This window comes from Camelus ferus, chromosome 2 (genome assembly GCF_009834535.1).
Source record: "Camelus ferus isolate YT-003-E chromosome 2, BCGSAC_Cfer_1.0, whole genome shotgun sequence".
Lineage (NCBI taxonomy): Eukaryota > Metazoa > Chordata > Mammalia > Artiodactyla > Camelidae > Camelus > Camelus ferus.
In genome coordinates this window covers 74,953,772-75,025,860 of record NC_045697.1, presented here as the reverse complement: position 1 = coordinate 75,025,860, position 72,089 = coordinate 74,953,772, and the positions used below count along the sequence as shown (strand labels likewise).

The 72,089-nt window shown below is 35.5% G+C and overlaps 1 protein-coding gene across 1 annotated transcript; it reads left to right on the top strand.

Annotated features, from left to right (window-relative positions):
• Positions 1–43,630: 43,630 nt before the first annotated feature.
• On the top strand, positions 43,631–69,512 carry LOC102512612 (tricarboxylate transport protein, mitochondrial). The gene is given in 6 exon segments (XM_032461209.1): positions 43,631–44,690; positions 44,693–44,883; positions 44,885–45,070; positions 50,980–50,982; positions 64,018–64,024; positions 69,502–69,512. Coding segments are annotated over 3 exon segments (951 nt in total). The 5' UTR covers positions 43,631–44,044; the 3' UTR covers positions 44,999–45,070; positions 50,980–50,982; positions 64,018–64,024; positions 69,502–69,512.
• The last annotated feature ends 2,577 nt before the right edge of the window (positions 69,513–72,089 follow it).

The window sequence follows — 72,089 nt, the reverse complement described above, 5'->3', positions numbered from 1 at the left end:
TGCCTCTAAGAGAGAGAACAAAATTTCCAGTTTCATTAAATGACCTCTGCCAGAAACTACATGACTTTACACTTATTTCTTCTGTTACTTCAACCATTTGAGCGACCTTCTTCCAATTTCCAACCAGCCCTATGACGTTACATCCCAGAATGGCACTCTCAGACTCAAGGAAGTTTGAGTCCCTCCATCATTCCAGTGAAATCAGAATGGACGAGAGACTTCTTAGTGCTCACATTCTAAATCATGACGTTCAAGAAAATAATCATGTCTAAAAAAATTTCCTGAATGACTAATATGGAAGGTACTGTGCTGGCTACTAGACACACAAAATACGTGATTGACAAGGGGTAGTGATCGTAAAGGAGATGAAGTAATGAAGAAACAATTACTGTATCAAATCTGAAAATGACTTGTACTTGGGGATATGAAGGGAAAGAAAGATTCTAGGATAGACTTCTGGCTTAAGTTACAGGATAGATTGTGACATAATTCACTGACACAGAGAAAACAAAACAAATAGATGCTTGGTTTTTATTCTTTTTTTCCTTTGAAGGTGGTGAAAATGGAGAGATAATACATCTGCTTTCGTATAACTGGATATACAATTCTAGAACTCAGAGGAAAAGACTGGAGCTATTCACTCTTAAGTCAACATATACACAGGAGATAAAGCAATGGGAATAGATGAGAACAGCCAGTCCAGGAGACCCTGCCCTCCCTACTTCTTCCTTGACGCCATTGTTACACAAAATAATAACATTAAGACAGAGAGTAACCTTCAAGTATTTCTTTCTGTCTGTAGTACTTTACTCTTGTTAGTGTAACCTATATGGTTGCCAAGAATAAAACAGTCTTTTTGAAAGCTCTCTTATCTCAACTCTGTTCACTACTTCTCTCATTTTCTCTAGTTAATGAATGGGAGTATCATTTCAATACTATATACCATGAGCTTCACAAGTAGCATTTTAAGGCCTAAGATGATTGATGGCTGATAATGGAAGACCTTTCCTCAACACTTTTGAAGATTCTTTAAAATTCTCAACAGTGGTAGATCAGCGGATCAATCCAGCAGAAAGTCAAACTAAGAAGGAACTAGGTCAAAAGTTTAGTACTATTCCTTCTGGGTAGAAGGATTATGTGTGATATTTCCCCCCAGTTTTTCTTCTATTTCTCTATATTAAAAAATACTCATGATAAATATTCATTGCTTTAATAATCAGGAAAAAAATTTTAATGAAGTCAGTCTGGCAAAATCTTCCAGATCAGCCAAAGACTCTGGCACGGTCAACTGAAAAGGGGTTTCAACGAAAATCACCGTGGGATATGCTCAGCACAGAATTACTGGAGGGATGAAGAAGACTAAAGCAGGGAACGTCATCAACTAGCAAGTACTCTCAAGGTCCTGTTTTTGTCTTATGAAAAATGGTCTAGACCTCCCAGAAGAGCCTGTAACAAACATAACCTTCAAAACAGGAATTATTCATCTAATGATTTCTGCAGGCAGCAAAAATGAGTCCATTCTCTGCAGAAGTAATTTTCTGGAAGGCAAGTTAAATTTATGACTTTATGTCAGTTTCATAAGCCAGGAACTTTGAATCTATCTAGAAGAGACAAGCTAAGGACCACTCTGCATCCAGAAGAAACTAAGGGCAGTGTCGATATGCTTCCAATGGAAAGAGTTCTTTGTTTTGTTTTTAAGCACATATAGTCATATGACATTATGGAAATGGAATGACTTGGTAATAGTTGTTCAGACTCATCTGTCATGCAGTACCAACAGTGAAAGGCAAAAACAAAAAAGGAGTGCTATTTCTTTGGGTTTTCTCAGAATTATTACAATAAAAACCATTGCCCTTTTGTTCAAGCTTTTTTTTTTTTCTTTTGAGACACAGCACAACATTGGTTTTCAAGTTAAAATGAAGTGTGACACTTCAATAAAAAGAAAGCTATGGAAACCTAATACTGAACTTATAGTACAGAAAAGAGTAAGCAGCCTACAGATAGAAGGAAAGTAATAACCTCTTTTGCCTATATTTGCCAAAAAGAAAAGAAAATCAAAGCCATCAAGCACTTACATTATATACAATGTCTAGTACTTAATACAATATTTACACATAGCAATAGAATAAGTAAAAACGTAATTTTGTGTACTGCTGAGGATTATGTAAAAGGGCATTCCCATCCTCTTGTTACATGGCCTCATCCACCAGCATTTGCCATCACATAAACCAGGATGTGGCTTTGACATCCAACAAGCTCTAACAAGTGTCTTAAAGTTCCTAGGAAAATTTCATTCGAATATCAGACTTGGTTGATGAAAACCAGCCATTATAAAGACAAGTGGGTGGGTTTTTCTCTGTGTAGAGGTCCATCATAAATGCTATGAGGTGTCTTGATTCTTTTCATGTAAAGGGAGTGAATTATAATTAAAGAAGCATTCCTTTCCTCAGACATATTTCTTCATGCTTCTTAAGCGGCATTATGAGAACAGTATGGTGCTGTCCTGAGAAATCTCTGTGGACACACCATGTCCGGTCTTACATATTTAGCCCTACTTGCTTCCTTAGCCACAAATTTATCCAGAGATCTACATGTTACTCTGTTATCTTTCCAGATGTACTTACAAGTTTATTTGGAATCACTTCAAGCCCTGATAAGGGCAGTTAAACTGAAGTGGGAAGGTTTGAAGAAGCCTGGAAGAGGAAACCATGAAAGAAAACTGGAAGCTATTTTCAGGAAGAAGTTGCTTGAACAAAGTTGAACAGAGGCATTCACAATGTGAGTGTATTAAATGCCACTGAATTATATGTTTTAATAGTTAAAATGGTATATTTTATGTTATGTGAATTTTACCATAATAAAAAAAATAGCCCAACTTAAAAAGTCCTTTACCACAGACTGACAGCATTCCATAATTATAAATAACCTTAACTGTTGTCTAGACAAATGTTTTTTTAAGCTGTTTGCATGAAATCAAACAGCTCATGAAATCAATCTACATGAGACCAGCATTTTTTAATAAAATAATATGAGAGAACATCTGAGTGTGTCATATAGGTCATATATAGTAAGGGCAAGGATAGTTTAATGAAATCATGCTTCATTTCATCCATGTGTGTGTATGCATGTGTTTCTGTCTGGAGTTGTGATGTAAAATGTATTTTTCACCATGGTATAGTCTAAAAAGTCAGAGGTATCTAGTCTGTCCCAATTTTTAATCTTGTGCAAATATCCATTCCTCAAAATTTCTGACCTTTACATTAAAGGTGCAAAGGTAGAGATGTTAAATATAATAGTGGTAAATACACAAGAGAGAGCAGACCTAACTGATAAAAATCAGGTATGGACAAATACCAAGATCACAGATATGTCCAATTTTGAAACAACTCAAGCATAAAACTGTAGAACTGATGTTGACTAGTAGATAGACTTTGTGATCTGTCATTTACAAAAATGACTCAGGATATGACCCTGAAAAGTACAGGACGATTCATTCCCATGCCAGGAAGACAGAAATGAAGGCATAAGCCTTTTGAACATCTAAGAAAGAAGTATCTTATAGGGAAAAGGCAACTGGCATTCTTCAGAAACTATTTCCAACTAACCTGTAAGTATGTTACAAATATTCAGAAACTTAAGGAGGTAAAAATGTAGTAGGACAATATAAAGCCACTAGAAGTGATTTTCTTATTTATGTGCATTCCTAAAAAAAAAAACTATAGGAAAAATATCTGTCTCTGTACAACTGGAAAACAAAATTATTTACCCTAGTTAAAATAGCTATAAGGAAAACAAGAATAGGATAAAATAAGCATTTTGCATAGAGAACTGTAGTGAATTTCTTCTCACAATCTTAGGTAAATTTTTTTTAATAATAAGAAAGGAGAAAGAAAAGTTATTAGTAATTTCCACATTCACACATGATACTTAGCTACTTCAGATGGTGAAATAACCATTTTGTAGTTCATGTGGGTAGATGAATGCACTGAACAGCCACAGATGACACTGAGGATGGGCAAAGTAAGGTTTACATTTGGGGAAAAATGGCTAAATTCTACTTAAAATAATGATAGGCTCTAACTTCTTAGCTGTGTTCCCTGTGAAAAAATATAGTAAATAATTTCTTATTTCCCTGAAAGAATCTAAGCTCTTAGAGACAAAATAACTCTCAAATGGTTGGAAATCATCAGCTCAGTCACTGTAAACTTAACAAAAAGTATTCTACCTTCATGCAAAATCATGATGAATACAAAGCAAGACTGATGTATTACAGTTTTGGCCACAGGGATCTAAGAAGCATATAATGGAGCTTGGGAAAATCCAGAGTTTAAATTTTTTAAACTAAAATTTGGTAAAATTTTGAACAAATATTTTCAAAAAATGGATCAAGTATGGTAAGTGTTATCTTCACCTCCAGTACCACCAAGTATTAAGTAAGGGTAAGCCTCTCAAGTGAAAGTCAAAGTTACCTTAATCTCAAATTCCTCGTGATTTGTCATAACCAACCACGACATGTCAGTCTTCAATGAGGTCTCTGTTCTGCAGGATTCACCTTTTCATGGATAAGACGTACCAATACACATAGCCCTTCTTCCTGATCTGAGACCCAGCAGACTTAATAGGCACTCCTGGGAGAGAAAACAGGGGACTTATTCTAGTCTAAGTCACTCACCAATGAGCACTAGATGCTTTTCTGGGAGATATGACAAAGGAGAAATTGCAATACATCATAAAATGATATTTACCCTACACATAGTGGGGTACCAATAAGAACTTTCTGATAATCTTGACTTAAAATTTTCTGCTTCCAGAAATCCTAAAAATAAAATCCCAAAACCAAAGATGCTTATGCAAGATTACCTCTTCTCATGTATCAAAAATAATTTCTAGGTAGCACTCAAAAACATTTCACAACTTTTCCCAGACAAAGGAGGCTTTACCATGACTTAAGAAGCTTTGCAGTAAAGATGTTTAGACAAACTGAACCTGAAAGCAGTTGACAAGTCACCACTTCCCTTGCTTGGAAAAGAACTGGGGTGGGGGGTGTGGAAACTCACCTCCTGAAAACTAAACTGATAAAATACTTTTAAATAACAAAATTGACTACCTAAAGAAATAACCAAAATGACAAATGAGTAACTGAGGAATCTAGAACATTCAAAATTCCAATTCATGTCATTTAGAGATGCAATATTGAAATGTGATCATATCGGGAAAAGGAGAAATCTAAACTATTATCCCCACCCTAAAGAACAAATCTAATTTATAATCAATTTTTATGAAAAAAACTATTTTATAATAGAATAACCAATATAGAACCTATTTAAAAGGAAAAAATACCAAAATATGTCAAATGTTTTTTCAGTAAAATCTAATAAGCAGGATATTTGTATCTGGCTATAGATAAATAGTCCCTAGACTTACCCTCCAGCTATAAACAAACTATAAACCTAAACAAAACACATGAAAGGAAGAAAACCCTGCTCTCATTAGAGGACAGGACAGGACTGATACCGAAATGATCAAGTTAATTTCTAAGTCACTTAATTGTTTGACTGAGCAAAGCCCAACATTCTTCAAAGAAAGGTAAGAAGATCTGGACAGTTAATAATGTAACATTAATAATATCCAGTGTCTACATATGCCAGGAAGCCGGCAAGTATGACCCATAAGCCAGGAGAAATTTTAGTCAATAAAAACAAACTCAAAAATTATAAAATTAACAGATAAGAACTTTAAAAACAAAGCTATATAAATATGCTCTGCATGTTCAAGGATTAAAGAAAAACATAAAACAGTGATGAAAGAAACAAAAGATATAAAAACAAAATGGAAATTTTAGAGATGAGAAATACAATCTGAAATGATAGCTTCACTGTATGAGTTTAAAAGCAGATTAGACACTGCAGAGAAAAGTTCAGTGAACTTGAAGTTATAGCAACAGAGAAAACAGAAAGCCCAAAAAAGAAAAAGAAGATAAAAAATTCAACAGAGACACAGTGACCTGTTGAACAACAACAAAAAATATGGTCAAAATGTTTCAAATTACTAAGAACTATAAACCAGAGATGCAAAACAATCATCAAACCTAAAAATGGATAAACATAAAGAAAATCCAGACAAGATACACCAAAATCATATTACTAGAGACCAGTAATAAAGAAAAAAAATTAAAGTAGTTACGACAAAAAGATATACATTACATGCAAACAAAGATAATAAACAAATAATTTTTGTCAGCAATTCTTCAAGCTAGAAGACAGTGAAAATGCATCTTTAAATGCATGCCAATTAGAAAGGAAAAAGTAAAACAGTGTTTATTCTCAGACAACATATTTGAGTATGTAGAAAATCCTAAGGAATCTACTACTAGAACTAATAAGTGATTTAGAAAGAGCAAGATACATGGTCAATATATAAAAATCAGTTGTATTTCTGCTAATTATCAATTAGAAAATAAAATTTTCTGAATTCCATTTTTCATAAAATAATTAAATACACTAAATTTAAGAAAATAGGCGCAAGATCTGTAAACCTAAAGCTAGTACTGATAACAAAAATTAAAGTTCTAAAAATTATATTCATGAATTAAAGGAGTGATTATTTTTAAGATGGAAAATCTTTTCTAATTAATCTATAGATTCAATGCAATCCCAATCAAAATCTTATCAGATTTTTTCAGAGAAACTGATATGCTGATTCTAAAATAGATAAGGAAATCCAAAGGACTATTCTGAAAAAAAAGTTGCAGGACTTCTACTACCAACTTTTGAACTTACTATGAGAGCACAATAATAAGACAATTGATACTGATAGACGTAGCAATGATACAGACTAGGGAGTCCAAAAATGGACACATTCTTGTAAAGTCAACTGATATTATACAAATGTGACAAGGTAACTCAATGGGGCAAAGGATAGATTTTACAACAAATAGTTCTAGAACAATTGGATATCAATGTGCAAAAACTAAACCTCAGAATTTAACTCACACATCATAGACAAAAGTACCTTGAGACATATTACTGAGCTAAAAATGAAACTTAAAGCTACAAAGCTTTTAGAAGAAAGCAAAGGAGAAAATCTTCATGGTAGGCAAAATTTCCAGAAATAGGTCAACGTAAAGTACCAATAAGAAAGTAAAAAATGATAAATTGGAATAACTATAATTTTAACATTCTGTCTTCCAAAGAAACAATTAAAACAATTAAAATAAAGTCACGGAGTAGGAGAAAATATTTACAGTTCATATACCTGACATAGGACTTCTATCCAGAATATATAAATAAATTGCAAAGCTCAAAAAGAGATTAACAAATTGAAAATGGGCAAAAAATTGAACAGAAATGTTACAAATGATGATATACAAATGACAAAAAGGCATATGAAAAGATGTCATCATCACTGCTTATTAGAGAAATGCCAAATAAAAACTTCAACAAGACTAAAATTTAGAAGACTGATAACAGCGAATATTGATGTGGAGCAACTGGAACTTTCATAAATTGCTGGCAGGATTGTAAAATGACACAAATTCTTTGGAAAATAGTTTTTCAGTGTCTTAAAAAGTAAAGCATGCACTTACCATACAGTCCTGCAACTGTATACCGAAATATTTCCCCAAGAGCAAAGAAAGGAAATTATGAAATTTTACATCTAATCATTCTTAAAAAATAAAAAACAACCCAGCCTTTTCATGTATAGCACATCTTCTCTGTGTATACCTAATGGTTTTATTTTCTATCTAAGGTTTTGCTTCACAGTCACGTGTTTTATTCACTTTTAGCAGATAAAACAAAGATATCATAGAGAGGTTTTTTCCAAACTGATTAATTCCTTATCTTCAATCTATATCTACAGTTTAAAAGCAGAATTAGCTAGGTGTGAAGGTTCAAAAGAAGTTTTTTATTACCTAATTTCACAGTATGCTTATTATATCAATAATTCTATTATTTTACATATACCGAGAGTATAAATTGTGGCAGACACTGTGCACACAGATAGGGGTATAAAGATAAGGTAGCATTCATAATATCAAAGAGCCCATAGAAGACTTAAAGGGAACAGATTCTGCCCATGCTCTTTGAAATGCTATCTCCAAATATTTTAATACTGGCAATAAACTACCTGAAAAGGTTATAATAACTCTTTCTCCTGTGATTTAATTCAAATTCAATAGACATGTACCCATTTCAAAAGAAGTAAAATTATCTAAAGAAATGGTTCAAATTACTTCATAATAAATGAGAGGCAGAAAGATTTTAAATTATCTTCTGAAGTAATTCATTTATGAGTATGGGTATCTCGTTTTATAGGTTTTGTTAAACATTTCATTTACATGACCATTCCATAAATGTTGAGGTTACACTATGTGTTTTTCTAGCCACCATGAGTAGGAATATATTAAATGAATTAGATCTTTGCTTGGTTTTTTTTTTTTGGCATATCGCCTCACAGTTTTGCATTAACAATCTGTGAGTAATCATTTAACTAAAAATAAAATAATCATAATAATAATAAAGCAAAAGCAAAACTGTCCATTTTAGCAGTCCAGGAAAACATCTGTACTAAAGACAGAAAAATCAGTCCCCATTCACATGCAGATGGCTAACATCAAACTCAGACACTAATCAACTGATGCAGAATGTCTCAGAACTCTATGACTGACTCATGGCTGTCAAAAATTACTGCTATAGTAAAAACTACCAGAAATTGTGGTTGTATGGATGGGGATGAGATGGGGATGAATTTCCAAGGTAATCTGGCAAATATATGAAAGGACTGAAAAACTAGAACTGAAGAATCTTTATAAAAATGAAGCTAAAACACACTAATTATTTTTCTTGTTTGCAAGGCACTTTAACTAACTGGTCTTTCTTTTTGAATAAGAAACACTGACAATTGAAGGAGCATAAGATGCTCATACTTTTTGGATAGAATTATGCCAAAAAGAAAGAAATCTTTAAACAGTTTAAAATGCAAAGTGGTCAGGAGGTACTTTGGAAGGTCAGTGGATCCAGAGGGTCTTTTCCTCTTTTTCCAAACATCACATAATATAGAACCAGTCTTAGAATTTTCACAGAATGATGTCCTTCAGACACACCTGAAGGTATTTCAGAGGTGCTGTTGATATGATTCTTTTACAAACAAATGAGCAACCAAAGCAATTTATTCCAGCTTCAAGACAGTGTAATTATATAATAAAAATATAATCTAACACCTGCACATTTCAAAACATTACATATGGGGTTTGTTTCCTCCTTGGGGAAAAAAAAATGTCTCTGAAGCACTCTTTCTTTCATGGTTACATCCCTCCACCTCCCTGCTTCTTATCCCAAGCACACCATCCTTCTGTCTCTTGTGGGAATGTCTTTTACCACAGTGCCTTAGTTCAAAATATAATAGTTACCTGGTTCAGAACAAGTTAAAAGAAAGAAAAATCTTATTTTACAAATATTCTTCCAGGATCATTTCTTTTCAAATATAGGTTCTTTTGGAAGCCTTAAATTATAATAGCTAACACTTAATCAAAAGTTTCTATGGACTAGGCATTTTTCTAATATTTCAACATAGAATAAATTTTAAAAGTTTCACAATAACCCTAGGAAGTAAGAATCATTAAAACTGCATCTACAAATGAGGAAACTGAGGCACAGAGAAGCTAGGTGACTTATTCAAGGGAAGTTGTAGGTCACGATTTGAACACTGACATTTTAACTCGAGTCAGTGTGCTTGATCAATATACTTTTACTAAGAAGGAAACCAGAGAAATATGAGTTGTTACAGAAAAAATGGATCATCTCATATGCATAATATGTGTATTAGTCAGGATTCTCTACAGAAACAGAATCAACAGGATATGTGTGCATAAGAGAAGATATATTCCCGGACCTGGCTCACACCAATATGGAGGCTCAGAGGGCTCATGATCTGCCGAGCTAATAATGTAAATGCTGGTCTGAGTCTAAAGGCCTGCGAACCAGGAGCTCCAATATTCCAGGGTAGGAGAAGATGGATGCCCCAGCTCAAGAGAGAATTCGCCCTTCCTCTTCTTTTTCGTTCTACTGTAGCCATTAAATGGTTTGAATGATGCCCACCCACACTGGTGAGTGTGAGTCTTCTTTACTCAGTCTATTGATTCAGATGCTAATCTCTTCCCAAAACACCCTCAGAGACACACCCAGAAATAATGTTTTACCAGCTATCTAAGTATCCCTTAGGCCAGTCAAGCTGACACAAAAAATTATTCATCACAATATCCTAAGCAAAACATTTCTGTTCATTTTGGCAAGAATAGAAATTCACCCAAACCATCTCATGTGAAAAAAGTTCATTCAAGGCTCAGAGACATAAGAACAGAAGTTTAGGATGAACTGAAGTTGAAAAACTGTTAGGAAGGAAAGCTCCTTCTTGACTTTCAGGACACTAGGTCAGGCTGTTGGTGGCTCCTCATTGTTTATGGAGTACATGTTTGTAAATTTGTAAGGAAAGCCTTTTTCAATCTGACACAGCCAACTTTCCAATCTGATCATCTGGTACACCTGCCCCATCCCCATCACTACACTATTCACTGTTCCTTAGCACACCCTGCTATCTCTCTCCACGATTTTCCTCACACTCTTTCCTCTGCTCAATTTCAGTTTCCTCTTAAATCTGTTGGCTGAATAATTATCCATACTTGGCAGTCCACAAACAAACAAACAAACAAACAAAAACAAAACAACCCCAACAAAAACTCCTCCAAAAAGTTTACCCCAATCTCCCTAGTTAGGGTTAATCTTCCCTCCCCTACCCTCTTATGGCACAGTCTGTCTTTATGATGATCATCAGTCTCCCAGAGAAAAATACCAAAAATATAATACAAGGAAAGGTTTTTTGTAAAGAAGACTTTAAAACTCAAGGAAAGGACTCCACTCTCAAATTCCCAACACAAACTGAAAGACCTCGGTAACCTTCCTTGTTAGAAAAACCAGATAATAAGTACCCTCCTCATATAGCTATATAGTTTTTAATTGTTTATTATTATTTTAGCTGAAATGACATACACAATTATCTAACTAGGAGTACTAGTACACCCAAATGGAGGAGGACTCTTAACTCTCACACAAGTTGGTGGACATTCATAATGCTGAATTATGCTCCCAGTTTTCTGTGGGTTATCCCACATTTAGAAAGTTAAAGCAGGAGGAAGAGAAAGAGCAGTAATACGTGCATCTCACATCCCAACTTATCACCTCCATTGGGGCCCTGCCTTATGTCAGCTACCTTAAATGCAGTCAAGTTGGAGCAAACTCCTATGGCTGGCTCCCTTTAGGAAATCCCAAAGTGTCGTGAGGGAGTTGCAAGAGAAAACAGGATGTGGGAGCACGTTTTAGTACTTAAGCATGTAAGTGGAAATGGCAGCAATTCCCAAAGCAATGGTGATCTTCCATGAATCTTCAAAAGACACTAAATAATTTGTAAGACTCTGTGATAAAGATAATCAAGCTGGAATCAACAAATAATTCATGTCATTATTTTTATCTATATTTTCATTCTACAGATATTTATAGATTATCTACCTACCATGCACTAGGTTCTACACTAAGCATTGGTCTTTTAGGGGACACAGACTTTACTCCAAGGGACACACAACTTAACTCTAATGGAATATGACCAGTACAAAGTTAATTTTTTGCATTTATTTATGGAGTTTCTGCTATACAGAAGTTGAATTTATCATTCATTTATGGTGTGATATTTTGTGCATTTAGAAAGGATTATAAAATCATTCACCCATTATCAATGATTCTTGAACTACTTGATTTGGGAAACCATCTAAAAACCTCAATGACACATTAATAAGTAATATAATAGTTTTGCCATCTACTATTTACCTAATACATTATCTCTCATACCTGTAACTACAAAGATGTGATGATATTCCCATTTTACATAGATAATGAAACTGAGGCTCAGAGAAATTAAACTACTTTTGCAAAGCCACAGAGCTCTAAAATAGTGGTTCTCAAACTTGAGGGTGCATCACAAACACCTTGTAGGGTCCCATCCCCATAGTTTCTGATTCAGTAGGACTTAGGTGAGGTCTGAGGATTTGCATTTTTAGTAGTTTCCCAAGTGAAAATGCTAATGGTAACAAAATGTTATGAGGACACGAAAAAGAAAGGATTCCTTCTCAAAGTTAGGAAAGGGGAAATATTATTTACAGAAAAGATGATATTGGAGCTGGACCCCTAAAAGATGATTAGGAGTTCACCTAGCAGAGGAATATGCCTGAGAGAGCCCACAGGAACAGACCCAGAGGTGTAAGAACTCAATATACATTGTATAGGAATTGACTAGGAGGGGACATGAGGGGATTGCCTCAGGTGATGGTATTACTCTATACGTTTCTTCCCTTGCAAAGGGAGGGTAGAAGAAAATGATAAAGATAAAAATAAAATTAGAGGAATAGGATACTGAGGTAATTCATACCTGATAAAATCCAAGCCACTAATGTGACCAGCCAAGTTCAAGAAAAATGTTTTTAGGACTACGATTATAAGTATCTTCACATTTCAGGGTTTCTCTAAACATCATTACCTGGTACTCCATACAAGGAATTTCTATTTTTATGTCTGTTTCTACTGTCTTTACCACATCTACTGTAACTACTATCTGACTTTCCTTAATACTCTTCTTCACATTCACTTAATTTTCACTCATTTTGCAGAATCAGTTTCAGGAACACCACTTGCTTGGTGGTTGAATTATATATACACTATTAGGCTTAAACTGAGAACATTAATGTTCACACTTGTTTATTACAAGCACTTTAAAAAAACACTTGGTTGTTAAAAATTGATGTTTATTAGTAGAGAGAGTTAAATTTCAAGAGCTGTCACAATCTAATGCTGTGGTCTTTGTGGTTGTTTTGGAGTGCAGTATAAGCACATCGCACAATGGAAATCCCAGATGTTTGTCTTTCCTGTGCAATTCTTTGGGAAGCCGGATATCTGGTTACTAGTATATATCTATGCTCTGGTTCCACTCTCTCAAATAAAGTTTTTGTTTGACAGATGTGCAATCTTTGCCAGACCATAACCACATCTGGCAAACAAAGAAGCACACTGTCAATATTCCAGTGAGCCATGATGTTTGCCCCCAAATATACCCTCATATCATTGCAGTCCTACTTGAGACAAAAGTTGAGACACTTCTTGCTCCAGAAGATATTCCCAGGGTACTACTTCTCCAATATAAGAGAATCACTGGAGTTTCTAGTAGTCATGTCCATTGCTTACTTGAGTAAGTAAGTATCAGTGTGATTGTGAGCAAGACACTTAACCTCTGTACCTCAGTTTCCCTATCTGTAGGATGAGGAAAGAAATAGTACTCACATCATATGGTTGTTAGGAATATTAGATCAATTATTATGACTATTAGATTATGTAAAGCATAGACCAGTGACTGGGTCTCAGTGTGACATCTCCATTTTTTGCCTCCATTTGTTGAAACCTACTGTTATGAGAAAAAAATTGCAGTAGATGTATTTAGTCCATTGTTTTCCAAAATTAGAAAAAAAATACTGAGCACTTTAGAACATTTTGGGTGTATTTTTGCAAGGTTAAGAAACAACTTGAACTTGTACAGGATGTACATTTGTTTCCATTTTGGTTTGCTGGCCTTCTGGGCATGCTGGATATGAGGGTGGTCAAAAAAAAATCATCCCTGGAGTTTATAATTTACTAGGAAAAATGAGGAAGTTTTACACAGAGTTGGGAACACAATTTTGGAAGTGAAAACTTTATTTTGTGAATTCAGGCCAGTAATGTTAAAGCAATTGTATTCTGGATGTGTCTAGTTCTATTTTTTTTTTTAATATTGCCAAGATTTCTTCCTTCAAGACTTACAGAACCGTAAATGAACTATATAAATATGATTACGGAATGATTTCATGTGACCAAAAGCAAGATAATTTTAATAAAATGTGCTTATTGGCATAATAGTATCATACAGAAATGATACTGTATGATACAATTATGGTGGATATATGACACAATGCATTTGTCAAAATGAACAGACCCTTATAGCACAAAAAGTAAATCTTAATGTATGCAAATTAAAAAAGTTTAGGAAGTTATGGGATCCCCAAAAGAAACGACAATTGTGAAAGGAGGATTTAGTTTATTACAAATATATGGATAAAAAAGAACTGAATGAAATGGTTGGGGGATTCACACACACCTAAGTAACCTGTTATATATAACATACCATCCAAAAACACATTCTTTTCAAAGGTACACAGAACATTCTCCAGGACAGATCACATGCTAAGCCACAAAATAAGTCTCAGCAAATCTAAGAAAATGGAAATCATATCAAGCATCTTTTCTGACCATAATGCTACGAAACTAGAAATTGAATATAAGAAAAAAAACCTACAAAAAAACCCACAAACACTTGAAGGCTAAACAACGTGCTACTGATCAATGGGTCACTAAAGAAGTCAAAGAAAAAAAAAAAAAAAACCTCAAAACTAGTGAAAATTGAAACACAACAACCCAAAATCTATGGGATGCAGCAAAAGCAGTTCTGAGAGGGATAGCAATAAAAGCAATAAAAGCCTAGCTTAGGAAACAAGAAAAATCCCAAATAAACAATCTAACCTTACACCTAAAGGAACTAGAAAAAAAGAAAAAATAAGACAAAAAAACAAAACTCAAACTTAGTAGAAGAAAGGAAATAATAAAGAGAGGAAATAAATGAAATAGCAATTAGAAAAACAAGAGGAAAGATCAGTGAATCTTAGAGTGGGTTCTTTGTAAAGATAAAACTGATAAACCTTTAGCCAGACTCAGAAAGAAAAAAGTGCGGGCCCAACTAAATAAAATAAGAAACAAAACAGAAGTTATAACTGAAACCACAGAAATACAAAAGATCATAAAAGATTTCCATGAACAATTATAAACCAACAAACTGAAGAACCTAGAAGACATGGATAAATTCTTAGAAAAATACACTTTTCCAACACTGAATCAGTGATTGAAGGAAGAAATAAAAAATCTGAACAGACTGTTCACTAGCAATGAAACTGAATCAGTAATCAAAAATTTCTTTCCCAAGAATCAAAAATGCAGGACCAGATGGCTCAGAGACAAACTCACAGACATAGAAAATGAACTTATGGTTACCAGAGAGAAAGGAGGTGGGGAGGAATAAACTGGGAGTTCTGGATTTGCAGATGCTAACTACTATATATAAAATAGATAAACAACAAGGTCCTACTATATAGCACAGGGAACTATATTCAGTACTTTGTAATAGCCTATAATGAAAAAGAATATGAAAAGAAACATATATATACGTATAGATGACTCACTATGCTGTACAACATAAATTAACACAACATTGTAAACTGACTGTACTTGAATTTAAAAAAAAAAAGAGATAATACCTATCCTTCTCAAACTATTTCAACAATTGAAAAGGAAGAATCACTTCCAAACTCACTCTATGAGGCCAGTATTACCCTGATACCAAAACCAGATACTATAAAAAATAAAATAAAATTACAGGTCAATATCTCTGATGAATATAGATATAAAAATCCTCAACAAAATATTAGCAAACCAAATTCAGCAATACATTAAAAGATCATACAACATGATCAAATGGGATTTATTTCAGGGATGTAAAGATGGTTCAATATTCACAAATTAATGTGATACATCACATAAACAAAACAAAGGATAAAAATCATGATCATCTATCTCAACAGCTACAGAAAAAGCATTTAACAAAATTCAACATCAAATTATGATAAAAACTCTCAACTAAGTGGGTACAAAGGGAACATACCTCACTCTAATAAAGGCCATATGTGACATATCAACAGCTAACATAATACCCAATGGTGAAAAGCTGAAAACTTTTCCTTTAGGATCAGGAACAAGACAAGGATGCCCACTATTGCTGACTTTATTCAACACAGTATTAGTTCTAGCCACAGTAATCAGACAAGAAAGAGAAATAAAAGACATCCAAATTGGAAAGGGAGAAGTAAAACTGTCACTGTTTGCAGAGGACATGATACTATATATAGAAAATCTTAAGTACACCACCAAAAATCTATTAGAACTAATAAATTAAATCAGTAAAATTACATGATATAAAGTCAATATACAGAAGTCTATTGTGTTTCTCTACACTAATAACAAACTATAAGAGGAATTTTAAAAAACAATCCCATTTATGATTGTATCAAAAGGAATAAAACACCTAAAAATAAATTTAACCAAGAAGGTGAAAGACTTATGCTAGGTAAACTATAATACACTGATGAAAGAAACTGAAGATAACACAAATGAATAGAAACATATACCATACTCATAGTTTGGAAGAATTAAGATTGTTAAAATGTCCATAGTACCCAGAGCAATCTACAGATTCAATGTAATCCCTACCAAAATATCCATAGCATTTTACACAGACTGGAACAAATAATTCTAAAATTTGTATGGAACCACAAAAGACCCCAAATAACCAAAACAATCTTAAGAAAGATGAACAAATCTGGACGTATCAAGCTTCCTGACTTCAAACTATAGTTCAAGCTACAGTAATCAAAACAGTATGATACTGGCACAAAAACAGACATATTAATCAATGGAACAGAACAGAAAGCCCAGAAATAAACCGTGCTTATATGGCCAATTAATTTACAGTAAAGGGCCCAAGAATAGACAATGGACAAAAGACAGTTTCTTCAATAAATGGTATTGAAAAAACTGGGTAGCTACATGCAAAAGAATCAAACTAGACCACTTTCTTATACCTTATACAAAAACAATCTCAAAATGAGTTAAAGACTTAAATTAAAGATCTGAAACCATGAAACACCTAGAATATAACACTGGAAATATGCTCTTTGACATCAGTTTTAGCAGTATTATTTTGGATCTTTCCCCTCTGGCAAGGTTAACAAAACGAAAATAAAGAAATGAGACTACATCAACTAAAAAGCTTTGCACAACGAAGAAAACCATTAACTAAACAAAAAGTCAACTTTTTAAATGGAAGATAATTGATATATCTGACAAGGAGTTAATATCCAAAATACATAAAGAATTCACACAACTCAATATGAAAACAAACAGATTTAAAAATGGGCAGAAGACCTGAATAGACATTTTCCAAGGAGAGCCAACAGACACATGAAAAGATACTCAACCTCACTAGTCATCAGAGAAACCAAATCAAAACCACAATGACATATCTTACAGCTTTCAGAATGGCTACTATTAAAAAGACAACAAATAACTATTGGTGAGAATGTAGAGAAAAGGGAATCCTAGTGCACTGTTGGTGGGAATTTAAATTGATGCAGCTATTATGGAAAACACTGTGGAGATTTCTCAAAAAAATCAAACACAGAACTACCATAAGATCCAGCAATTCCACTTCCGGGTATTTATGTGAAGAAAAAGAAAACACTAATTAGAAAAGATAAATGCACCCTTATGTTAACTGCTGTATTATTTACAATAGCCAAGGTATGGAAGCAACCTAAGTACCCATCAGTAGATGAATGGATAGAGAAGATGTGTGGTAACAGAGACAATGACATAATACTCAGCCATAAAAAAGAATGAAAACTTGCCATTTATGACAATATGAATGGACCTATAGGTTATCATGTTAAGTGAACTAAGTCACTGAGAAAGACAAATACTGTATGATTTCACTTACACATGAAATCTGAAAAACAAAACAAATGAACGAACAAAACAGAAATAGACTTAAAGACATACAGAACAAACTGGTGATCACCAGAGGGGAGAGGAGCAGAAATTGGGCAAAAGAGGTAAAGGGGATTAAAAAAATGCCAAAGTCTAATTATATAATAATTAAGTCATGGGGACGTAATGTACAGCATAGGTAACACAGCCATGTAACAACTTTGTATGGTGACAGATGGTTACTGTCAATGACCAATTCGTAGTATATAAGTGTCAAAGCACTATGTTGTATACCTGAAACTAGTATAATATTATATGTTAAAACTATACTTCAATTACAAATAAAAAGGGAAAAATATGTTAGAAGATAAATCAATTGGTTGATTGCAAGGGGTAGGAAGACAGAAAGTCAAGGATAATTCCCAGTTTTCATCCAAAGGAACTGAGTACAAGATTATGCCACCAAAGAATACTGGAGGAGCTAGATTAAAATGAGAGGTTGTGGGTTCAACACTGGATTTTTTTTTCCTTTTAATCTGAAGTGCTTCTGACACACTCATATGAGATTGTTGTCCACAGTCAGATGAGGCTATAGCTCAGAGGTATGTCTATCTTAAGTCTTCTCTGTTACCCTGACCAGGTGAAAGCTCTCCACACATTACAGATTCCCTATAATGCTCATAAGAGATGTTAGTATATTTCTTATGACACAAACGTAACTGCCTTATAATTTAGTTCTTGCATGCTTTTAACTATATGTGCCCTATACTGGCAGCCCCTTTGACAGAAGAAATGTGTCTCATATTGTACCTAAGATAGCCTAGCCAGTATCCTATACATAGAAGATATATATATATATATGGCATAAAGGTAGATTTATTTAGAGAGATACCTACTGCCTGGAGTGTAGGCTGTTTAAAAAGGCAAGAGAAAGGCCACGAGGGGTAGGGGTTGGGTGCTCAGGTTAAAGTAAAAGTAGGTACATGGGTGCTCAATGTTTACTGAATGAGTGAATAAATGAATAAAATATTTACTGAGTTGATGCTAATTATGAAATAATAAGTATGCAAGTTGCACAAGTTTTGCTAATTACATCTACATTTAAAATATATATACTGTTTTATAAGGTTATTTGACTCTTTTAATGTGTTAGCATATCCTAAAAATGTTAATAATAGCTGCCATTTCCCTCCTTTTTCCTTAAATTCCTGTTAGCATAGCCAGAAGGCTCACAAGAAGAGAATACAGCCGGTCAATAAACAATCTTCATTACTGGAAAAGACTATTTGCTTTTTCATGAATTTGTATGCCCCTGTCTCTTGGCATCATCTCTAGCAGTGCTATTTCTTTGTTAGAATGATAATATCCCTACATTCATTCTCTGGGGAAGTAAAGTAATAATATCAAAAGCTATGTTAAAAAAGTTTAAGACACTCTGTATATGCTATTTCCTAGATACCTGGAGTGGAGCTTTAAAAATGATATAAATAAATAAATAAATAAATGTAGGGAGACATTTTAGTTATTATTATCAAATAACCAAACTTTGTTTAATTTAAACTATTGCTGAAGTCCCCAGGAAAAAAGGTGTCTGTCTTGCAATGTGGACTTTACAGACCACCCCTTAAAGAGAAATAAACAAATAAGATTGAGATTTAATTTGAGGATCTAGCTAATTGATTACAGATGTAGGTAAACTACTAATTGCAGCCATGAGCATGATGCCATTTTAGTAACTTGTTGGTTCAGCTAGTGGTTTTCTGGCTATTGTTAAGCTTTTTTTTTTTTCTTTTTAGTTCATTATTTAATGCCTACTACTGAACCCATGGTTTCAATGAAGTTTGATTTATTTTTAAATGACAATCCATCACCATGTGTGCTTCTCTTAAAGATTTAGGTCACCCAAAGTACATTTTTTGGAAAAGCAAGAGGAAGGAAAGCACAAGCTTCAGTTGATTGCCTGCTTTGAGGTGGGTTGATACAGGACAGATTTTTACTGACCTGACACTACTGCAGCTCCTTTTCCCCAAAATATTCCCACCAAACCATGAGTACAATGGAAATGGAAGTGAACTGCAAATATGTGATTTTACTTCCTTACATATCTATTGCTATTTTTCAAGAAAGAAGCTTAAATTGTCCATGTTCCTCTCTGGAATGCACACTCCCTCTATGAACATTGGATTGCTCCAACTGTAACTTCCAACAAGAGTATCATCTCTTCAGGGACTCCTCCATAACTTCCAGACTCCTTCGGCCCACTGTGATTTCCCTTCTTTTTGTACATATATATCTAATGAAACATTCATTGCACACATACTCTATCAGGTACTATGCAAGTAACACCAAACTCAGGCTCATTAAGTTCTAAGAGGAGCAGGAAGGCAGAAAAGCAAACTGAGAAATAAATACAGTAACCTAAGTATCATGAAAAAATTTCTATTTGTTGTGTGTGTAGGTGAAGGTAAGAGGAGAATTACTTAAGTTCTTTAAGAGGTAACAGATGAATTGAGTTAAGGGTTAAAAATTTTCTCCTCAATAAGGTTATCACTACAATTATTAGTATACAATTGCTTAAATAATATAAATACATAAAATTTTGTTAATTATTAAAATAATGTTTTGCTAGATATAGATCTCTTACATTTTTTTTCCAGTAAGTTTATATATCTATACGTGAATATTAAATTTTGCTAGAACAAGACATAGATCAACATCAATTATGTTCCTATTTTTCATTTTTATACAAATAAGATAACACATAGTCTGTTAAATAGGCAGATGGGAATAGAAAGAGCTTCGTAACACTAGTATCATTCAAATCTTTTAACTCCTTCTGGGCATCTGAGTCATATGCCCAAATCACATAGTGATCTACATAAAAAATAAATTTTAACGTGCTATCAGCTGACAATTCAAGCATTCTCTCAAATGTGTTCAAAGCAAAGAATGGGGAAACAAGTGATTTTAGAAAAGGTATTTAGAATAGTTTATGTCCAGTCAGTACATTGCTGGGAAATCATGCTTTGTGAATATTTTCATATTTCTGCACAGAAAGGTCTTTCTGAAAAACACTACCCTACTAGCAACCTGGATTAAGAATGACTGTATGGCAAACAAGCCTTGAAAGTTAGAGATCTCCAGAGAGATTTAGTGACATCTCTCCTGGAGAATTTGTTTTAATTTTAGGGGTTGTAAACTTAGAGAACACCACTCTCTCCAGAGAGGATGTGCTTACATTCTAGAACAAAGGTCTCCATCTCCAGAGGGGAGGAGGGCCAACAGAGGTTTCTAGATTTACAGCGTCAAGGTCTCTCTCCTGTGGTATAAACTCTACCATGTGCTCAGGAGACATCTGCAATCATCAAGTCTCTTGATGGGGCACTGTAGCAAAAGAAACTGATGCAAGAATTTTCCATAGTAATGAAAAGTCTGCCTCTGATCCAGAGGTCTTGTGATGCTGTGTGTGTGTGTGTGTACAAGCAAATGCTCACAAAGATAGAGATATCACAGTTTCAGACTCAATGCAGATTAATTCACTTTCTCAAGTCCAGTATTTCCACCTGTTCCTGTTTTGAATCTCTATAGGTTTGACACAGAAAGGTATTGTAAGGATAAATGCTCCTTTCTTTTGTAAGAAAAAAAGGGGGCTATGGTAAAAGTAGAGGTGGGAAAGTAATACCTAAAACTATTACAGGCAGATCAATTTTAACAAGACAGCATACCCTTTGGACATATTAAACATAGGACAATTAAACTAAAGCTAATGAAAATAAACAAACTGCAAAGAAATAATTCTATTTTTACCAACTTAAATTTTCTATTTTCAGAATCACATATGTCTATGGTTAAACTACTAAGTTTCTTAATTACCAGTAAGAAAAGTAAAGATATAATAATTAGGATTTTAGAGGGAAAAGGGATAGATACAGTTATGGAAGGCTAAACAGGAGGCTTCAAATATAATGTTTTATTTCCTAAATATCTTATTATTTCCTGTAAACTATAGGATATTACTTTATACTTCGGTGTATGAAACATTTTATAATAAATTTTAACTTACTCATTTTTAAAAATTAACTGTAGATGTCACAGCTGATGATGACTGAAAGGAACTAAGTGATACCACAAGTGCCCCTACTTACACAAGGCACAGCAAAAAAGAATATTCTGCTTATGCATCCATTCACTCTATAAATATTTATTGAGCACCTATAATGTGCCATTGTTCTAAATGCTTGTGAAACTGTTGATGAAACAGGATGCAGTGAAGGAGAGCAACTAACAGGTTATTGCAATAACTTAGGTGGAAGATGATGGTGGCTTTGACAAGGGTGGGGGTAGTGGAGATAAGTCATTTGACACTAGTTATATTTTAAACGTAGAACAAACAGGATTTCCTGATATTTTAGAAGGAATGTATAAAAGAAAAAATATTTAATATAACTCCCAGGTTATGACACAAGCAACAGGAAAGATGAAGTTTCCATACACTGAAAGAATTTAGAATGTAGATGAAGCAGTTTTGATTGGAAAGAAAATTTGATATCTCCATCAGATACCCAAGTGACATCGGATGCATAGGACTGGACTTCAAAAAAGAACTATTTAAACACCAGATGTGCAGCTTACCAAGTCTGTCAACTAAAAGCATCTTATTCTTGCTTGTAATTTTCATTTGAGTATATTTCTTATTGAGATAACAATACCAAAATTCAGTTTTTCTGACTCAGAACTATACACACACACACACACAAAAGGATGTTTTTAGTGGTACAGTATACCATTTTCTAAATATTTAACTTCAGCATAAATACGTAAGTGTGTGTATGTGTTTAATAAACTACAGTGCTAATATGATTTTGGCACTGATTTCAAAATTCCTCACTGGGAAATGTTGAAACATTAGCCAGTAAATAGCTAAGGAAAATGTCTCTGTCACCTTCAGTTTTGTATTGTCTTTCCACAAACCTCTTTATGACCCATGACATTCTGGGCTGAAATAGATACTTGTTTCTATCATGATTTTAAAAATCAATTACAAAGCTCTTTTGATCTCTCTGTAAGTACTCAGAAGTAAGGCTTTAAGTAGAGAGCCAATTAGTTCTCTGGGTTTAATTATGTCCGTTCTTAACTATGGGTCCTTTGGTTAGTTCTGTCCCCCATACCAAGCCTTGTACAATAGCAGTTGCAACTTTGTCTCTCAGCTTTGAGTGCTAGCTCATGTACACTCAAGATATCTTAGCTCTGCCTCTGAATTGTGCAGCTATAATGAGACACATTTTATAGGTATTCTGTTTGTTCTTGTTGTTGTTAAAATAGTAGATTCCACTTGGCTCAAATACTAATTGAAAAACTGTCTCCAGCTTTGTGGAAAAGTCACGACCTCTATGTTACTTCATGAATAACATTAGAAAAGATGCCCTCGGCTCTAGAACTCAGAATTTTACTACTTGATTATATTATACTTTATTTTATAAAAACTGAAACAATTTCGTGAGGCTACTTCAAGTCTAAGGTATGATTGTCACTTTTGCACATGCATGTATTTGTTGATGAATTGACACATGTAAGAATCACTGTTATCAGGATATGCAAAATTAGAATACCTACTATATGAAAAATATAAATTCTAACAGGGTGAAACTATAGTATCCACTTTGACTTTTTATTCTCTTATCTGTAGGGAACTTGTATAGACAGTCAAATTTCTACTAGAATATTGCTTAATAGGTAGAGTAATAGTGTTTTGAGTAGGTAATTGTCTTTAATACCTATAGTTACCAAATTACATATCTGAGAAACAAATGAGAATTAGGGAAACCTCCTTCTAGATTATACTTCGCTGCTGAAAAATTTAAAATTTTTGGCTCTCCCTTTTCTGGGACTCACAGAGACCAGCACTCATGTTAGCATGTATTATTACCTCAGATGTGAAAACATTACTCTTTCTTGATATCAATTATATTGAAATAATATCCACTCATTGAATACATTTCTTAATATTCACTCTGTATCCTATACTACATTAAGGATGAGATGTGAAAATGAAAAAAGAAAACCATGGCTAAAAAGTATACAACTAAAATAGAAGGAAAACTTATTAAATAGTTTTATTTCATTGTGATGCAAGGTATTTTCAGATTTATGCACAAAGATTGGGGTTTTTGAGGTTTTGGGCAATGAGTTCTTTTTTTAATTGAAATACACTTGATTTCCAATGTTGTGCAAAGATCGGTGATATTAATGAGATATCCATAATTTTATCCCAAGAATGTTTCAAAGATGCAGTGATACTTTAACTGCATATTGAAGAAAGAACAAAAATATATCAAGCAGACAAGTGGTAGAAGAGTATGCCTAGGAAAAAGTATGTAAGTTCACATACTCAATTATATCAAGGAATTTGGTCCTGCTACAACACAAGGCAAAAGAAGGGAAGGGTCAAGAGATGAAGGTAAAACAGAGGAAGGGATTTCTTCTTTCTCCAGTATGAAGATATATGCCTGGGATACAAAGAAGGTCTTTCCCAGTCCAGTAAAGATAAATTTAACACACACATTTTAAAAGCATTACAATGCTCACAAAACAAGGAAATCTCAGAAATAAAATAAATAACTGAGAATAGTGAACTGAATCTTGAAAAATAAGAATCAACAAGCACATAAAAAAGCTAGGCTTGCCCTAAAACTAGTACCCAGAGCCTATGACAATGTGTAAGAGTTAAATATGACATTCCTGAATTAGGAGAGCTAGTTGAAGAGTACTGAAGTCCCAGGTTCACAGTACCACTAGGATCTCAGAAAAAGCAAGAAATTAAAGTAAATCTTCTACAGAGAAAATTAATATGGATTTAGGACTCCAGGATTTCCACTAAGTAAAATTACCAAGGAAATAAGTCATCATAAGTGAAAGTCAAGAGATTGGCTAGATATTGCTAGATATCTTTAAAAGACATGTTTGAAATACTTAAATATAAAACTTAAAAGTCAAAAACAAATGACTATAAGATGACGTGAAATATTTGATAATGAATGAATTCGAATAACTCTGAGAAATAAGATATATAATAGTTAAAATTTAAAATAAATATATTCACTGAATTGACTAACAGTGGATGAGACAGACAAGAAAAAGGTCAAGTGAAAAAAAATTTGAAGAAATTATCCAAAATGAGTCAGAGAGTCAAAAGGATTAATAATATTAAAGAGCATTTAAGAAAAATGTAAGATAGAATGAGAAAGTTTAACATACATTTAATCAGAGTGACAATAAGAAAACAGAGGGAATAGAGAAGATGTAATTCTGTGGTACTGTAGAACTTTTGAGGATTGATTAAAAAAAATGACTCTGCATGTGTAAAAATTCATAACATATAACAAGAAGGATAGATAAAAATAAATCTGTATCTAGATAAATCTTTAAAAAATTTAATGAAATGAAACTTTTCTTTAAAAAAACAAACTATCAAAACTGAAACAATTTCTGGCTATGGAGAAGCAACATGAAACAGATTTACTCCCCATGACAGCAAATAACTAGAAAGCAGGAGAAATATATGAAATGACTGTTTTTAGACATTTAATAACCAAAAGGGCAAGACTGTGATCACTGACAGAAGTAAATAAGTTAAGATGAGCCTTACAACTGTCTCAGATTTCTGCTTGGAGTCACATTCCAAAATATTGTGTACAGAGAGAAATTCCAAGTAGAGCCCAGAAATCTCACTGAATTTTTCTATCTGAGAGGAAACCTGAAGAAGTTGGCATTATGGGAGAAAGTTTCAGCAAGGAGTTTCAGGCTGAAAAAGATGCTTTAGAAATAAAGTATCTTCTTCTGACATTTCACTGAACACTAAGCTACTGCAGTATATGACGAAATTCTATGAGATTGATCAAAGAAAAATTGAGAAGTGGTAAGCAACCAATTCCAAGAGCTTTTATAGGGCTGGGAGATAGTCAAACTCTGACCAGTGAAAAGTGGAGATCCATCATTGGTCACTAATAGCATTCAGTAGAAATCCCAGAAAGAATATACCCTAGCACAAAGGATAAACTATTACTGGAGTATTATAAGCCTGCTCTGAAAAATGTTAAAAATAAACCTCAAAGAGTTTTAGCCAATCTATAAGTAACTTTATTATTTGCATCTAATAAGCCAGAATAAAATGCGGACATTCAACAATGTAACATTCACAATGTCCCACACAATGAAAAAATAACAAGATATACCAATAAACATGTCAGGAGAAAAATCAGAAAACAGAAACATTCTCTTAATAAGGATCATAAAACAGCCATTAAAAATATGTTCCATATGCTTGATAATTTAAAGAAAAAAAGAAAATTCAGACATAAGAGACATGGAAGATATGGAAAATAATTAAAAGGAATTTCTAGCGATGAAAAATAAAACAAGTGAAATAAAAAATTTACTGCATGGAATAAGAGCTTAGATACTTAGAAGAAAAGATCAGTTACCTTGGACCATAGCAAAAGAAAATATGGTACTGAGTAACAGAGAATTAAAAAGACTAAAAATAAAATAAAAAGATCCTCAGTGACCTATGGGGCAATGTTAACAGGCTTACTATATGTGTAATTATAATTACACAGTGTGTGTGGGGGGGGTGAAGGACAAAAAAAAATTTGAAAAAACATGCTGAAAAATTTTTCACAGAAGATAAACTCTAATCTCACTAAACCAAGAAATTAAATGAAATCAATACAAGATAAACACAACAAAAATCACACTAAGACACATCATTATCAAATTATGAAAAATCAGCAATAAAGAGAAAAAAAAATTAAAGTGCTAGAGGGAAAAACACCTACATGTGACAGTTAATATATGTATCAACTTGACTGAGCTAAGGGATGCTCAGATGGCTGATAAAACATTATTTCTGGGTGTGTCTGGGAGGGTGTTTCCAGAAGAGTTTTGCATTTGAATCAGTGGACTGAATAAAGATCACCATGACCTAGGTGGGTGGGCATTATATAACTCGCTGAGGGTCTGAATGGAACAAAAAGGTGGAGGAAGGGAGAATTTGCTCTCTAGTTTGAGCTGGGACATGTGATTTCTTCTATCCTTGTACATAGGTCCTCCTGGTTCTAGGATCCTTGGACTCAAATTAGGACATATACTATTAGCTCCCCTAGTTCTCAGGCCTTCAGATTTGTACTGGAACTACACCACCTGCTTCCCTAGGCTTACAGTCTAAAGACAACAAATTGTGGTACTTTGTGTCCTCCATAATCATGTGAGCCAATTCCCACAACAAATTGCCTCATCTATTTATCTACCTACCTACCTACCTCTGCCTGCCTATATATCTATCCATCTGTTTACCTATTTATCTATCTAATCTATAGATTCTGTTTCTCTGTAGAACCCTTACACATTACAGAAACAAAGATAATAATGATCACAGATTTCTCATCATAAAATATTCAATCCAGATATTTAATCCAGATAAAATGGAACAACATCTTTAAACTACCAAAAGAAGCAGCTTTCATATCCAGAGAAAATACCCTTAAAAATAAAGGCAAAAGACAAAGAAAACTTTTCCTTATGGTAAACAAAAACAGAAAGAATTTGTTACCAGCAGCTTTGCACTATAAGAAATGTTACATAAAAATGTTAGAAGTAAAATTACAACAAATGGAAATTTGGAACTCTAATAAAGAATAATACTGAAACAGTAAATATAAAAGATGTTTTCTCATTTAAAATTTTGTTTTAAATTATAGTTGACTGAAGTAAAAGAATAGTAACAATAATAATACATTATCATTATAGGGGATATGGCAAATATAGAATAAAATGTATGACAACAAGAGCACCTAGAATGAGAGGAGGTAATGGAAGTATACTATTGTAAAAAGTGACATAATATTGAAGGACAGACTGTAATAAGGTAAAGATAAAATTTGAAAAGCAGAACAACTATGAAAAAAAGGAAATAAATCAATATCGGAATTAAAGACACACATTAAAACTTCCAAAGAAGGAAATAAAGTGGTAATAGGAAAAAAGAACAGATAGGATAAATAGAAAACAAACAGCAAGATGGTAGATTTAAAGCAGACCAAACTGACAATTACATTAAATGTAAATGGTCTAAATATTCCAATTAAAAGACAAATATTGTTAGAATACAAAAAGTAAGACCAGCAATAAGCTAAACATCTAAACCTATTTTAAATATAAAAATCTGAATAGGCTAAAAGCAAGTTGATGAAAATAGATATTATGTAAACACTAATCATAAGTAAGAACTACATTAAGGAGTTTAAATTTTATTTTATACGACACATCTCTAAAATTGGGTGTGAAAGATGACTCTCCTTGTCATATGTATAAAGAATTTATTACAAATTATATTTTTATTTATTTTATTTTAAAATGGGAAAGAAGTTCGGATTTAATTATAATAAATATGGACCAATAGATCCCTAACCCATACTATGTGAGGTAATCAGAGTATTTCCTATGGAATACAAGGTATACAGGAAGAAAGTTCTCAGAGAAGTCTATGTGTATGCTTTTTGAGTATTTCAAAATAATGTACTGTTGCTGTGCTGAATTAACTGTATTATGAATTAAATTTCTAAGTTTATCAACATAAACTATATTTTGAATGAAATTAACACAACACAGATCAATGGTTTAAAAAGAAACACTTTAAATATAATGCTAATAATGCAAATATAGCAATGAAACCATGGTAGAGCTGACATTTCATCGGCCATGTTATAAGGTTAAAAATGATGATTTAAGAAGATCTGGGTCAGCATCATGACAGTGTGAGTGGTTCCTTTTTTTCCCCCTTTTGACTTACTACTAATTGGACATTAATCACCAAAGTTTCTTGCACAGCACACCAGAATATTTATCCAAAAGTGGGTGGAATTAGTCCACGGTAGAGGATACAGAGTCAAGGGGGTTGCAGCAGAAGTAGCAGTGGGGTTAGTGGTGGCAGTGACACCAACGCCAGTGGCAGTGGCAAACTCTCTAGGAGAGGTGGCAGAATGTGAAAATCAGCCTGGCCGAGGAGGCTGCAGATGGAGGGTCTCATTGCTCTTCACCAACCAGATTTCTGAAGAGAGGTTTTCATGATTAGGGGGCAGGAAATTAAAGAGAAGAAGGCAGAGAGAGAACTGAAGAAATATGTTTCATGCTATCTATCCCAGAGTTCAGCAAAAGATCTGCCCACAAACCTCTTGGACTCCCCCACTCCCTCTGGATCTACCCTCTACTGGGCAAGAGCCCAGGCACTAAGAACACACCTCCCCCAACTCTTGCCATCAGCTATTTTTTTTAACACCAGCTTCTTTTTTTTCTTTTTAAATCGGAGCACCCCCAACTTTAGCTTCAAGTCAGTGCCAGTATCAGAAACCAAAAACATGTGCTATAGTGCCACCTTCTGGAAAACAGAAGAAACACTTCTAACTGCCAACCTGCTGAATTGTTAGAATCAAAGTAAACAAAGCCTTACCTAAATAAAAAAGTTGTCTGCTAACTCAAATGTAGCATCAGAGGCATATTTCATTAAACACTATGAAAAATCATTATAATATGGTATCACAAAAGCAAAATGACATTTCTCCAGCAACTGAACTAGGACACAGAATACTGCAATCTGATAGCTAATTTAAAATAGTTATTAGGAAGAAATTCAACAAGAAACATATAAGAAAACTCAAAAAGGCAATTCAGTGAACTCAGGAACAAAAATAAAATTAATAAACAGAAGGAGCACTTTACCAAAGAAATGTAAAGTCAAAAAAAGAACCAAACAGAAATTCTGGAGCTGAAGAATTCAATAAATGAGATGAAGAATGCATTAGAAAGCAATGAAAATAGAGCAGATCAGATGGAAGAGAGAATAAATGACCTGAAAGTTAGGAATTTAAAAATGACTCAAATGGAAGAGAAGAGAGAACTAAGAATTTTAAAACGTAAAGAAACTCTATGAGAGTTGTATCAACTCCATTAGAAAAGTCAACATATGAATAATGGGTTCACTAGAAGGAGAAGAGAGGAAGAAGGGGACAGAGAGTTTATTATATAAAACAATAGCTGAGAACTTCCAAAACCTGGGGAAGAACTGGATAGGCAAATCACAAAGCTAACAGAACACCTTATTGTCCCAATGCAAAAAGACCTCCAAGATACATTATAATGAAACTGTCAAAGTCAATGATAAAGAATTTTAAAGACAGTCAGTGAATAAAACAAAGTAACTCACAAAGGAAACTCCACTAGGTCATCATCAGATTTCTCAGTAGAAAATCTAAAGGCCAAGAAAGAGTGGACTGACATATTCAAATTATCGAAACATAAAAGTTGCCACCCAAGAATACTCTATCTGACAACGTTACCCTTCAGGTACTAAGAGAAAATAAAGGCTTTCCCAGACAAACAGAAGCTAAAGGAGTTCACAACCACTAGACCTGCCTTTTAAGAAATGTATGCAGGAGCTCTTCAAGCTGAAATGAAGACAAAAGTACACAAAGCTCTGACTAAGGTGATAAATAGGCAGTCAGAATTAGAAAACTGTAACTCTATTTTAGAATAGTCTGTAAACAATTATAGCATAAATGTTAAAGGAAGAGAGTATTAAAAATAACTAGTTACTACAATTTGGTAAGAATTGAAAGAAATTCAAAGTTTAAAAAGATACAATTTGTGACATCAAAACAGAAAGGGAGCAATAAAAGAATGGAACCTTTATAAGCAAATAAAGATACTGCTATAAGCAGAAAAAGACTCTTATTATTTATGAGATGTTTTATGTAAACCTTATGGTAACCACAAAGCAAAAATCTAGAGCAGACACAAAACACACACAAAAGAGTGCACAAATTACTATGGAAAACCACCAATTTACAAAGGTAGACAGAAAGAGTAAGAAAAAGAAACAATGGAGATACAAAATAACCAGAAGACAAAAGATAAAGTGGCAATAGTGTGTTCTTACATATCAATAACCACCGTAAATGTAAAAATGGATTGAACTCACTAATCAAAATACAGTGTTTAAAAAACACTCATTAAAAAGCCTACAAATGATAAATGCTGGAAGGGGTGTGGAGAAAAAGGCACCCTCCTACACTGTTGGTGAGAACATAATTATGTAAGTTTAAAAAGCTAAAGCTCTAAACTTCTTAGAAACAATAAACAATACATATATGTAAATTTTAAAAATTTGTGCAGTATATTGTATCTATGTATTTACATTCAATATATCATATATGTGCAGTCAAATTGTATCAATTTTACCTAATAAAACTGAAAAATGAAAAAAAAATTGTAATACAAAAGGAAAAAACCCAGAGTAGCTGGATGCTAAAAAACAAGACTCAGCTATATGTTACCCATAGGAGACTCACTTAAGCTCTAAAGACACATACAGACTTAAGTGAAGGACTGAAGATGACATTCCAAGCAAGAAGAAACCAAAAGAAAGTGGGCACAGCTATACTTTTATCAGACATAATAGACTTCAAGCCAAAAATAGTAGCAAGAGACAAATAAGGTTATTATATAATTTAAAAAAGGGGTCAATACATCAAGAAGATACAACAATTATAAATATATTTGCTCCCAACACTGAGTACCAAAAAAATTAGGCAAATACTAACAGATCCTATGGAAGAAATAGACAATATACTTATAGTAGGAGATTTGAGTACCCCACTATCAAAAGGATAGACTGTCCAGACAGAAAATCAACAATTAACATTGGAGTTGAACCATACTTTAAAACAAATGAATTTAGCAGACATATAAAGAACATTTCGTCCAACAGTAGCACAATACACATTCTGCTCAGGTACATATGGAACATTCTCCAGGATAGGTCATATAACAGGACACAAAATAATTCTGAACAAATTTAAGAAGATTGAAATGATAGCAACTATCTCTTATGACTACAAAGGTATGAAACTAGGAATCAAAAACAGGAAAATGATATGATGTACAAGTATATAGAAACTGAACAACATACTTCTAAACAACCAACTTGTCAAAGAAGAAATCAAAAGTGAAATTAAAAATTATCTCAAAACAAATGAAAACAGAAATACAACATATCAAATCTTGTAGGATGCAGAAAAAGCAGTCTTGAGAAGAAAGTTTACAGCAATAAATGCATATATTAAGAAATTAGAAAGATCTCAAATAAAATACTTAACTTTACCTTAAGGACCTAGACAAAGAAGATCAAATTAGGCCCAAAGTGAGCAGAAGGAAGGAAATAATAAGGAGCAGAGTGGAAATAAATGAAAGAAACCAGAAAAACAATAGAAATGATCTGAAAAACTAAGAGCTGGTTTTTTGAAAAGATAAACAAAATTGACAACTTTTACCTATATTAAGTAAGAAAAAGGAGAGAAGACTCAAATAAAATTAGAAATTGAAGAGGGACCATTACAACTAATACTACTCATAAATACAAAGGCTCATAAGAGACTGCTATGAACAATTACATAACCCAAAAGAAATGGATACATTTCTAGAAACACACAACCTAACAAGACTGAAAGGAAGAAACAGAAAATCTAAACAGACCAATAATAAGCAAAGAAATTGAATCAATAATAAAACATGGAAAAGCTCCAGTATCAGACAGTTTCACTGGTGAATTCTACCAAACATTTAAAGAATTGGCACCAATCCTCCTCAAACACTTCCAAAATATCAAGGGAGAAAGAATACTTCCAAGTTCATTCTATGAAGCTAGCATTACCTTGACACCAAAACCAGATAAGGGTATACCACAAGAAGAAAAAGCTATAGATCAATATCTTGGAGGAACATAGATGTAAAAATTCTCAATGAAATATTAGCAAACTGAATTCAAGAACACAGCAAAAGGATAATGTACCATGATCAGTGGGATTCATCCCTTGAATGCAATGATGGTTCAACATACAGTCAATTAATGCAATGTATCACATCAATAAAATTTAAAAATCACATGAACATTACAATAAACACAAAATAAGCATTTGATAAAATACAATACACTTTCATGATAAAAACCCTTAACAGATTGGGTACAGAAGGAACATACCTCAAAAAATAGAAGTCATATTTGACAAACCCATAGCTAACATTATACTCAATGGAGAAAAATTGAAAGCTTTTCCTCTAAGATCAAGAGCAAGACAAGGATGCCCATTCTCACCACTCTTACTCAATACAAGCCCTAGCCAGAGCAATTAGACAAGACAAAGAAATAAAAGGCATCTAAATTTAAAAGGAAGAAACAAAACTACTGCTTTTTTGCTGATGATATGAATTTATATATAGAAAATGCCAAAGAGTCAACAAAAAACCTGTTAGAATTAATCAACAGTTTTAGTAAAGTTGCAGGGTACAAAAGCAACATACAGAAATCAGTTGCATTCTTTTATACTAATAATGAAATATCTGAAAAAGAAGTAAAACTATTCCATTCACAACAGTATCATAAAACAATAAAATACTTAGAATTAAATTTAACCAAGGAAGTGAAAGATCTGTACAATTAAAGCTATAAAACTTTGCTGAAAGAAATCAAAACAAGACACAAATTTTTAAAATCTTATGTTTATGGATCAGAAGAACAAATATTCTTAAAATGTCCATACTGCTCAAAGCCATCTACAGATCCAATACAATTTTCATCAAAATATCAGTAATTTTTCACAGAAATAGAAGAAAGAATCCTCAGATTTATGTGGAACCACAAAAGACCTCAAACAGCCAAAGCAATGCTGAGAAAAAAAGAACAAAGCTGGAGGTACCATGCTTCCTGATTTCAAACTATACAACAAAGCCACAGTAATAAGAATTTTATGGCACTGGCACAAAAACAGACACATAAACCAATGGAACAGAACAGAGAGCCCACAATTAAACCCAGACATATACAACCAACAAATATTCAACAAGGAAGCCAAGAACATTCAATGAGGAAGCATAGTCTCCTAACAAATAATGCTGGGGAAACTGGAGAAATGCATGCAGAACAATAAATAAATAAATCCGTATCTCACACTACTCACACTTGTCGACTTGAAATGGATCAAATACTTAGACATAAAACTGATGCCACAAAACTCCTAGAAGAAAATATAGGGAAGAATCTCCTTTACATTGATCTTGCCAATGATTTTTTCGACATGATGCCAAAACCACCAACAACAAAAGCAAGAATCAACAAATGGGAGTACATCAAACTCAAAAGCTTCACATAGTGAAAGAAACAATTAACAAAATGAAAAGACAACCTACAGAATGGTAGAAAATTTATGCGAACTATAAATCAGATAAAGGGTTAATATCTAAACTATATAAAGAACTTATACAAGTTAATAACAAATAAAAACAAACATCCAACTAAAAGTGAGCAAAAGAACTAAACAGATATTTTCTAAAGAGGATATCAAAATGGACAACAAGCACATAAAAAGATGCTCAACATCACTAATCATTATGGGAATGCAAATCAAAACCACAATGAGGTATCACCTCACACCTGTTGGAATGGTTAGCATCAAGAAGAGACAGCAGGTACTGGCCTGACTGTGGTGAAAAGGGAACCCTTATAACTGTTGGTGGGAATGTAAATTGTTCAAACCACTGTGGAAGACAATATGGAGGTTCCTCAAAAATTTAAAAATACACCTACCATATGATCCAGCAATTACACTTCTGGGTATATGCCCAGAGGAAATGAAAACAGAATTTTGAAGAGCTATATGCACTCTCATTTTTTACTGAAATATTATTCACAATAGCCAAGAGATGGAAACAACCTAAATGCCATTAATATATGAATGGATACAAAAAGATGTGGTATATATACACAATGGAGTATTATTCATGTGTGAGAAAGAAGGATATCCTGCCATCTGTGACAACATGGATGGACCTTGAGCATATTATGCTAAATGAGATAAGTTAGAGAAAGACAAGTGCTATATAACATCACTTAGATGTTCAATCTAAAAAAGTCAAATTCATAAAAAATAGAGAGCAAACTGGTGGTTACTAGGGGATTGGGGATGTAAGACTGATGTTGTTAAAGGGTAAAAACTTGCAATGAGTAGTAAGTAAGTCATAGAGACTTAATTCATAGTATAATGAATGTAGACAACAATGTTGTAGTATAATTATGTAATGAGATAACCACCACAACAGCAATCATATTACAATATATAAATGTATCGAAGTAACACACTGTACACTTTAAATTTACACAATGTTGAATGTCAAATATATTCATTATAAAAATGATCTGATATGAAGTCAAGCAAAATAAATTAAAAATAATAAGGTTATTTTAAACATGGACTTGTAACCACCATTATTAGTGGTTAATCTTGTTCTGAATTTAGTTTGCTTTGCAATATTACCTGATGAGAATGGTGAACCATTTAGAAATATTTTACACTGAATCTGTATCCCCTCATTTTTCCATTTGGAAGTTATCTTTTATCACTCTGATAAATAGGATTGTGCAATCAGAAAAACAGGGAGCCTTTGAAAGGCTTTTATCAGTACAATAGCATGGCCATATTTTCTCTTTGAAAGCTAAGAATAGGATAAAATACAGGCAAAAAGTTGAGTTTAGAAGATGATATAGTAACTCAGCCAAGAGATAATTAGGACCTAAAATAAGGAAGAGTAAGGAGAGAGGGGAGTAGGCTGTCTTGTGAACAATTTGGAATATAGATTTAAGAAATGTGACTGATGGACATGAGGCAGCTGCAATGCTGAGACTAAGGTGGAACCAAGGAGAACTGCCAATTCCCTAGATTTGGTGAAAAAATGTGGTGTACATCCCGATGTACTTTAGGGAAATGTGAAAAACTCCTCAAACTCGTTCATGAAGAGTTCAGAACATACTTTTCTAATTGAAGTACAATTGACAGATAACATCATATTAGTTTCAGGTGTGCAGCATGATTTGGTATTTGTATATATTGAAAAATGATCACAAGTCTAGTTAACATCCGTCATTACGTAAGTGACAAATTCCTTTTTCTTGTGATGAGAACTTTTAAGATTCAGAACACATTCTATACATTGCTAATCTTACTGGTTCATATAGAGCTATTAAGTATAATTATAAAGAGATCATCTCTAACTTACAAATCATTTAACATACATTTATTGAATATCTCTGTTCTTCAGCTCAGTATTGAAATTTGAGAAACATGTTCCACTGGGGTTATTTTCCTTAAATAATAATGGATATGCATATTGCAACACTATTTTTTATACATTTTTTGTATATGTGTCCATATTTTTCACTTATCAGTCATTCCTTTCTAAGCCAAAATAAAGACATAACAAAGAATAATTATGAAAAAAAGATTTTTAACCAGAAAACTTTTGGTCATAAAATTTTCTATACAATATCTTTACTGTTTTCCTCACATTTTGCCATGCTGCCATTCTCCTTTTGCAAGCACTTTTTTCTGTCTGTTCTCAGAGCCCCTCTCTGAGAGTGGAAAAAGCTACAATTATTAATGATACAATGATAAGTTGAAATAAGTGAAAGATTACTCTACTATTGCCAATGAAGATCACAGCCTAAAAATATATAATTACAAGGCTGAATGAGAAAACAGAAAAAGAAGGTAAATAGGGCAAAGGAAAAAGAGAGGTGGCATATGCCACAGAGAATAAAGACATGGGTCTTCCCGAACTCTGGCAGTAACCTCGGTAAAGCTGTTACAGTTCTTGTCTGAAATTATATATTATCCTGGTTGGTGGAAGTAAGTTATTATGCATGCTTCATATTAAAACAAAAAGAAAACAAAAGATTTTAATTATTTTTGAAGAATACCTGGAGCATATCTTTTGGAAACTTGTGGACCATAGATACCTAGCCTACAAGTATTTAACAAAGCAAAGAACACTGGGAAAGTTTTCTTTCCTTCTTGACTTCTAATTGTTTCAGAAATCCTGACACAAGTAATTAGGCAAAAATAAAATGCAAAAGGAATTTCTACCGGCATTTGGCAATATAAATATTGTGTGTACAGGAATGATGTTTTGTTAACATCCTGCAATCCTCTGTTTTCAATTTCCTCCATTCTTTTATGTAATAAAGTTTTAGTTATGCCTCCGGATACAGGGTAAATTAGGCAAAGTTTAAAGCCCTGTCTTCCTAATTACTCTCTTGTAAAATATCCTAAAAGTCCATTTAATTGGTTCCTTCAGGAGTTTAAATAGAAGGGCACTAAGAAATTTAAACGTGACGAAATGTTTGACATGAGACTCAGAAATAGTGAAATTATGCCATACCTGTCTGGTCTTACTTAAGAGTATTCATTCTCTGATCTATAGGAGCAAGAATTTAGTTTTCTAGTTCTTTCTTGATTCATATTACTACTGACTAAAAAAGGGGAGGACTTTTTTCTACTCTAGAAAAGACTAGTCTACCATCAATGAAATAACAGTAACTTTACAAATTCTTCTTAAATTCTTTTCTCATTTTCAGTCTTCTTTAAACTTCATGATAATGTCATCCCGTATCCATATTTTTATTACATATTATAGCCAATTGAAATATCACTTTTAAAAGATTTACAGACTGCATAAATAAAATATGATCACACACACACAGGCTAAGAAGTATTATTAAGCCTTGAAAAGGAAGGAAGTTCTGACATGCTATAACATGGATGAACCTGGAAAACATGACGTACAGACTGAGGACACGCTAAGTGGAATAAACCAGTCACAAAAATACAGACGCTACATGATTTCACTTAAATTAGGTACCTCGAGTAGTCAAGTCATATTAGCAGCAGCTGGCCGACACTCCAAGCGACGCATCCTCCCCAGGGCGCAGGTGGGTTCTGCGGGCTGAACGGGCGGGCCGCCTCTCTCTGTGCAGATTCAGCCACAATGTGGCAACTGCTTTTAAAAGGAAAATGGTGGTTTCTGCGCGTGAACCGTCTCCTAAATCGGAGTTGCTGCACAAGGAAACCCTACACATTCTGCATACTCTTGCTGGGACCCTCTTCACGCGGCAGCTCCGGTTGATGCAGACGCCGGCACAGCGGCTGCCTCCCTTCTCTCCAAGCTCCTCCTGCTGCGCGCGCAGCCTGCTTGGATTAAAAACTAAGGACGTCATCAAGAGGCGCCACAAGGACTATTGACGTAGAGAAGAGGCGCCAAGGCTGGTTAATCTGTTGCAAATTGTTTTGCTCTTAATACACATCACCTGTGACCCTGGGGAAGGCAGAAGCTGAGTTTAAGTCAAGGAGGAATTTTCTGTTTTGATTAACAGTTATGCGTTATTTGAATCTCTCAGAATATATTCTTGTTTACTTTATACATTTTTTTTAAAAATGGACAACACAAAATTGGAGTAGGATCAAGAAAACATGTAAATCTTTTTAAAATTATTTCTAATTATGGTGAAATTTTAATAATATAAATTTACCATTTTAACTATTTTTAAGTGTACAGTGGCATTAAGTACATTCACATTGTGTGTTACCAATCAAAACTATTCATCTCCTGAACTCTTTTTACACCTTGCAAAACTGGTTATGTATTTCCCAAAGGCCAGTTTGTTTGGAAGAGCAGAAGCATTACTAAGCCCAGGTCTGTTGGAGTCTCAAGACCAAAACACTCAGACTATAATGCTCTAAACTGCAACAGCTTCACAACCTTCAGGGAATTCTTTTTCAAAGCTTTTGGCTCTTAGATCTTGAACTACCAGGTTTTTATTTGTTTGTCTTTCTAAATTCTTTTCAAAGAAAGAGATGAGAGAAAACGAAAGATTACAGAAAAAGGTATCTCCTGACTCTCCTATTCCCTTCCCTGCAAATGGGAAGGAAAAGATCATCTACAAAAACTTCTCCCTGCAATGACTGAAAATGACCTGAGCCCCAGATGCCATTTATGATGGTCATTTCTGCTATCTTTCAACTGCTCTAGGAAGGGAAGCAGATCTTTCTTTTGGGGCAAATTATTTTTACTGTAAATCTTGTCATGTAAGTTACAATTCAATAGTGGTAAGTCAGTAACAGGAACACAGAAGAACAAAAATTCTGACGCCAAAACACTGTAACCCTGTTATTCATCTTAGTAATAAAGGCTTTCTTTCCAGAAATTGTCTTCTTGGTTACAGGTATAGACATTCAATTGTATCTTCTTTACAGAAGAATCTTATCAAATCTCTTCCTGGTTGCTCAAGCCAAGTACCAGGAGTCTTCCTTGACTCTCCTTCACTGGCATCCCTCCAACCAAAAAAATAAATAAACAAATTACAAGTCTGTGGCCATTGTCACAATATTAGTCCAAGTCAATTTATCTATTGCTTAAATGTCTGCAGCAGCATCATAGCTGGTCTCCCTGCATGTAGTTCCATTGACCCTACCTCCAGGACATTAAAAATGTTCCCTTTCTTACATACTCCCTTTTGCAGATAAAGTGACTTTTTAAAATGCAAATTTAATCATGTCATGCTTCTGCTTAAAACCCTCCAACAGATGCCAATTACCCTCAGATGAAGCCCAAATTCCTTAATACAAACCAAGACTCTCCTCAATCAAGTCTCTTTACATCTTTTAAGCCCCATTTTGTACCAGGGAAGTTTACTATTTCTACTAGAGAAATGGAGGAGAATTAAGATTGGGCAGAGGGTAAGTTGAACTATGATGCAGGGCTAACAAAGCCTCCATCACTCTGGGATAGAGGGTCAGGGAACAACTGTTGTCCATTAGCACTATCCTTCATCAAGCTAAAATGGGAAAAGCCGTATAAATTCACGTCAATCTGTCATTGGATGTAAGCTGCTCCAGGAAGGGAATGACCTTGAGTGAAATAATGCTATGCAGCTGAGTCAGTCCCTGGGGCACTGGCACCTGCAGGCTGTCTGCTAACCTCACTCCCCACATTTGTCAACAACACTTTACTTAGAGGAAGAACTAGGTGGTGCAGGCCCTTCTCTACCACAGCTCATACCTCCACCATTCAGATATAATCCTCCATATACATAGAGGGGGCAGCTCCTTCAAGATTTTAGTGGTCCTCTCTTCCAGAGAGAAAACTTAGAAGAGAGCATCTGGTGGGTCTTTGCTTCTACAGCTGTCTCAGATCCATAATTGATATTCATAACCTCTCTCCGTGATACAGTCTAGATTTCATTCACACTTAGCTTCCACCTCTCTGGCCTTGGTGCTTTACCTGGTGCCATAACCCGAATCCTCATGCTCGAGCACCCTGGTTCCCTAGTCACCATGCATTCCTCAGGCTGGGGGTGCAGTATCTATCCATTTTCAGTAACATCTGGGAAAGGGAGTATCAAGAGGCAGCCATGTGGATCACCTAGGCTCCACACATATTCCTCCCTGTCTCATTGCATAGTAGCAGGTCCATCTCTTCCTCATAATTAGAGTCCATGACCCGTACCAAGATGTTGACACCTTCCTGCATAATGGTCCTAGGAGACAAGGAGCCCAAAATGTGTAGTTTGAAATTTAATGGTACCTTTACTGTGTCACCTTCTAAAAGTGCGCCCTTTTGGAAATCTAGGACCTCTTAATCCCTCAGAGCCCATAGTTGCAAGAATATGAATCACAAAGTTCCCCAGTGGGTTATTGGAAGTAATGATCCAGCCCTTCTTCCAACCCTTGTTTCCCTTTCCTACTAGGAGCATAATGCCATAAAAGATCTTTGATTCAATGCATATACTGTGTCATCCACACAGAGTATCACCTCCAAAGCTGGCATTTCAGCTATGTCTTCAGCAGACAGTTCTAATGCTCTCTCTGGCTATCAGCTTGTAGGTAGTGCAATGTGTGATATGATCAGTTGCTCTCATAGTCATGAGTCCATTCCCACACCATTTTTGATAGAAAATATGCCCCTTATTCTGATGCAATGCTATGTGGGATCTTACACCAGTGGTCCAAACACTTAAATCTTCAGAGAGTCGTACTGGCTAAGGCCCTGTGGACAGAAAAACCAAACCCCTACCTGAAATATATGTATATACTTGTGAGAATGAACCACTGGCCTTCCAGGGTGGAGAGGGCCCAATAATACAGTTGGCTTGCCAACAAGAAGAGAATTTATCTCCTTGAGAATTGATGCCATTTCGGAACTCAGTACTTGTCTCATTGCTGTCAGATTAGAAACATTCTGCAGTGACAGTGGCTAGAAGAGCTTTGGGAAGTGGGAATCCATGACACTGAGCCCATGTGTGACCTACATTTCTGTCACTGGCCCATCCTGCCAGCACAGAGCAAACAATGATAGAGGCTGCCTAACATTAAAACTGGTTGGGTCATATTGTCCGCTTGGATGCTTAGTTCCTCATCTGTACTGAACACTCTCTGGTAAATATGAACTACTGAATGAAAGAACTTTCCACTTTGTGCCCATTCCTATGTTAATTCACAGGCTTCTCTTCCAGACCACCTGCCTGCAACCTTTCAATCTTTTTCCTTACAAGCTCCTGCTAGGCCATTTGTCTCTGCCTATAATTCCCATATATTCTAACCAGGTGCACTTCCCAACACTCTGCCTTTTGGGAAAATTTTTTATCACTACTGTTTCTCAAGGCCACCCCTGAGTGAGGCTGCCACGCATTTTTGACACATATCTATATTCATTCACACTCATTCATACAACTTTTATTGAACACCTATTCTGTGTCCCAATTACTTAGCTAGGATTTAGGAATCAAAGAACAACAACAACAACAACAACAACAACAACAACAACAACAACAACAAAACATCATTTTTTCTTACTAATTCAGAGTCTACTGGAAGCCAGGAAAGAATACAACATCATAACTGATATTAGCAACATTAATAGCATGCTGCCAAGGAAATAGATACAAATATTAGATGTTTTAAAGATGGACATTACCAAGTAGCAAAAGATTAGCCTGCAGACTAAATATGTATGGCTTCGCAAAGTCACAGTTGTAAGTAAAAACAATGAATGTACAACCTGCAAATATGATTATCAGTCATAGAGATGAAACCCAGTATATACTTTGGGAAAGTTAGCAAAACAGTCCCCCGTTGAAACTGTTAAATGTAGCACACCGAATTCTGAGATGATGTAATTCCTCTTTTTCAAAGATGTGGCTCAGGGTAGCTCTCAGGCTCCACCATTGCCTGCCAACACTGGAATGAATTGCCACCTTGGGAAGGTGATGGGAGATAGTGCCAAAGGAGCAAAGAGAGAGGGGGGGAGAAGGGTGTACAAAAAGAAAGATGAAGTATCACAGAACAATGTGTTCCTAAATAATATAGATGTGCTTATTACAGTTCAGATGCTATGTGGTTTCTGGCACAACCCCTCAAAGCAAGTCAATTAGACATAGGCAAATGTTCTTGGCATTGTAAAGTGATTGGTCAAAAGTCCAAACAGGAAATTATATCCCAATTGAGATTTTGAAATAAAAAACTCAAGCTCCTCCAAAAGGAAGAAGGCCAACAGTGGACTCCAAGAGAAGGTGTTGCTCATCCCAAATTCTACATCTCAATCTAGGTCCCTAGGTGAAAACAAGGGACCTCAACTTAGGAAACACTCCCTGTCAACAGCAGTCACAGAGTAAATCTAGACCTCCAACTAGATATTTCAACCCTGAACCTGAGGAATGTTTCTTCTCCTCTAAGTGTAGAAAGAGAAAAAGAAAAAGAGGGAAAAAAATCAGCCAACTAAATCCTGAAATTCCAACAGAATAAGCACTGACACATTTGGCCAGCTATCCATGTCTTTAAAAAGTCCAAAAATTCTTAATTTAAGAAATCTGGCTATGTCTATCATGGAAAATATGGAATCACGATACTTCCAAACCTTCCTGGATTTAATCATAAAATACCTCAGACCTCCTATATGACTCATCCATCCTAATGATGAGGATGAAAATCAAAGCATGTTTCTTGGTGGATTAGCTTACAGTATTTCAGTGAATGACAACAGGCAGATCCAAAATTATTATCAAGGCATTATGTTCTTCCTTGGCATGACAGCCGTTCAACATCATCTGACAGTGAAAGATATTTTGTGATAAAGGAAGCCTTGCCCAAAGAGTGGGTGAGTTCCTGCCAATGACTGGCAAAGGGCTATTTATACAGTTTACACTTAGTAAAGAATAATTTTTAGAAAGGTATTAAGTGGGAATCATTTAAGCACCTAAAGAATCCAGCTTCACATGCAGCAAGTTAGTGGCATAAAACACTCCATCTTAGAGGAATGTGGCAGTGCTGCCTTCATAGGTAAGTGAAATCACTGCTTCATGGCTGTGGGTACCTCAGCAGCTAACTCTTCCATAACAGAATTCATGGAAAATTTGTCTTATAAGGATACATTTAAATACTAATTCAATATATGTTAAATACTGTTAAAATTAAATTTTAGACTTTTTTTCTGTGAAATATAATTTGTCCATAAAATTTCGTTTAATTGTAATTGTCTATTTGATTCACCTCTTTCCTCATAGCTAATCAATGCCAGACCTAAACCTTGGATTCTAAAACTTGTTCATTTTACAAGAGTTGTTCACTAATTCTATAAGCAGTTAAGAGCAGTTTCAAACACCAAATGCCTCTTTTTCTTAGAGGTAAAAAGATATTTATGGAAATATTCATTTTAGCCAAAATCTTAAAGTTAATTCTCCCATAGTTATCACTAAAAAAAAATATTTTATTTTTAGAAGAAAAAATATATTAAAACTAATGTCAAAAGTGAGATTTAAATAAAAATTTACCAAATAATACAACCTCTCTGATGAAATACCAGGGTTCTTTGATAAGGAACTAATTAAACAGATTGTACTCCCTCACCTGGCTGCATGTCACCATAAATATTACTGTGTTGCAGCATCACGGAGCACACCTAACTGGAGGTACTGAGGATAACACTCCACGGGGTTAACCCCAACAATTGTTTACCATGGATATTCCCCTTTCAAATTTGGATTTTACAGTATGAAATGCTCAGCTTTTATAAGTTTTATTAGCATAAGAATGAAAACAAGAAATATTAAGATAAAATTAGAAATTACCAGGTTATGAGTCTAAACATTTTACAGTTACTGCGCTTTTGGCCACAAGTAACAGAAACCCAAAGCAATTTTAAACACCAAGAAAGTTAACTGTCTCGCCTAACAGAAACTCAGAGAAAGTTCAGGTTTCAGGGCAAGTTACTTAAGCATTTCAACAACGTCATCCAAACCCCAGGTTCTTGCAGTCTCTCCTTTCTTCCGTCCTTACTTTGAGCTCATTCACAATCTATTAGATGGCTGAAGCAGGACCAAGTACTTAAAACAGATAATGAAAAGAACTATACCGGCCTCCGCCACCGAGCGCAGGAGCTCGGACCCGAGGCCGCCGCCGCCGGGCCCCCCGCCCCGTTCCGCGCCGCCCGCCCCTGCCGCGCCCCGCGCTCTGGCTGCTGCCGCGCCCGCGAAGGCCAAGCTCACGCACCGGGGGAAGGCGATCCAGGCAGGCGGCCTGGCGGGCTGCATCGAAATGTGCATCACCTTCCCCACCGAGTACGTGAAGACGCAGCTGCAGCTGGACTAGCGCTCGCACCCGCCACGCTACCGGGGCATCGGGGACTGCGTACTGCAGACTGTCCGCAACCATAGCGTCCTGGGTCTGTACCGCGGCCTCAGCAGCCACATGCGAGACGCCCAGGGACGGCTGGACAGCACGCGCGGACTGCTGTGCGGTCTGGGCGCCGGCGTGGCCGAGGGCGTGGTGGTCGTGTGCCCCATGGAGACCATAAAGGTGAAGTCCATCCATGACCAGACCTCCGCCAGCCCCAAATACAGAGGCTTCTTTCACGGGGTCAGGGAGATCGTGCAGGAGCAAGGGCTGAAGGGCACGTACCAGGGCCTCAAGGCCACCGTGCTGAAGCAAGGGTCCAACCAGGCCATCCGCTTCTTCGTCTTGACTTCCCTGCGCAGCTGGTACCGAAGGAGGATTCCAACAAGCCCATGAATCCGCTGATCACCGGTGTGTTTGGAGCAATCGCGGGTGCAGCCTGTGTCTTCGGGAACACGCCTCTGGACGTGATCAAGACCCGAATGCAGGGCCTGGAGGCACACAAGTACCGAAACACATGGGACTGCGGCCTGCAGATCCTGAGGAACGAGGGGCTTAAGGCATTTCTACAAGAGCACTGTCCCCCGCCTGGGCCGAGTCTGCCTGTATGTGGCCATCATGTTCGTCATTTATGAGGAGGTGGTGAAGCTGCTCAACAAGGTGTGGAAGACAGACTGAGCCCCGGAGTCCAGGGGCTGCCCCAGCCCCTCCAGACTGGCTCCCACCACCCCTTCTCACAATTCCAGTGCTGTTGTGCCAAAAGGCCCCTCCCCCATCCCTCACTCCACGGCCTGGGTCTGACTCTGTGGCCGTGAGTTCACGTATCCCACAGTGCCATGAGTCCCCTGTGGTCTGTATGACACTACATTGTGTCCATGTGTCCAGCTGAGGCGGGGTGTCCCTCTGGCCTGTGAATCTGTGCCCACTTGTCCACGTGCTTACTCATGTGTGCCTGTGTTTCATGTTTTGAGTCCTGTGACCCTGTGCCCGCTTCCCGGGGTGCCCGTGGGGCCTGGTCCACGGCCCTGTAGCCATGGCCGGGTCCCAGCCCGGTGCCTTCCACCCTTGGCAGCGGGGGCACCCGCCCCGGCCCACCACAGCTGCCTCCGGGCCTCAGGCTCGCCTCACTGCATTCCAGGGGCCGCGTGCCCCTCGCTTCTCCCACCACTGGCCTTAACTGGCCCTCGGGCCCTTCCTCCACCGCGGACAGGGTGGCACCAGCCACTCTCAGGACCACCCTTCCAAGGCAGAATAAACTGGATCCTGTTGAAAAATAAAATAAAATAAAAAATAAAAACAACTATACCGTCCTCTAATATGGAGATCTTTAGGATTGAGGTCATTTTCCAGAAAATGCACCGACTGTTTTCACTTCACAGTTCATTGGCTAGGATGGGGTCACATTTCCATTTCTGGACCAATCACTAGCAAGGATAATCAGCTTACCTTTAGAGGAACTGGTTACCCTACTGTAACTGGGATGGGGTCATCTTCTCTTGGGGGCACATGGCTGCATATGGGAGTGCTGTATACCTGAGCAAATACAGGTTTTTCTTCTTATTTAGTTCTTTATTTATATGTCTACTTATTGAGAAATTATATAAACTGCTATTATGATTTGCTAATATTTCAAGGCACAATACATGCAATTGCATCAAGGCTTACACCTCATGAGAGTATATATAAATCTATATTTCAAATAGTCTTTTTTCAAAATCAGGTTTCATTAGGAAGAAGAGAAAAAGTGAACAGTGGGTAGACAATCAAAAGTGTTGTCTTTACAGTAACTGCATTACAATTGTAAAGGCTAAAGTTTGAGGGTAGAGGTGGATTAAGCATTGCTGAAGCTGGTGAAGATGAAGTTAAGCTGATGTTTGTTCGTGTAGAATAAAAAAACACCTTATAATAGAGATTGAATCTAAGGCAATACAGCTTTCAAGAATAAATATGTATCAGTATTTAAAAGTAAACAATTATGAGAATTCCAGTTCAATTGCTACAGTTTAAAGATGAGGAAACCAAAGCTTAAGAGAGTTTAAATTGTTCAAGATCATATAGGCAGATATGCTAAAATTCATGGTAGTCTTTCTGAATTCCTTTCATTTCTGCCCCAGCATTATATTACTATTCTTCATTGGATATCATTTCCAGGAATAAAGATAGGTGAGTTATAATTTTTTAAAGAATACAAAAATCTTTATTCCAAGTTGTACAAAATGCTCTTATGTCAGCTCTAGCAATGGAAATGAAGCACCTCTTTTCTCTTTTGGCATCCTGTAGATTATTGAAGGTTAAGTTATTATTACTAATATTGATACCAACAGTTGATCATCTACTATGTGCCAGGCATATATAGTCATTATTTCTAATCATCCCAACACCCCAAAGGGAACTCTTACTATCCCCTTTTGAAGATGAACTGAGGCTCACAGGCTTTAAGTTACTTGATGGAGATCAAATTGGTTCTGGGGTAAGTATTTAAATATAGGTTTGTTTCACTTTAAAGCTCTTTTAAGCTACTAACATTCCCCAAAAGGTGTTTTGTTAAATTCTTGTCCTGCTAGATGCTCCATGAAAAGAAGGGTACCAGATCAAGTAAATTTGGGAAATACTGTACTTTATATCCCTTTCATGGAGATTAAAGATACACAATGTAATATTTTAAAATATGGGAAATCCCACAAAGACAGAAAGTTATCCAACTCAATTTAACCAGTATTTCCCATCATTTGAAGATTAAATCCTTCTCTCACCTAATATACATTAATATTCAGAAAGTAATGTTCAGTGGTACCCCCTTTGGGAAATTCTGCACTACATTATCAGACATTCAAAATACATTAATGCATGTTAGCAACCAAATTATATTTGAATGATAGTATTAATATGTAAGTATATTAAACATATGTAACCAGTTTAGGAGTCTTTCTATGAAATTATTTTATTTTTTCCAATTACTGCTCTCAAATGTCAAATCTTGCTTTCCCGCTGAGTAGCAGTCCCTTCACAACATCTTGCTCAAATTACGTTTGCCAGTTACGGTTATTTTTCACATGTAAAACTTAAGATTAAAAATTATAGAGAAAAATCAGTGGAACAAAATACTGGTATGTTGAGATCAATAAAATTGATAAATTTCTAGTCAGACTGATTAGCAAAAAAAAATTACAGAAGCCACAAATTACTACTCTCAGGAATGGGAGAGGTAACACAAGATTAAAAAATTTTAACATTTTTGATCATCTAAATAAGTGCAGAAAAAGAATTTGACAAAATCTGACATATATTCCTGATTTAAAAAGAAAAACACCTCAGCAGACCAGAAATAAGAGGGCATTTTCTTAACCTGATAAAGATCACCTATGAAAATCCTTCAACTAATATCACATGTATGGTAAAAGTGATGTTTTCCCACTAAGATAAAGAACAAAGAAAGGATGTCATCTCTCATCACATATTCATCATCATATTGGAGTTTTTGACTACTGCAATATTAAGCAGAAAAAAGAAATATACAGTATCTAGATTGGAAAGTAAAATCTAAAACTGTCATTATTCATAGATGAATTAACTGTCTATGTAGAAAATCTGATGGAATATGTAAATAGCTACTAGATATAGGAAGTGAGTTTAGCAAGGATAAAAAGTCAATACACAAAAATCAATTTTACTTTCATATAATAGAAACTATCATAGAATTTTAAAAATCATCTATAATAACATCATTAATATGAAATATTTAGGGATAGATTTGAAAAAGATGTAAAAGACCTGTAGATTGAAAGCTATAAAATTTGCTGTGGAATATTAAAGAAAGTCCAAAAATATACGAAATACATTGTGTACATGGATTTGAAGACTCAGTAACGTTAAAATGTCAATTCTTTCTAAATTGATATGTAGAGTCAACGCAATCCCAATCAAAATCCCAACAGACTTTTTTGTAGGAAGTTACAAGCTGAAAAGGCAATGCAAAGGATCTAGAAGAGCTAAAAACAATTTTGAAAAAGAAGGGTAAACTCAGAATTTAAGCTACAGTAATTATAGAAATGTGATATTGGTTTGAATATAGACAAATAGATCAATGGTCATATACATACATAGACAACTGATATTTGCAAAAGGTCCAAAGAAAGGATAGTGTTCTTTCAACAGATTATATTGGAACTATTGGAAATCTGCATGCAAAAAAAAAGGAACTTTGGCCCATTCCTCCTGCCATGTACAAAAATTAACTCAAATGGCTTACAGACTTAAGTTAAAAAGCTAAATCTAGAAGAAAACACAGGAAAAAATACTTGTGATCTTGGATTAGGTGAAGATTTTCTTAATTATAAAACAAAAAGCATGATCCATAAAAATTGCATTTTATTACAATTTAAAATGTCTATTTTCAAAAGACACTGTTAAAAGAATAAAAATACAGGCCACAAACTTGGGGAAAATAGTTGTAAATCATATACTTAACAAAAGGCTTATATATAGAATATATAAAGAATTCCAAAACTCAATAATGAAGAAATGACTAACATTTGAACACTTCACCAAAAATGATATACAAATGGTAAACAAACATAAAAGGATGCTCAAACTCATTAGTCATTAAGAAAATAAAAATTAAAATCACAATGAATATAACCATGCACTTTTAGAATGACTATAATTTTTTAAAAAACTAACAATACCAAATGCTGTCAAGAACATGGAGGAATAGAATTCTCATGCGATACTGGTGAGCATATTTAATGATATAACCATTTTGGAAAACACTATGGCCATTTCTGAGTTAATCATACACCTATTGTATTGTCCTTTGATTTCACTGCTCAGTATTTCTTACGAGAAATGAAAATATATCTATAAAAGTAAATGCCAGTCTCTGTTCACTACCCAGGCCCTTAAAACCCTCTCCTTCCCAGAGTGGGAGTAGAGGTACTTAGTAGGACTCCTGGGCTCCCTAAAGTTCTTCCTAGAACTCTCTCACCATGTTCTTTGCTCACCATGTTCTATGCTCCACAGTGTTCTGAAAGTCTGAAGGCACCCGTTAAGGGAAGAGAACGCAGTTTCCCCTTACTAAAGATACCACCAACCTTCATGAGCTATCTTTTTGGGTTCCCCTTCACTTAGTTTCAGTAAGGACGTTAGGGAAGATTTTTGCCCACAAATATTTCACTCTGCAGTGGCACAGACAACTATCTGATTACCAAATCTGTTTTCAATAGGCACAAAACTAGTCTATATTTATTTTCCAGACTTGCTAGCATTTCTGTGTGATCCATGAGACAGAGTTCTATGCAATGAACGCAAGTGAAATGTACTACTTTTAGTCAGACCATTAAAATCCCTAAGAAATAATTTTCTCTGTCTCTTCCCTGGCTTCAGGCTGGATATCAATGCCCAGGAAGAAAGCAGAAATAGCAGAGCTTCTGACAGTTTGAGTCCCTAAATGAACACATAGACCCTCCACCCCTTTCCCCCCAAAAATGGATCCACATTACTGTTAAGTAAGCAGAAACAAACTTTTATTCTTTTAAAACTCTGAAATTTTGTTTGTCTGTTATGGTAGTTAACCTATTATAACTAAAAAATGAAAATTGGTACTAGGGTAGAATACTGCCTTAAACAATGGCATTGTCTAATCAAGCAGCAAGTGGTAAGAAAAATAATATTGGAGCTAGAAAGATGGAGATATTTTATGCAGTGGCAAACTACCTGGCAAAACAATCTTCTTGGATGGTAAAACAATGACACCTGAACCAGGCATTCTAGGGCAGGTGGTTTAAAAGAGTGCGAGTCTCAGCTTTTACCATTAGCAAGGTATTACAGGAAAGAAATGAGATGAGGAAAGATTTGCATAGTCTGTAAACAGAAATGAAAAGGTATAGAAAGAACCCAGAAATCCAGGCTCTCAAAAATTTGGAAAAGCTAACTCTTTCTAACTTCCAGATAATAAGAAATTGATTAGGCCTTTGAGTAACAGAGGCCCAGGAAGACTTAATTGAACAAGGAACTCGGCACTGCCTTTGAAATTGAATTAAGGACAGTGCATTTCCACCCCAAACTATTGTTTCATATGGCCTCAAGGTAGTTGCCCTCAAGCATCAAGCTGAGAGAAGCTTGGATGCGGAGCAGCAAAGGCATAAACCAGGTTTGAGAGATATATTTGGGAAAGAATTTCAGGTATGCTCACTGGCACATGGAATCGATTAGAAGCAAGTAGATCAAAATCTTCCTAAGACATGGAGGGCACTGTACTGCCAAAGAAATTATACATGCCTTTGACTTCTTGAGCCTTCAGCCAATCCATGGGTGCCCAAACTTAATCTGAACAGAAAGTGGACTGCAAACTGAACAACTCCCATGAGTATATGTCCAAAGTGCACTTGAGATGTGGCCATGGAGGATAACAGACAAGAAGGGACCTTAAAAGGAGTAGAGCCAGGGGCCTTGCAAAGCAGTGGTCAGGAATGGGTCTTCCAGAGGACAGAATAAGGATCTAATCAAGAGCTGCTAGAGCAGAGGACCCCTATAATGCCTGCCCTACAGAGTTCATTATTGCTGTGTACCAGACACAGCTGCGATGTCTCCTTCTTCCTCACTTGGACGGTTTATTGCTCTTAACTTCGTCCCTGCTTCACTATTTTATATTAGGTATGGAGCGGGTGAGCAGATAACTTGTCTTTTTAGTTCATGGTCATTGGACCAGCAGAAGCTATATGTGGATCTTACAGAAAAAGACTGTCTGTCATCTGGGGATCATACATATTGAATCTGTAGAAGAAGGATAAGTAAATTTGATGAGTAAGAAGTGTGAAATGCATATTTGGTGACCAAACTATGGAAGAGACTTCTTCTTGATCAAACCTATTTATTTTCCTTTTTCTTCTTCCTACACAGGTAATCTGTATTTCCTAGTTCCCTTTGCATTTAGGTATAGTCTGAATCAGAGTTCTAGCCAAGGATTCCATTGAGTGGAAGTCATGTATATGACTTCAGTGCTTGACCCATGTTATCAAATTATATTCTCCTCCAATTCATATGTTGAAGCCCTAACTCCCAGTACCTCAGAATGTGACTATATTTGGAGATACATGATTAAATTAAAATGAGGCCATTAGGGTGGGCTGAATCAGGCATCCTTATCAGACAAGAAAATTTGAACATATAGAAATTGACACCAGAGGTGTGCCCACGCAAAGACCATGTGAGGACACAGGGCGGCTATCTGCAAGTGAAAGAGAGAGGCTCGAAAAGAAACCAAACCTGCTGACACCTTAATCTTAGCCTTCCAACGTTCAGAACTATGAAAAAATAGATTTCTGTTACTTAAGCCATGGTATTTTGTTATGGCAGCCCTACCAAACAAATACAGCCCATAATACGCTCCCATGGATAATCCTCCATGTCCTCCCTTTCTCGCTGGCTGCAATGGAGATGACCATCCCTCCAACCCCCAGACAAAGTTGGAAGCCATGTGCCAAAAACGGCAAAGCTACTAGCTGGAAAGAGTGCTTGAAGGAAAACCATCCAACCAGGAACACCCACGTTGTTCAATTACATGAGCAAAAAATAAAATTTTATTTTATTCTGAAATGTAGGGGTTTGTTAGTTATAGCAGTATGCCTTACGCTCAACTAGTACACCCACAAGGCTGATGATTCCCTTTTCCCTCCTCAGTTCTCTCCTTAAGTCACTGTTGGCAGCGGGTGGTATGCACTTTTCACCTCTTAACAAGCCCTGTGGGAGTATGGCTGGCTTCTATTACATTACTGGCTTTCAAAGTAGGATATTTAGTGCCTCTTGTCCATAATTTGAGGCCTTAACCACAACTCTGGGACACAGTGAATTTTCCACTCAATATCCTCTAACATATTTTAAAAATAAATTGCTTCAGGTAGAAGAACTAGAAAACTGACAAATATATTAATAATAAAAATATACCCAAATCATGTGTCAATCAAGTGAGAGAATTTCCATTATTTAAGAGAAAATGAGGAAACTGTTATTTTAAAAAACCCTACTCTGATTACTCTGTCATAAAGAACTCCATATAACTGTCTTATCTTTCAAGACTGGAATATGGAGATCCCGGTCCGGCTATAGGCATATTGTTAAGGACTGTGAGCTCAATAAATAAGAGTTTTTCTATCATCTTCTACCCATGCTTCTTAGAATTAATAGAGAAGTAGGAATAGTAAGGCTACAGATTACTTTTTATATAAAAAAATCCATTTATGTATGTATTTGTGTAATGAATATCATGCTTGTTGCCTGATCTCTGCCTCTGAAAAAAAAATACCCAATTATTATATCTTTAAACTAATATATCAGATATCTTTGAAGAAATTATAATAAAATTCAGACACCTTGTCTTACATTATAGTTAGAGATTAGGATAAATCAAAAATTGTGTGCATACTCATCTGACATCAAAGGAAAACTGGCTCTGTGAGGCAGCAAACATGGGGTGACAGCTGAACATGTGAACATCTCCAAGAAAACAAAGATTGGGAGTAACCAATGGACAATGACCCAATATCACCAACCAAAGCCATCACTAGACACTTAACATGGGATAATCCACTTTCATTGGTCCTGGGAATGGGCAGGGAGACATCCTTACATCTGATAGTAGGGTGACATCCTGACATTTCTATAAGGAGGGTTACAATATGTCTCAGTTTGCCCTGGATGGTCCCAGTTTACAGTTATAAAAACTGTGCTTATTTAGGTAATAAATTTTATGAACATTCTATTCACTGGGTAAGTATACATTTTGAGAGAAGGGACAGAAGAAAGAGCCTCTTGGAAAATGTTAAGAAAAGTTTTCATTAAAACTACATCCCCCCAGTCCTAGAAGAACTCTGTCCTCTCTTTCATGTGGTTCTTTCTAAGGTTAGTTGTATTCGTCTGCTCATGCCGCCATAACAAAATACCAGACTGGGAAGCATAATCAACAGACATTTATTTCTCACTCTTGTGGAGGCTAGACCTCCTAGACCAAGGTCCAGCACAGTCAGTTTCTGGTGAGAGCTGTCTGCAAGTCTTCTCCCTGTGTCTTCACGTAGCCTCTTTTCAATGCATGTGCAGTGAAGGAGAGAGAGAAATATCTCTCTCTCTTCCTCTTCTTTTAGACCACCAATCCTATTGGATTAGAACCTCACCTTTAAGACCTCATTTGAGCTTAATTACTTTCAAAAGCCCTGTTCCAGACAGTCACCTCAGGGGTTAGGACTTCAACCTGTGAATTTGAGGGAAACATAATCCAGTCCACAGCAGTGGTTGTGGTTTTTGAGGGGCTCTTGTGGATTTTTTTCTTATTATAGTACTACAGCTTAAGTGGAAAAGTCGGGGTTGTATTTAGATTTTTTTTCTTATTTGCTTCTTAGCAGCTGCCACAGCATTTGACCAGCCAAGATCAAAGAAAGCCAGAATTGTAAGCAAGAGTTTTTATTTATGTTAGTGATGTTTTGTTATACACCAACAAGTCTGATCAGCAGAATCCAGAGCTGAGAGATAGAGGTCTTTACATTGTAAAGAGTGACTGGATGAGTGAATTTATGTGTTCAACCCAGTTCCGTCAGAAAAATAAGAATGGACTTACTGGGGTGTGCATTGGTTCATTAAGAGGTAGTAAAATAAAGTAAGATACAGTGTGACATATGCTTACTTTTCTCCTTAGGGCAGGTTACAATTAATTGATAATTGGATAAGTCCATATGCTTTAGAAAATTATTACTTATATTGAACAATTACTTATGAACCATAAGATAAGACAATATGTGTTGTCTTCAGTGTTTTTCCTCTCTTCATAAAGCAAATCCTCTTCCTTATGTATCTTGTTTCTGAGATTACTTCTCAATTTTACCCTAATTGCCTTGAGACAGTCATTTCCAACCAACTCCAATAAAGAAAATGATCACAGTAATAAACCAAAATTACAGCTTGAAGACTATGAAAATACAAATACTGCGTTTCAAGAGCAAACTAAGAAGAACAGAAGTCTATCTTTTCTGGTAGAAAAAAAGGAACCTCTTGTACAGATGGGAGATATAATTTAAATGAAATCATTAAATGTACAGGAGCTCCAGATAGTAGCAAAATTCTATAGTTTGCATTTTTAGATTGGACAAATAAAACTTATACTAATAAAAATCTTGGCTTTTAAATGAGAAAGCAGCAATCCAGCGGAAAGTCAGAAACTCTGGGAAGGAAGAGTTATCTTACAAACCAGGTGTAATATTACAAACAAGTCTGTCCGTATCTATTGATAACAGGACAGGAGGTAAAAAAGGGAAGTAGGGGGAGAGGTATTGCTCAGTGGTAGAGTGTGTGCTTAGCATGTGCAAGGTCCTGGGTTTAATCCCCAGTATCTCCATTAAAAAATAAATAAATTAAACCCTAATTACCTCTTCCCCCAAAAAAATTAATGAAATTTTTTTAAAACTTGAGGAAAAAAAGGAAAATAATAATGTGGCCTAAACTGAAAGAAGATCAAAGCCCTGTAGGCATAGCTATTTGAATGGATAGACAATAGGGAATGACAAACCCAATAAAGGAAAGGATAATGGAGTTTCACCTAAATAGCATGTTATTGACACCTTATACTCTCAACAGAAGTTAGAGGAGAAGATGTTGAACGCATAGGGAGGTAAAGGATGCAAGGATTTTAGAAAAAATTATAAATGGTCCCAGAGAGAAAGCAAAAGCAAGAAGTGTTTAAACATTATCTGACAATAAAAGTTAGAGATGAACTTTTGAGTCACTGGATCACACCAAACTTCTCCCTTGCCAATTTCTTCTCTGCCCCTCGCCCCTCAGTACAGAAAGCAGGACTTTTTAAGCTGAACCAGGAAGTAGCTCATGATTGTTCATGCAGATCACAAATGAAATAATAAAATGCTGTGAAAGAAACTGCTCCTGTGCTAGAATGTGGCCACCAATTCCTGTTGAAAGTGCCTTGCTTCTGAAAAGCAAGTATAATGAAATCTTAGCAAGACCCAGAGGGGAATCAAATAGCCTTAGGTTATGTCAACTACCTCTTTCCTAGAACAGGAGGCATCCCTAACCCTGTACCAGGATAATTACTTGAACCAGGGAGAGAAGGGAATCTTCTGCTGATTAAGCCAGAGAAAGAACTGCAATAGCTCAGAAAAGAGAAAGCAGCACAAAAGTTCACAAAACTATGCAACTTTGCCCAACCTCAATTTGCTTCGTAAGTTCTTCTTTGTTTTTTCTTTCAGTTTCCTTAACACTTTAGACAGTCTGGCATTAAGTGAAGGTGAGATAGGGATAGTGCAAAGTATTATCAGTTCAAGAATGTGAAGTTTATGCCTAGGAAATAGGATCACGGCTCTCCCTTAGAGCCAACAGTCATGGTAACTGAGTGAGAGATGTGGAAGTAATTGCTCCCACAGCTACCTGAAGGCTTCCCTTGATGTTTTAATCAGAGTAATTCCTATCTACTTTGGAAGCCTTGACCAATGCTTTCAAATCCTCACTGTTCTCTCATGATTGCCTTATTAACAATCTCAGCTTTTTTAAAAAAATGTAATTAACACACATGTGTCGAATGCTTTCTAAATACCAGACACTTGTTAAGCAACTTCACATTTTGCTTATAAGCGCTTGGAAGTAGTACCTTCTTCATTTTTTCACACCCTTCAGTCAGACAATCCCAGTGTCTTGCTTTGTGCACAGTGTTCAGTGCATATATTAGTAATTCCATAATATTCTAAAATATGTCTATTGAAAACAGAATGAACTTAGGGTCAGATTTATGTGTGGGCCGGGAGCCTGGCTATAGCAACCTGCCCAGCGCTTCTTTTGTGAAATTTCTCATTCATTCTCTAAGCACTTATTCACATGTTTCCCTGAAGCGGAGTCCAAAAGTGTCTGAGAAAGGGAGCAGTTAGTGTTCTGAAGGATTTTGCACCCATCTTCTCTCCATTTATATGATCTGGACACTTAACTAAGCCTCTGTTCTCTCATCTATAAAATGAAAGTGATAATACCCACTTAACATGATTTTTATTTTGTTTTTCAGAATAAATGACATAATGTACATGAAGTATTTAGCTCTACCCCCAGTAAGAACTCAATAAATATTTACTATGAATATTTTAGTATTTCATCTCTGATTAGTCTTTGTAATATCCACGTTGATCCTTCTGATAGTCACTTCTCAAGGTTTCCTGGATTTTTTATAGCCACCTGTAAGGTTCACCCAGAACCTCCAGTCCTACTTTCCTGTGCATTCTCCCAGATTCCTTTTTCTCTCCTTTCCCACATCCAGTGAAGCAACTCTACTGATTCTACTTCCAAACCTGTCCTGAATCTGTCTACTTCCTCCTGGCCACACCACTATGACTCAAGTCCACACTACTGTCCTCTCTCACCCGCACTAGTAAAGCAGCCTCCAAAATGGTCTCACTGCTTCCATTCTTAACTCTCTACAACCTTTAGTCCACATACCAGCCAGAGTGATTTTATAAACCTAAACTGTATCACACTATAGATATTATTATAACTTTCCAATGGTTTCTCTCATTCTCACCAGGCCTTCATACTAGCTGCTGTCCCTACAGGGAATGCTCTTTCATGTGTTTATCAATGTTTTCCTTTTCTTTAGGATCTTAGTCTAAACACCATCCCGCCATATATGCCTTCTATGGACATTCAACACAGAGGAGCCACTCAGATACTCTTTTGTTCAAAGAAGGTGCTGAGTCAGCATCACCATTTATCCTTGAATAAATAGGGTTTGAACTGGGCAGGTCTGCTTATAACACAGTTTATTTGTTTGTTTGTTTGTTTGTTTCAATAATATACAGTCAGCCCTCTGGTCTTCTGAATTTGTAGGGGTTTCGAACATTTGAGATTGGTTGAATCCAAGGATGTGAAACACACAGATAGAGAGGGCCGACTGAACTACACCATTTTATAGAAGGTACTTGAGCATCTGTGAATTTTAGTATCTGTGGGAGCTCCTAGAACCAATCTCCACAGATGCCTGGGGATATATTTATTAACAACCACCCTCCCCAACTTCTGTTTCCAAAGCACTACACTTTGTACAGTGTCTTATAGTCTAAAGGACAAAAATCAAACATAAGTATTCATTGATTTCTTCTGGAATGAATTTTTCACTGGAGTTATTTTTCTATCATCAACTTGCAACTAACTCTGTTGGTGTCAGAAATGGTAATTCCTATTTATTTTATTTGCCTGACAAATGCTATCTGTGCTAGTGTTCTAGGTAGTGCTGGGAAGAAATGAACTTGCTCCTTTCCATATTGATGGGTGTCAGTCATGGTTCCTACCACACTCAGGATATTGGGAGGAGTGAATTGAAAAGTCTTGCTCTTACAAGGATTATATTTATAGAAGAAAATAGATCATAATCAAATAACTGAAGACAGAATGAATGAATAAACAAGAAAAATATCAGGTAGAGCTACATAATGCAGTGTGATAAATAGTGACTTCAACAAAACCTATTCTGCTATTAACAAAACTCTCAAACAGATTAAATACAAATTAAAGGAAGGAATTCCAATGACCATCATTTCCTCTAGTGCCTGACTCTATAGACATATTGCCTAAATGTTCATCTATACAATTTTTTTCCTTTAGTTTTACTCAGATTTACCCCAGGGTGTTTCAAGTGATGCATATGCCTTTTAGAGGATTGCTTCTACCAACAAAGTTCTCAAAAACAGACATCATTAACACAAATCAATGCTGTCTATGTTTGTTACATCTCTCACAATGTTTCTGTAGACCTTAGTAATGCTCTCTCCAAATGTTCATCTTCCTTAAATTCTTTCATAAACTAGTCATTTTTTGTAATAAAATTTTCTCTCACTTTATGCATAGATGGATTACAATAATAGCAGCAACTGAAATGAATTCTTAGCTTGGAAATAATTTGCAGAGTGATCTCTCAACCTCATTCAAGTTCAGGAGAAATTCAGTTCAGTTTACCTTTCATCATCCTTGGTGTTTATTCTAGGAATTCCATCATCAAGAGTAGCCCAGGGCAGACTTAGACAAGTTGACACAGCAGAACTCAATTTTTCAAGGGACTAGGAAAAGAAAACTTCCAATGTGTTAAAATGGTTTCTGATCTCCAGGTGGGTATTTTATATTATGAACAGAGAAGCACCTAATGCAAGCTTTATTGGCAGAACATTTAGAGGCATATTTTTTAAATTGTATAAGAAATATGTGGCATTTTCCTTTCATCATGTATTTTAAACTCTGTAACAGGGGCATACAATCTTAAAAGGAGGAGGAATTTCATAGTTAAGCTGCCAGAATCCAAACCATCATTGGTGGTGTGCATGGCTGTGCATGATGAATGTTTCAGGGTAATCCCTTTTAACATATCAGAATTAGGAATAATAATTCATATAATTAGAGTCATATTTTAAGTCATATGGATTTATTTAAGTATAAATGAGTAAGGCCTCTTCTGGCTTGTCTATAGGCCCTTTTCATCCATATTGCCTGCGCCTTCAGTACCATCTATACCACCCAATTCCACTCAGAAGTTTTCCTACTGAAAATACCTATCAGAATGGTCAGGTCCTTTTATAAATAAGTTTAAATGAAAAGAAACACCTTACAAATGTAACTTATTAACAATAATGATATTCTTTTTTAACAGGACTTTCTCCCAGTCTGCTTCTCATAGAGCAGATACAATAGGACTGAGCTGTTGAGGAAACATTCTTTGCTTTGCACTGATAGCCTTGCCTTAATCAATTATAAGGAGATTCCCATACTTCTATCAGGAACCAGAAATGAGCATAGGGGTTGCAATCTAGAGAGGTTAGGCTTTTATGCTCCATAGTCACACTTGCCAATTTTGTGAACTTAGGCAAGGTACTTAACCACCCTATGCTTTAATTTCCATGTCTGGAAAATGAGGTTAACAGATGCCTATCCATGAGGTCACTGTGAAGATTAAATGAGAAAATATTTGTAATGTGCTTCCAGTGATGCTTGGCACATAGTGGGTGCTTAATAAATGTTGGCCAGGATTAAACCTGTGCAAGTAATTAGAAAGTATAAGAAACAATGTGCCAACAACAGTGTTGGAGGTGGTAGAGAAAGGGAAGAAAAAGTTATATGTCCTGTTCAGTGTTGCTTTGATTTTTAGCTGTGCATTATTAGCTGTTAAATTATTAATGGAATTCCTATAAGAAAAATAACATGCAACTACAAGGCTAAAACTACATTTATAATTCCCCTTTTTTTACATTGAAATAATTGTTTAATTGTTATATATCAACTCAAGAGTTCTTAGAAATGCAGTTAACAGTTTATAGCATAATATTAAGTACATAGTCTCATCATACCCATGATACAGATAAAAAATTGAGGAACAATACTTGAGTATACTGAGAATGATAAAGGTTTCACAAAGGAGCATTTTGTACTAGATGAACGCCTCAAAGCAGTACATTCAGTCCACTAATGCTTTCATAACTCTTGAAAATTCCCCCCACAAAAGATTTGGTCTAAGTGGTGTAATTTAACACATGGATCAACGGATTAACTCTCAAAGTTTAAAAAGTGCAAGATTTCCAATCTAGTTAGAATTCCTCTGATCAGGAAGGCAAAACAGAGTAGATCAAAGGCATATAATGTGAGTGAACCCAGATGGAAAGCCATTACAATCCATTCCATAGAAACAGTCTACTTAGTAAATGATGATATTTATTTATTTAGATTATATATAAATCACCCAGTTAATCCTGCTATAAGACACCAAATTTACCCTCTTTCAGTTCTGAGGTCGCAGGTTAATAACCCCTAATCCTTACTAGTTATGTGAAAGTCCAGTTGAACTTCTAATGTATAAATTGAGTTGGCACTTAGCCTACGCACTTGGCACTTAGCTAAATGACTTCTTCTCAGTAAAATATTTCTTTAATACCTTATCTAAATATCTCTGGTTAATGTTCATCATTTCAATCTATTTATTGCTTCATAGCACTTAGCACTATATGAAAGTATTTGTTTGCAAATTTGTTCATGCATATTCTTGTTTAACGTCTGCCACCCAAGTCCTTATATGTGTTTAGTCCACCTCCATCCACCAAGTATGTACTACAGCACCTAGCACACAGCAGGCACTCTTCAGAGGTCCAATGAATAGAGATAAAAGTTTTGGAAGAGGTAGACCTAGACAAATTTACCAGCATCACAACTTTTTAGACATCATATCTTATTGTTGGGCAAAGGAATAGCAGCACAAACTCATTAAACATAGTTGTTTGAGTTAATTCCATCCCCCTGTTTTGTATTCTACTATTTTTTACATTTTTACTCCTTACTGTTTCTTTTACCTTCTTTTGTTAATTCAGTTAAAAAAAAAAAAAACTGGAATGGTAGCATCTTACGAAATAGTTTTTGTAAAACTTATCACTAAAAGACTTCCAAAAAATCATTTCCTCACTACCTATAGACAGAGGGGATGTCTAAACTCCTAATGAAAGGACAGATCACAACCTTTCTCTTTCCTGACCAGATAACTAAGAATGAGTTCTCCAGCAAGCCAGCAAGGTGTGGAGTTGAACTATTCGCTGAAACAAGCACTGGTTTAACCATAAGCACAGCCAAACCTCTATTTCAGAATAAACTAGGCTCTCACTTGAATTTGTATTTCAAGTTAGAATGAACATTGGAGCTTTTTTAATTTTTAGCACCATAAAAGGGTTCATGAACTAAAGTAAAATAACTCCAGCTGCTTGTACCCAATTACCGAAATTCAACAAAATAAATATAGTTTGTGGGGAAAGAAAATGGACATATAATAACCACAAATCCAAAAAGTATGCCAGAACAAGTTCTCAGTAATTTACAAAACATCACCAAAGGTTTTTCTTGTACCCAGTGGTTATACAGCCATGGGATAAGGTTGTCCTTAGACAGGTGCTTTGTAGAGACTAATGTTAAGGTTCTGGTGTCATTTGAACTTAAACTGAGTTTTAAGATGTCATCTTAGGCTCAATGAATTACTTCCTGAATAACAAGTTTTAAGCCATTAGCCAATATATTCTGCAAAAATTTTGCAATTATAATTAATGAATAAAATATGACCAGTTACAGTGGGTTGAATTTTTTCAAAAAATTTTATGTTCCTATAGAGAAAGATCCCTGAGGACATTTTTGGTAGTAATCTTACAATGTTGTACTGCTTGGGAATTAGGGAAATTGATGCTTGGTGAATTGATGCTTTAGTTATTTTTCCCCAATTCAACTTCCTCCAATTACCGAGGGAAATCAGATAATCTAGTATGTTATTCCTTTCATGAATAAGTACTTTTCTGACATGTTAGATGAGTAATGACAAAGAAGTCTATAGTTTCTTTTGACTACTTTATCATACCAAGAATGATTTTATGCAACAGAAATGATACTCAAAATAGAATTTGATTTGATAAAAAAAAATCATACAGTTTTTGGCAGTATCTAGAGCTATAACTGATGTTTAAGGGGATGCTTAGGACTCATAAGTTACTTTTCATTCTCTGCAATGGTCTTGTTTATTTACTAGTTACTGGTCTTCTCTGTTGTGTCTCTCCTCCCACCTCCCTCCCAATCACAATCCCACCTCTAATAGCACAGGGAGTTTGTCTTCTTATTTGCTGTAACCTGGCCATAGTTGAAGTTTTCAATCAATATTTGCTGAATTAGTGAATTCAGCAGAATGAGACAGGCATTGATTGACATCATGAAGAAAATATCTTGACCATTAAATTGTTTCAATCAATAGAGCTATAATGGGTTGAATAGAGTCCCCCTAAAAGATACTTCCAAGTCCTAATCTCTAGTACCTGTGAATGTCACTTTATTTGGAAACAGGGTCTTTACAGATGTAACTAAGTTAAAGATCATCCTGGATTTAAGGTAGGGCCTAACTTTAATAACTGGACTCATAAGAGAAAGAAGAAGCAGTTTGGGACACAGAGGTCACTTGGGAGAAGGTCATATGCACATGAAGGCAGAGATTTAAGTGAGCCATCTGCAAGTCGTAGAACATCAAAAATTCTTGACAGCCACCAGATACTAGGAGAGAGGCATGGGATGGGTTTTCCTTCAGTCTTTAGAAGGAATTAACCCAGCCAACACCTTGGTTTTGGAATTCTGGCTTTCAGAACTGGGACAGAATAGATTTTTGTTATTTTAAGCCACTAGTGTATAGTAATTTGTTGCATCAGCCGTAAGAAACTAAAACAAGAGCAAACTGAAATCATGATTATTTACCTTTTTCTTCTAATGACAGAAAGGAAGGAAAGACAAGATCTTAATTGGTCATTCATCAGTGTGTGATGAAAAGAGACTATATAAGAAGTTTTCATGAATACCATTTTCTAATAAACAGTAATGAAAAATCATAAAGCAATGGAAGTAGTGGTTCAGTCAGGTAATGGATGACTGACGCAGTGTGAAGCAGTGATGCCAGACACTGCATTCAAATTCTGGGCCTGCCTCTTGCTAACTATACTGCCCTTGGAGAAGTTATTTGACTTTTTTGATTCTCTTCTGGAAATTGAGGGTAATTATAGTATCTGCCTCCTAAGGTGATTGTGGGGATTCATGCAAGTAAAACACTTCAGCAGGGCTTGAAATTCAGGAAGTCCCTTAGTGGTTATTCATGAACTCCTTAATCATCACTTAAAAGAACAGAGTTATGCAAATAGAACATGGGATTAATATTAGTTGAAGGCAACATGAAGGTGGATACCGAGTAATATGTTTCTGATTTTCAAAGCTTTCCAAATAGAAGCCACAACTTTCAAAATCCTATGAGTTAGGATTTCTTCCTTCTTTTTTTCTCTCTTATTCTCTTTCCAGTAGTTCTTTCTGTGTGAAAAGAAGTACTTCTTCTACTTTTATTGAAGTCTCTCCTTCAGCATCCTAATATTCATGGAAAAACAAAAACTGGGAGCAAGTATGGAAACCACAGTCCTCATCTCCTTTCTATGCCAATGGCTGAGATTAGGAGCATTCCATCTTAGAGCTTGAAGGTACATTCAAAACTACCTAGTTCAACTCCTTTGTTGACAGATGTCCAGAGAGCTTATGAAACTCATCCAGGATTCCTAGGTTCTTTGAGGGCAAAGAACTAGGGCTGCTTATTAACTACTATATACTTATAAGTTAGCACAGGTCTTCCAGATGAAAATAGATAAACAAGTAACTGACAAGTTAGTCAGTGCCACTACCACTAATATTGCATTGGCTTCACATCTCATTCTGAGAATAAAATGCATGATAACACAGTGGAGGACAAGTATGTTGACTTATGTTCATACTGACCTAAAGTATGTAATGTTGATTATTCTACATCGGAGGGATGAGTCCTGATATTGCTGAAAATGTATACCAATTCATTAGAATCCATGCAAATAATACAGATGATTTCATAGGCCTAGAGCCATTTACAACAACAAATGTATTATAATGTTCCTTCTCTTTTTCTTGCTTTGTGAGATTTCTTTCAAGGAGTTATTAGTAGAATATCATCTATTTCCAGAAATGCCAGACCCTCATTTTATTCCATCTGCAAGACACATGTAGCCATCTCTTCCATCTTTCAGAGGGAATCAGCTGTGTCCATATTCCAAAAAGTGAGTTTGGAAGGTTGGAAAGAGTGGGAGGTGGTAGGAAAGTCAGCCAAGATGAGCAGTTTCAACTTCTTTGATTTTTTTCTGTATAAATGTGGTGGCCAAGACCCAAACAGCTCTGATTTTTCTGCCAGCATGCACTTTTTCCATCATTCCTCTCTGGCTAGAACTTTGATCCCTGAGCATCACTTGCAGAATCATTCATCATCAGGTGTTTAACATCCCTTGGAGGAGCTCTGTTTCTGGGCCCTCCTAAAGGATATTAAGGAAAAGTAGACAACTTTACCATATTAAGGTAAAACACATGATTCTGCTCTTTGCCACATTAGCTGACATTTGCCTAGCTGCAAAATCACTTTAGACACAACACCAATTTATAACAGTATCCTATAAATGGAGTCATTTTCCTCAAGGACTCAAGCTAGGTGACTGGGGAAAAGATTAGGCATCTACATAGAAAATGATTTTTACTAAAATGCGTGAAAACTAAAGGATTCCCTCTTAATGTTTTATTCTTAATTTACTGTGGAGAGGAACAAGGACTTCATTTTGAACCAATGGGAGTTCTGGATCCAGATCTCAGACATATCAGGACTCTCACAGGAAAATACTCAGGAAGAAGCATTACGATATGAGGACATAGATACTCATTTGTATTTTTTTTTAGATTCCACATACAAGTGATATCATACAGTATTTGTCGTTCTCTGCCTGACTTATTTCACTAAGCATAATATGCAAAACAGAAACGGACTCACAGATATAGAAAACAAACTAATGGTTACCAATGGGGAAAGGGGAGGAGTGAGGAACAAATTAGAGATATGGGATTAAGACATACAAACTACTATGTACAAACTAGAAAAGCAACAAGGATATATTGTATAACACAGGGAATTATAGACTTATCTTGTAATAAATTCTAGTGAAGAATAAGCAGTAAAAATACTGAATCACTATGCCATACATTTGAAATTAATATAATATTGTAAATCACCTAAACTTGCATTTTAAAAAAGCTATCAGAATAATGACATGTAGAATTAGGATCATTTTATTGTACCAAGAGCTACTTTGGCCCAAAGTATTCCTTCACACTGATATAAAGGAAACTTCTTTTACTTCTTAAAATGCTGCCTTTCTTCCATAACCTGAGAACTTTTATTAATTTATTTTTGAAATTTAGCGGGAAAAGCTAATTGGCTTCCAAGTAACCAAAAACTCACAAGCTCACTCATATTTCCCAAAGAGAGCTTTCCTCAGAGCTAAGTTTCTTGGTTGAAAAAGACAGAAAGTAAGAATTTAAAAATATTTAAATGTGTTAAGCCTTTTCAGAATATTGACACCATCAGTAAGCTGTGAAGCTTGTAACAAAACCAAGAATTCTTAGTGCCCTATTCTTTATTCCTCATCTATCTCTTAGGCTTAGGTTTTTCTTCCTCCATTAGCAGAATAATAAAATCAGCATAATGTGTGCTTTTAAAATGTGTTCTTCATAAGTCAGAGAAAGACAAATATCATATGACATCACTTATATGCAGAATTTTTTAAAAATGATACAAATGAACTTATTTACAAACCAGAAATAGACTCATGGACATAGAAAACAAACTTATGGTTACCAAAGGGGAAAGAGGAGGGATAAATTAGGAGTTTAGGATTAACATATACACACCACTATATATATAAAATGGATACATTTCTACAATATAGCACAAGGAACTATATTCAATAGCTTGTAATAACCTATAATGAAAAAGAACCTGAAAAAGAATAAATATATATGTATTTATATGTACAACTGAATCACTTTGCTAGACACCTGAAACTAACAAAACATTGTACATCAACTATACTTCAAGTTAAAAAAATTTAAATAATTAAAAAAACCCCTTTTTCTTCAGTTGTTCGTGACAGGCTTGATATTGTGATTAATGCTTTCTCACTGGGTTTAATTTTAAACCAAAGGTGAGTCTCCATGATTTAGTGGTTAGAATAGATTTTCATTTTGTGGCCACTGGACAGAGTTTTCTCTTTGTAAATCTCACTTGTATTATGATAGCTTTAGCACTTTAAGTTCACCAAAGAGACTAGCTCCAATTTTAACATCTTCTTTGATTGTTCCTATTTAAATGTTTATCCTCATCATGTTTCCTTCTGAGAGTTAATTTGCTTTCTTTCTACAAGATTTACTTCCCCCCACCCCAGTTCTCCTTACTATTTACCTCTTCAACAGCTCTTTGGAATAACAATCCTAAAGAAAAGACTGATAGGGAACAAATGTCCTTTTGAAAACAAAGACTAAGTCGTATGCCTAGAAAGAATAATAATGTTTTTTACAGGTTAGCTTTGTGCTACTCTGATGAAAGAACTGGTTTGGTGCCTTTTTCATTATAGGTTAACATCATAACAAGCGTCTACTTCCTATAACAGAACAGTTGTATTATTTAATCCTACTATTTAAAAAATGTGAACTTTGAAAGTGCTAAGGTTCAAATTTCCAAAACTATTTCTTCTATTCAGGCTGCCTTTAGTAGAAAACTAAAGTAGTTGTTCATTATGAAAAATTATATGTATTATTGAATCTTTTTCAAGTCCATTTAAAAGATTAGTCATATATCAAAACATCTGTGAAGGGTAATGCTTGACTAAGTCACCTCTCAGTTTTCTTATCTGTAAAATGAGAGGGTTGGACCAGCTTATCTCTGAAGTACCCTCCAACTGTTAACGTCTACGAGGTCAGTATTTCTTCTATAGGATTTCTGGATTCTAGAAAAACATTCAAGCACAGGATGTTATTTATTAGAATCCTAAACTAGATTTTCTTTTTTTAAGTTCCAACTGTCTCAACGGTTCCTTATCATCCAAATCAACATACACTCTCTGGCATATTTGTGATGCCAAGCAAACTTGAAGTATACGCTTGCTGACAGTCATTAAGATAAGTATTTTGCATGTCCTTCCACATGCTTTGCTTAACTGAAGCTTCTGAACCTTAAAATAACATCACAGCAATCTAATCTGGAGATAAAAGGAGGGAAGATATGTAGAGGTCCTAAAGAAAAGAAATACTTCTAAATCAGGCTAACTATAGATCAAAACTATGTACTGTTACAGAAAATGAATCGTGAAATACAGAAGAAATAAAAAAGCTACTGCATAATTTGCTTCCAAATAATTCATCTCTGATATTAAACTAACATGACCTATATTTCAGAAGAGAAAAAAAAAATCCGCCTCTGAAGTCAAAAAACCTTTCTTCCTTACTTCCAACATTATGATGATAGCAAAATGAAACTACATGAATGCAAGACCTTTGCTTGTATAACTGTAACTTAATAATTTTATTCCAAGTGACAGGAGAAACCTTAAAAGCATTCCTACTGGTTAACAAACACAATTTGAGGCAGAACTCTGCCTTAGGACCACAGTATTTGTCAGGAAGCTTCACTGATTCCTCATGTTTGCTGTATATTTTCCAGCAGTGTACTTAGCATGTGAACTTTATGTGGCTGCACAGTTTCCCCACTGCTTTCATAGCTCATAAAATGCTTAGGAAGTGTTTTAAAAATTGCTCAAAGAAATTGGGCCACAAAGAACTTGACCTTCATGCATCTTAATGGTCCTGCTTTAATTTCATTTTCAAGGAAGGGATATTTTCATTGCAAATGCACTGGTAACATCTGTATTTCAGGTTCTCTTGGAATAGCAAGTAAGAAGTGGTTCTGCCCAGTGTGTATTATTTGGCCATCACTCTAAAATATGTGATGCTCCAATTACTCTTCTCATGAAATCATGCACACAAATGAATCCTCCCTCTTTCCTTAACATCACCCTCCTTTTGTTGATCACTTTCAGTTATCTGACTATGCTGGAAAGACATTATGTCATAAACAGCATAATAACATCTGCAAAGAATCCCTTTGGAAGTCATAGCATATGCTGTCAAAGCCAAAGTGTACTCTTGGATCTGAAGTCCACTACTTATAAGGGCTGACATTTAGCCCTGTAACATTTGAATTTTTCCCCCCATATAGGCTGCTAGGGGATACATGGCTAGAGAAGCATCACAAACAAGATCTCAGTTTATAGCTGTCTGGAGAATCACTGAATCAAGCAACAGAAAAACATTGTAAGTAGCAGCTTGCCTTTTCTATTTCCTTCGGTGTTTTATAGGATAAAGAGTGGTACTGGATAATTTGAGTTTAATTGAATGTGCAGTCTTTGCTCTGAAATGCTGGTTTGGAGCTCTACGCTTGGGTCTTATGCTGAACTTTATGTAATATAACTGTCAGCAGTGCAGGCTGATGAATACACAACATATTAGGTGTATCTGTATGAATTCATTAAAATAAACTGCAGAGGAAACTGTCAGACCAACTCTAACACAGCTGCCTCATTCTTGAAAGCCACATGCCTAGCAAAGTTTCCATAGAGAAGGTAATACCCAGTCTTCCCTTTTCAATGATTTATTTGATCAACTGATTATTATGAATACATTTTCCTTTAATAATGCTAAGTCAACAATTTGGGAAGATAATGAAAAGAAGTATGAAATCTGGAAACTTCTTCATTGTATAGAATAATGCTACAACTTCTGCTTGACAATTCAAAAGTTGTATGTGGGTATCACATGAACTTTTGCAAAAGTGGACTATGGCCCTCCTATTTCACACTTCTAACTCAAAGAAGAATTCCAACAGAGATCACTGCCCCAGTTATTTGCCTTGAAAAAAGAAATAAACCCTGTCAACACCTTCTTCACTTTAAACTGCTGTACTTACAGAACTAAACAATTAGGGAAGGGTGGGGTGTTGGGAACCAAGGGTCATAAGTTTCCAACCATGCTATGTATACAAGGTTAACTGCAGACTGTGTTGTCTGTATTCAGTCATGGCTCATTTCCATGTGTGTCCTGGGATTTGCCTTATGGGGAAAAAAAATTCAAAGTCTTGTCAAGCACATGGTGCATTTTTAGTCTCCTGAGAGGAGGTGAATCTAGCCTACCCCTCACTCTCAAGTCCTCAAAATCTAGACAATGGTAATGCTACAAATTAACTTTTAAAACTTGAGAAAAATATAAGCATTGTTGCTAGAGGAATTAGATGTGAAATGGGTAACCAAGGAGGCTTATCCAATACAGTTTAATAGAACAAGGAAAATTAAACTTAATCTGTGATATAAGAAACATTACTTGATTTATGGAATATATTCTTGATTAATTACTCCAGCATTCAGCTTTATTATAACTTAAGTAATAAGAGATTTCATGTACCTCTTAATCTGTAAACAAGTTAAATGGGCCAAAAGTCAGTGAGGATTTTCCAACTGCCACATTCTGAAATAAAAAACATTTGGGAAACCAAGATGCAAATCCAAACTCACCCTTTAAGGAGTTTTTCCCAGGCTGGGGCTTGGTTATCAATGCCCAAATCAAGACAGAGCCAATAAAGCAGTGTTCCCAGAAAAAGCCATCAGCAGCAGTCATACTCAGCTCCTTGTCCCGGTCACTGCTTTGGCCTATAGAAACAGACACAGCACATCTGAACCAGTGTGGAAATGGGACCTACTAGGAATACTCCACCTCCAAAATCAGGAGATAATTTTACCAAATAGGAAGAAACTGAATATTTCTCTTGCTTTTTGAGAAGAGAAAAAATCTCTGAGATGACCTGTAGTGTTCAGATTAGCCTGAAAAGCATTCTGAGCTCTCACAAATTGTGCTAATGGGGACGAAGAGAGAAAGAAACAGGCCAGTTCACTAGGGTCTCAGATGGTTTTAGGAAGGAGTAGGAAAATGCAGTAACTTCCAAAGGAGAATGCCTCCCCTCCAACCAATCAGATCAGATTCCATCTTGTTTGTTGCACTGAAGCATATTAGCTGATTATCAGCCCTGGTACTAGGGGCAGAAAACAAGTAGCTATAGAGACGGTTCTGGTGACCACAGCTGGGTCAGCCAAGGCATGTAACTCAATAAGATTCTGCATGTCTTTGTTGCCGTAAAGTTATTCTAGTGAGCAAAGAGTCAAGAATGTTCCAGAAAACATTTGAGCTGTTGTGAGTTCAATAGGATCTTCTCTGCATAGCAGGATGGTCAAAGAGAGTGAAAAGTTAAGAGGGGAATAGGAAGCAAGGGTCAAGATTCAGGCAATATTGAGCAAAATATAGGTTCTGCCATTCTATGTGAGGTTCAGGGCTGGGTACCAGTTCTACAGGGAAATACAGCAAGAAACGAGGTGGACTACAGATAGAAAATCAAGATATAAACAAGCCCATGTGAACAGCCAATACATAAATGAAAAGGAGGTGCTAGAAAGTGGAGGGTATATTTTCTCATACATAACATATGATGCAAATAGATTAACCTAATTTAAGAACTGTAACTCAAGAAATTTTTCTTCTCCTAGATTTATAATTATTGTTTTTCTCTTTGCTACTTTGTTTCCTTCAGAAACACCTATCGCTTTGGTTTCTATCCTTCATTTCTATTGATTTTCCATCTCATTGTTTTCATCTTTTGACCATTTTTTCTTTATTCTGTGAGAGCTTGATTCTGAATAGTACTATTTCTAAAGTTGGAATTTCTGGGATTAGCTGGAATTATATATCTGATATTTCCAATGTATTATTTTCAGTTACTGAAGGAGATCAATAACATAAATAATAAGGCCCAGCACTTAGGTTTTTTTCTTTCACAAATACATTGTCCTTTTTTTGGTCTAAAGAAGTTTGAAGCAATGTTTGTGTATGGATAGTAGTAACTTTAATGCTTTACCAACTCAACATGATTTCCCATTCCCATTTTTGGTTTCTGAGAAACATCTTCCTGACTTCATATGCTCCTAGAGGAACTGCCAATCATGTGCCTCACTCCTCCTCCTCTGTGCCAAAAAGAGGGATCAAATTTGATCCAATCATAATATAATATCTCCCCAACACAAGGTTAGTATAGATCTAGGACTAAGTTTGACGAATCAGAATCCTCTCAGGGATACTTTAGCTATATTTGCTGCAGAAGACGCTTCTATTTAGATCACAAGTTCTAATGATGTAGACCTGAGATTACTTTTCTGCTATATGATGAGAGCCTATCCATGTAGAAGATAGAGGCCAACACATATGTAGAAGTAGCGAGAAGCAGAACCAAGAGACAGAGAGCGCTCAATCCATGATAATAACATTTGAGTCCAGATTCCAGTCTCAATTTGCCAGTTTCATCAGCCAATAAATACTGTTCTTTGCCTGAGCTAGTTTAAATTGAGTTCCAGTCACTTAGACCTGAAAGAGCCCTGGGGTATATAAATGTCAAACACTATTAACAAAAACAAAGCTGACAGTAATACAAAGCCTCCACGGCTTAATGATAAATGACTAATGTACGCTATTCACATTTTCCAGAAACTCTTAATGCCCTATGCCAGTATTGCTGCACACACTCGGCAAGGTTCGTGAACATTTCAGTTACTATGGTTTATAGAAGGATTTCCAGGCCATGATTTCATTATTTTCTGCTACTTAAAATAGCATTCTGGTTTGTGGATTTTGGATTTAGGATGATGCACATCTTCTTGACTCTTGGATGTTTTATAATAGTGGGCATGACATGGTTAAATAGTAAAAAATCACATTCTGCTGAAGCCAGAGGTAAAATTTTATAATCAGTCATAAGAAGTATCTCTGTATCTTCTATCAAATGAGAGACACCTCCTTGAGCTCAGATTTAATCTCCAAAATAAATATAGTGAAAATAAAGCACTGGCCTATTCTCACTCTGTTTCCAGTATCAAGTGCATTCATCCACTGGAAAAGTATTTATTAATGGCCTACTATGTACCAGGCAATATATTATACGCTATGGATTGCAGTTGGGAAGATAAAGTACAGGCCAGTGGTGAAGACAGACAAGATCATAAACAAATAATTAATTTGGGGTGGTAATAAATGTTGTAAAGAAAAATAGGTCAGGTAAAGGAATAAGATGAAGGCTTCCTTGAGGAGGTGGTATCAAAGATATCTTAAGGATTCAAAAGAGTAATATGGGGGAGACCAGGAAATGAGAAATTGTAAAGACTCAGGGAAAGAATGAGCTCAACATATTCAAGAAATGACAAGCCCAGACTTGAAG